The 59,676-nt window shown below is 57.7% G+C and overlaps 1 protein-coding gene across 2 annotated transcripts; it reads right to left on the bottom strand.

Annotated features, from left to right (window-relative positions):
* Positions 1–10,051: 10,051 nt before the first annotated feature.
* MGAT3 (beta-1,4-mannosyl-glycoprotein 4-beta-N-acetylglucosaminyltransferase) lies at positions 10,052–41,385 on the bottom strand. Of its 2 annotated transcripts, none has more exons than XM_036300943.1 (2): positions 41,201–41,385; positions 10,052–12,951 (listed from the first exon to the last, which is right to left on the bottom strand). In XM_036300943.1, exon 2 carries the CDS (start codon positions 12,948–12,950, stop codon positions 11,349–11,351), a length of 1,602 nt encoding a protein of 533 aa, XP_036156836.1. In that variant the 5' UTR covers position 12,951; positions 41,201–41,385; the 3' UTR covers positions 10,052–11,348. The 2 variants fall into 2 exon arrangements, with proteins under 2 accessions (XP_036156836.1, XP_036156837.1); XM_036300944.1 differs by lacking the exon at positions 41,201–41,385 and adding an exon at positions 29,137–29,208.
* Positions 41,386–59,676: the final 18,291 nt, after the last annotated feature.

The raw sequence follows: 59,676 nt of genomic DNA, 5'->3' as shown, positions 1-59,676 counted from the left end.
AACATTATTTTTAGGAGGAAAGGAGAGCGGTCTCTTGGGGGGGGGGGGGTGCCCTTCAATCAGTTCCCCCAGACGCTCCTTGTTCTTCAGGGTTTTCTCTTTACTTCCAGACTCACAAGTCTCCTCCTGCTTCCAGTGCCTCCACGACAATGTGTGGAGGGGGAGAAGCCAGGGCAGCGAGGCGGGCGGCTGGCACCCGCGTGGATCCGTGGTGACTTTGTAGACTGGAGACCCCAGCAAGGGGCACTGACCCAGATCCCAGGGCTCTGCTGGGTTTCACATGGCAAGGGGCCTCTGGGATGTCTCTGATGATCTTGCAGTTTTGCTGTGACCCCTGGTCTCCCATCTGGATGATGACGACAGCTTCTTACGAGATCATGGCTGGACCGTGAGAGGGAAGCACTTATTCAACCAAACAGTCATTCACACAAAGTAGGCATTTAATCGTGGAATAAATTAATTAACATTTTCCAGAAAGGTAGAGGGTTTGGGAGAGATGGGCCATTTCCCCAGAGTCAGGCCGGTCAAGTCTAGTCTAATTGGAAAGGGGCTATGGAGTAGTAATGAACATGGGACACGTGACTTAAGCTGTGCTTGCCTTGGTTTCCTCACCTGGCCCGTTGGACAGAAATGGACAAAGCATTTTTGCTGAATGACCCACGAGAACCAACACTGTTGTTCCCAGTGTACTGACCAAGCAGTCACTCGTTCACCATTTCATGAGCATCCAGTGTGAGCCAGGAGCAGGAGCAGGACCAGGAGCAGGAGCAGGAACAGGAGCAGGAGCAGGATCAGGAGCAGGAGCAGGAGCAGGAGCAGGAGCAGGAGCAGGGACCAGGGAGCAGGAGCAGGAGCAGGAGGAGCAGGAGCAGGAGCAGGAGCAGGACCGGGACAGGACCAGAGCAGGAGGGACCAGGAGCAGGAGCAGGAGCAGGACCAGGAGCAGGACCAGGAGCAGGACCAGGAGCAGGACCGGGACCAGGAGCAGGAGCAGGACCAGGAGCAGGACCGGGAGCAGGAGCAGGAGTAAAGAAATAAAACACGCAGTTCCTGTCCTCGGGGAGTGCACGTGGAGGGAGGAGACAGACAAGGACACAGGTTCTAGGAGAGAAGCCTTCACGGTGGGAAGCGGAAGAGCCTGTGCCCAGAGCAGAAGCAGGGGTGGGCGCCACCTGGCTGGAGCACAGGGCAGGGAGCTGAGGCTGGCCAGGTGAGCATCCTGAGGTAGCCAGGGAGGACGCGCTGGCCTGCAGGTGTGCTTCAGGCTGTTGCACCAGCACCATAAGTCATGGTTTGAATCCCAGCTCCACCTCCTGATGGCTGGGTGACCTTCAACAAGGTTCTCAGCCTCTCTGAGCCTTGGTCCCTACATGCATAAAAGGGGATTAATACAGTACCTGGCAATCAGACCTCAGCATGCACTCCTGCTAACTAAAACCGAGGGAGAGAGAAGCAAGCCAAGGAGATGTGTGCAATGAGAATTGTAACCACGGCTGAGATTTTAGGGAGCCCGGAGGAGGGAACAGGGAGTAGTGTAGACGGAGGACGGGATCCTGGCCCATTGGAGAGCTCAGAGGACTGGAGCCCAGAGAAGGCAGGGAAAGAGTCCAAGATAAGGCTGTGAGAAAGGCAGGCCCAGCAGCCCACTGTGGGGAATTGGGCCCTGATCCAGCTGCAGTGGGAGGTCTGTGCCATGGATAGACTTGCGTCTTGGAAAGAGCAGCCTGGCTGCTTTTCGGGGGCTAGACTGGTGGGCTGAGCCCTGCAGGATGTCAGCCGCAGGCCACTGCGGTATCCCTTGTGAGAGCCACCAGTGGACAGTGTTATGCCCAGATTTCAGGATCCCCAAAAGACCACCAGGGAGCGCCGAGTTCGATGCAAAAGGAGATAGAGTCTTTATTCGAGCTAGCTCGGCTCCCTGACCACACTCGCCGACACAGCAGCAAGCGGCAGAGAGAGAGTGAGCTCTGTGGGGAGAGGGGTTTTATAGGGGGGTTGGAGTAAGGGAAGGAGAGAAGACTGTGGGCCCTGCCGATTGGCCAGGCACAAGTCGGTGTCTTGTTACACAGGATGTGGTCATATCTATGGAGCGCACTTCCCTTGATCGTCATTGGTTAGTTTAAAGAGCAGAGGCTTGGGCTTCCGGGAAGAAGCTCCTTGCCAAGCACATGGCTGATGGCTGCTGCCTAAATATGGAGGATCTGGGGTAAGATGGAGGGCGTAGCCCTCGCCCTCTCAGACAGCGAGAGTTAGTGCTTCCTGAGCTTTTCCTGTGTGCCGGCACCGGTCCGCCCCGATCCCCTAACTCATCACAGCCCCGAGGACAAGGGCTGAAGAGGAGAGGGCGAGTGGGAAGGAGACAGTCATTTTCCTGGCAAGGCAAAGGGCGAGATGAGAGGACAGGTGGCAGAGAGCCTTGTGAGAGGGACCATGATGGCACAGAGGAGACCGAGGGAGAGTGAGAGAGCAGGCCAGGGGGCCCTTTCCCTGTGGGGGAGCAGGGCAGGGCGCCCCAGGCTTCCCTCCAGAAGGCAGAGAGGGCGAGTACCCTGAGGCCTTCGTCTCACCAGTTTCATTCCCTTCACTTTGCTGAGTGAGGTCCCTTATGAGATGGAGACGCCCTGCAAATGTTTGTTGCCCTGGATGGGAGGGAAATTGCTACTGGATGACAAGACAGAAAGCTCAGTCCAGCCACCTCCATTTCCCCAGCCCTCCCAGGGGTGAACCCAGATGGAGCGAAGGCCGGAGCTGTTATTACCCGGCTGATGGAGGAGTTGGCGAGCCAAGCGGGCCAGGGACCTGGAAATCACTCCCAAAAAGCTCCGCCTCCCTCATCATGGTGTTTGCTCTAATCAGATGTCACCGATTCTGCCTTCGCCAGACTAAAACCCGATCCCCCTGGACAGGAGGGAGGTTGCAAGCAAGTGAACTCTTTGCTGCCCAGTTGTGTCGGGTGGTGCTGCAAAGGGTGGAGGAAATGTAAGCTTGTTTGCTGCATACCCTCCCTTGGCCAGGCAGCAGGAGTGGAGGGCGGGGCCTGGCAGGGGCACAGGCTCAGAGCTAGATCCCAGCACCTCCACCCCACACCCGTGCAACCTCTGTGAGTTTCCGGCCAGGAGAAAGGTGGGTGCCAGGGTCCAGCCCCAGCGGTCCAGGGGTTCCCAAAGGTGTGGACAGCATCAGTGAAGAATGAAGGACACGGAGACAGAGTTCAGTTGATCAGCATAGCCAGGTTCTCTTTATTGTCCTGTTACAGCTGTATTTTATACTACTGGATTCTATAAGCATGCCTCTATATCATGGTATGTTTTAGGTCCTTCCTTGACCTTCTACAGTTCTTTGTTTTATGTTTATAGTTTCTTATCTAACCTTTGCTAAAAATCTTATCTCTATCTAGCTCTGTTGATTTTAATCCTATCCATTCTATTCCAAAGGTGAGGGCTAGTTTGTTATCTCCATTCCAAGGTCACTACTCTACTGCTCTACTGTTAAGCTACAAGGAAGTAACTGAAGGAGATTATCCTATTCTGTGGCCCAAATAAAGGTTATGTCCTTTTAGCCTTGCTGGTGGTCTTCCTTGGGACTGCCCTGCGTCGGCAGGTTTTCATAGGCTTTGGTACTTTCCCTGGTGGGCAGACCCCTGGGGATGTGGGCCTAGCAAGTCCCAAATTTATTGCCAACAGTCTTAGGCTAAGTTCTTCATAAGTAGTACATGGTATGTCTGTAACACTAGGGGGTTTTACTGATTTATTCCCTTCCTTAGTCCCATTAATCCCTAACTCCAAGAATACATCCCCACCTGGGGAAACAACCTTTCTCGGGAAGGCGGCCCTGGTTAGAACACATAGCGCTAAGAAGGGGAGCAAACATATTAAGAACAGTATGTCATATACGCCAGGTCCCTTGGAACACATGCTGTGCGGATGTTTCTTCCCTGCAGCAACTGTGTCAAGCAGCAATGGTGGACCAGCTTCCGGCTCAGGTGCCCAGCCCAGAGCCATTGCTCAAGGAATGTTACTTGTTTTCCTTTTACATCCCTTATCCCCATTGATCCCCACTACAGTCCCGTGAGGGCTGAGTATCAATGTACCCATTTTACAGAGGAGGCAGCGCCGTTCGGGCAGATTATAGCCTCCACCTTCTCATCCTCAAGGAGCAAACTGGAGGTCCACATGCTGGATTGGGCCAAGAGCTTTGTAAGCCCCAGACAACTAGAAAAGACAGCTTTCCCGGTTGGCTCAAATATTCAGATCTTGCAACACTAGGCTCCCCACCTATGAAGAGGCATAGTCATCACCTGGGCAGAGTCTGAGCTCCCCAGCGTACCCCACCCCCGTCACTCCCTCTTGTCTCACCCGTGGGTGCTCGCTCCTGTCCATTGCCTGTTGGGCTCCTGTAGTCTTTGAGCCGGCGTTTCTCTTCTACGTGGGAAGGAAAAGGAGTCAAAGAGAAAACCCGCACGCCTCCCCCCCCCCCCCCCCCCGCCGCCCCCCGAGCCATGATGAGCGTGCTGTCTGACATACCTTCCCAGCTGCCATCACACGGCTCTGACCTTTAAAATAGAGAAAGAAACCCGAAATGGCACAGCTCGTCCTGAGCTTGGACTCAAGTCCAGGGTAAACGCCTCTAAAGTCCAGGAAAGGAACTTCAGCCGAAGCCTGTGTGCAGCCTGGAGCCGGACTCCTGAGGGGGATGGGGACGTGCAGGGCCCCTACCCTCTGCTCGGCGTTCCAGGAGAAGGGGGTGCAGGGTGAAGAGCTGAGAGCCAAGGGTATCCCAGTCATGGAGGAAGTGTCACAGGAGGAAGATGGGGAGGTGGGCTTAGGGTTACTGGGCTTAGGGTCAGGGTGTAACGAATGGCAGCTGTCATAACAGTTAGAGACCTGAGAGTTTATCCAGTTCAACCGCTCCCAGCTGGACCCAATACACACACACACACACACACACACATACACACACGCTCCAGCCCAGAGAGAAAAGACTGGAAAGACTGGCCAGATTGTACTTTCCCAACTTTTTATATCTTTGGTATATTCCTCTGGGATTCACTTTTTTGGTATAAGGCGTGAGGGAGGGATTGTAACTGGGCTTTTTTCTAAATAGCTGTCAGGTATTTATGCACTAACCCTTTCGCCATGAAAAGCTACGTTTATCCTCTACGAAGGGCCGCTCGGATCACACAGTGTGTGTCTGAGGACCCATCTCCAGGCCTCCAGCTCACGGTGCCTCCTTGGAACTGGCTGACCCCTGGTCCGCGTGACCTCCCCCGGGTCACAGCTCTGATGGGGCCACTTCCAGTCCCCAGAGCAGAGCTCCACTCAGGTTTGTCCTGAGGACGCACCAGGGCCAGTTACGGGAGGCTGGTCTCTCCCGGCGGCTCCCCTCTGCACCTGCTCCTTCCCCCTTTCCAACCCACCTCCTCCCGTGGGCCCAGGCCCCTCTTCACACCAGGCCTGCAGGTGGCTTGGCTGCCTCCGAGTCAGGTGTCTACTCCGGGCCAAGGAGACGGCACAGGTAGCACGACAGGGCTGCGGGGTGACAGCTCTGCAGGTAAGGGGAGCCATGACTATTCTAAAGTCGAAGGGTAGTGATGGAGCAGACCTGGGAGGCAGAGGCGGGGCTGCCCCCCCCCCCCCAAGGGCACCTGTCATGTCATAGACTTTGCGGAGTCAGCCGCCTGATTCTCTGACATTTCTTTGGCGGCGGAAGGCAGTGAGCTGTCTTGTTCTAAGGGCACCAGCACATATGGCAGCCTTCCAACAGGTGGAAGTGAAATGTCGGAGGAAGGGTGCCTGCCCAGTTTGCACAAAGGCCTGTGTGGAGGAGGCGGTTGGAGGGCCTGGAGGAGGGAGAAGGAAGAGCAACGGGTGACTTCTGCGTTGCCAGGTCAGGGTCCGGACTGCGTGGCGACCCCAGGAACTAAGACGAGATGTGTTCCCAGAGGATGCGCGGGGCTGGGAGGGCCCTACGTGTGGTTTACATGACGAGTTCTGATGTCTGTACCTGTTCTTCGTCCTCGGAGTCTTAGAACTTGACCCCCGGGTGCCCTCCTGCTGGGCTGCTGGCCAAACAGCCTTCCCTTCACTGGGGCTCTTGGCAATCCACGGGCCACACACAGGCTGGAACGGGAGGAGCCCTCTCCACACACAGCTCCGCAGCGGGCAGGCCTCCGTCCTCGGGGAGGTGGAGGGTGAGTGAACCTGTCGGAGGAGGGAGCTGCCCTGGTCGGCCGGGGTGCCGGGGTCTTTGGGGTCAACATCTACTAAAACCACTAACAACACAAGTTAGAGGCCCGGGGCTGGGCCGCCCAGGGACGGTGAACTGTGTGCACATCCTGTCAGCACAGTGTGGCAGGATCCGGGGAGCACTCCGGGCAGAGTGCTGGGGACATCAAAGTGGGGAGCACGCTGTAGACAAGCCTGGTGCCCCGGAGGTGCCTGCTGTCAGCGTTCATCCCAAAGCGCCCCCACTTCCTGTGAAAGTTCTGGAACCTTCGCTCCCTCGACCTTAAGAGCGAGAAGAGGACGTGCCCCTCTCCTCCGCACCTTCAACACTTTGACGTGCCCCTGGCGTTGCCTTTGCGTTTTCTGTTGCTTCCTAGGCTGGAGTTTTTTGTAATTATACTTTCCCATGATTCTAGCCTTTACACGTTTGCCTGTTGCAGCAGCATCTGTAAAGCTGCCTCGAACCCAGTGTGGCCTCCAGTGAGACGACGGAAGAGGAAGGAAAACAGGAAAGCGTGGCGGCTGCAGCGACGTGCCTCGCCCTCCCACTAGGGGGCAGTGCAGCGCCGTCAGAAGGGCGGTGGGGACCCTGGTCCTAAATCCTGCCTGGGAGCTGTGTGCCTTGGAGCAATTCTACCTTAATCTCCCTAAATCCTAGCCTCCCCACCTCCCATCGCCCAGGCTGGAGAGCAGGGGGACGCCCCCAATACCATTAAATTCCACAGGAGGAAAGCTGACCTCCAATGACCACGATCGTCTATCCCGCAGGATTAGATGAGGTCCTTGTACAAAGTGCCTGGCATGTCTACAGTAGATGCTCAACAGCTGGGCACTCATCCTCCTGTGGCTCTCCGCCTGGGCGACGTTGCCCCCCAAGGGACAATTATTTAGTAATGTCTGGAGACATGGTTGGTGCCACACTTGGGGGACTGGCTGCTACTGGTGTCCAGTGGGTAGGGGCCGGGGACGCTGTTAACCACCCTCTAACGGACAGCCCTACATGAAGAATGACCCGGCCACAATGTCAGCAGCGCTGAGGTCGGGAAACCCCGGCTACTCCCAGTCGGCTTTGAGCTCCTGGAGGGCAGAAAATGTCATGCCCATTTCTTCATCTTCCTCAGGGCCTGCTGTCCAACAGTCAGTAATTGAGTGTAGGATTGAATTGAAAGACAAACAGTGGCAAAAGGGGTGGCACAGATACGGTGGGTGGGACCAGTGGGTGGCGGACAAACGGCCTGATTGTCACAGAGCGGGGTCACGTGCCTAACTGCATGGGCACGGGGGCTTCCAGAGAGATGAACTCGGTTTGCAATAACAAAACTGCTTCCTACGCATCCTAACCAGATCGCTTTAAGTGCTAGCCGTCAAGGGGGCCTTTAAGGGCTTTGTAAAATCGAGCACCCCCCTCCGGAGCCTGTGCCCCAGGACGTGGTCACGGTGAACTGGGCCTGAATTGGGCAATTCCCTGTCTCCTAAAATCTCAAGGATGTCCCTCCCATCACCAGCCCCATGCCAAGGGCTTGGCACCTTGTGAGGGCTCAGGAGGCACCAGCCCCTGCTCTGGCCACCAACACTGTGGTCACTCCTTCCGTCTCCGGCCTCGGTCTCCCCACCTAACACGGAGGCTGCACAGCCAGCCCACAGGGGACAAGGGCGGAGTTCCCAGTGCCCATTCCCACCATCTGAGACTCTCCTTAGAAAATGCCCAGGGGCCATCTCCCCAGGACAATGCCAGTACCCACAGGCCCCAGAGGAAGCCCCCACTCCCCAGGCTCCACCACCGCTCCGGTCCCCAGTCAGCTCCACAGGAGAGAGATGACTGGTCCTGGAGGCTGCCGTCTTCTCCTGCCTGAGGGTGGATGACAGGACCAGCCCTGTCCGGCCATCAAGGGGCTGTGTCCAGTGGGAAGAGGCCACAACATCCTTAGGACCCACAGGCACAGGGAGGAAACTCTGGAGGTGGACGCATTGGCCTCGATGCCCCAAGCACAGCTGTGGGAGAACTGCTGCCCTCGGTAGAGGCACTCAAGTCTTCATCCCGACCCCCCAGAAGTCCCAGGCCCCCTTCTCCTTCCTTCCGTCCAGAGCCTCCCCTTTCTCTGTTTATCTCCGTCAGTGGGAGGGAAGGCTGCCCCCTGGTGCTGGTGGAGGTAACTGCACCCGGTCCTGGGGAGGCCCTCACCCCACAGATGCGCCCTCCCTGCCCCAGCGCACCCCCTGAACCAGCCACAAGTGCACACTCCGCGGGCTTTGTAGGTGTTTTTATTATTAATATTATCTTCAACATCCCTTTAAGGGTGAAATGAAATCCAACCATTTACAGAGAAAATGATTTCAGAATGTACATATTGATTTTCCCTTACAAAAAAAATAATGGTGTCCTTAAATTATACCTTTCCTAGGGCCCTGCTACCTGCTTGGGCAAGTCCTGTCTCCCCAGGCCAATTGTCACCTGTGTCCCCAAAGCTCCCCACACCTGTCCTTGGGAACGGACACGACCTGGGGTGGGCTGGGCCTCCTGGAGTCACAGGGCAGGCGTTTCCAGGGAAGGCTGTCTGGACAGGGCCAGTGGTGCACCAGTATCCCATTCACAGTTCGGTTTCCCTTCACATTGGGGGAGTGGCCCAGGGCTCCCGACCCCCCAAATTCCCAGTGTATGATGTGATTATATGCAAAACTCTTCAACCCCATGCTCCGGCCCCCACCCCTCTGACAGCTGCCATCTCCACCCAATGGCCAGGCCTCCACTTGGCAGGGCCTACGGAAAGGCAGGGCTTGGCTGGTCTGAGCTGTGTCTTCTCCCCCTGCCCCTGAGCTGGTGAGCGGAGGCCAGCCTGGGAAGGGGCATCCGCAGGAGCAGGAGGGAGCCAGGGCCGTGGGTGAGGCAGCTGGCGAGGAGGTTTCTGGGCTGGCCCTCAGGCATGACTCAGGAGCCCTGAGACTGCCTGTCCAGGGGTGAGCCGTGGCTGCTGACTTCTTGAGCCACCGCTCAGCCCCACGCGGGATCAGAGAGGGGGCTGCTGTAACTCCGACGGAGGAGGGAGGAAATAGAGCCCCCTCAGCCTTCTTCATTCCTGCCCACCAGAGGCTGCCCCCAGACCACACCCACACCGGGCACTTCCCCAGACAGAGCTGTGGCAAAGGGCACACCCTCCCCCCTGGCCCATCAGGAGACACCCAAAGTCCCTGCTGGAGGCCAGAGGGCACTGAGGGGAAAGATGTGGTTGGGGCCAAGAGCAGCTGGAGGTAGTGGGCGCTCAGCTGCACAGCCCTCAGGTCAGGAGGATTCTCATCTCTTGGACTGAAAGACAGACGGACAGACGGACCCTGCATCCCCTTCAGCCTTGGTTTCCAGGCTCCCCACGGGCTTTCTGCCTCAGTCATTTTGGGGAGCTGCAGGAGGTATGGCCACAGGCCCCAGATCCCAGGAAGCGCCTGGACCCTGCTCCCACATCCACACACAAGCATCTATGTACAGGGACACACTGACACAGACACATACAAGTACACACAAGCATGCACCCATGCCCATAAATACACACACGCGCACCAACATGTACGTTCCACAGGCAGCCTCTGCCTCCTGGCATCCCTGGTGAGCATCCAATGGGGCCTTGGAGAGGAGGTCTCCCCTCCTCCCCATGACGGCACTCTCACTGCACCCCAGCCCTGCGCTGGCAGTGAGGGGGGGCAGGAGCAGGTTGTTCCAGGAGCTCCAATGTGAGAGGAGGATCTTATGACTCCGACAGTCATTTCTACCCTCCTTCCCCTCCCCCTGTGCTCCTTGTCCCCTGTATCCACCCCCCCCCCGCCCCCCACCTTCCTGGAAGAAGAGAACCAGGCTGAGGCTGGGCACGTGGAGGCCCAGCTTCCCTTGCAGCTACTGTGGTCATGTGACTAAGTCCTGACCAGCACGCTGCGGTCAGCAGCAGCTTTGCCATCTCTGGCTCACGCCGTTGACAGGAAAGGGTGTGTGTTTCCGTGCTTCCCTCTGCTCCCCCCACCCCCCGGGCTCGGATGCACGTGATGGTGGAACTGGAGCAACCACTCTGTCCAGAGCTGGACGGTGTGTCTGAGGAGGCAGAGCTGCCCTACTCGATCCAGACCATCTCCCTCCAGACAGTTAAATTAGACACAAGCTTCTGTCTTGCTTAAACCACTGTATTTCGGGGTCTTTCCATTACAGCAGCTTAGAATCTACTTTAATGAATATATCTCCTGCCCCCGTGGGGCACACTAAGGGCAGGAGATGGCACAGAACTGGTCTTAATGGTCCTCTGGGGCCCAGGGCAGCCTCGGGGCTCTTCTGGCCCCTAGCCAACACCAAGAAGGGGTACAGGGTAACTCCACCTGAGACAGTGGAGAGCTGGGGCTGGGGATTCCGGCAGGAAGGGGTGTGGGGCACCCCTGTCTGACCTACTAGGCTGGCTGATGTCCCCTCCCACCCTGAGTACTGGACTCCTGGCCTTGCGAGGACCAAGTGGGAGTCCACTAGACGGAAAGATGAAAAGTAAGAAGGGACATCAACGCCAGGTTCAGAACTGAAAGGAGGCCTCCCCCGGCTTCGCCAGGCCCCGCCTGTCAGCTCAGGAGCTTCTGGGGCCCTGAGGGGAGGCGGCTGGAGGTCCCTGGGTCCTGGCCCAGCACTTCCGGATCCTGGCCCAGCACTTCCGAGGACTCTGGGCCACCTCTCAGCTGGATGCTGTTTTCCACACCCTCCTTCCCTGGCGTCCCCGCTTCCGCCTGGGACCAAACGCAACTATTTACAGAGCTGGGGACCTCCCGGCACGCCTTTCACACAGCAGCTCCCGCGGGCCACCAGGAGCTCCTGCAGCTCCTTCCCACCCTCCCCGGCCACCCAGTTACCATCCTGCACCCTCCGCGGCACCTCCTGGCACAGCTCGCTTGGAGGGCGGGAGGGTCAGGGTCCCCTCTCACCATGAGGAGTGACGGTTTTTGAGGTCACAGGCCTGACCCCTGAGCCACCAGGGCTTGGACAGGGAAGAGTCTCCCAGCATCCACTTCCGGTCCCCTCTCTCAAGACCCCCAAGGTCAGGAGGCAGGAAGATGACAGGAGGGCAGTCGCACCCCTGCCCTGCCACTGGCCCTAAACACCGCGCCACCTTAGCCTTCCACCGCGTCCGACTTGGCCCTGGCGGGGGGCCTTCCCTCTGAGCCCCTGCTCCGCGGCCCCCCTGCGGCCGTGCTCCTGGGCCCCTGGTAGGGGTTGTCCAGGAGGTAGCGGAACTGGTTGTAGTTCTGCAGCAGGTACTTTGGGGCGTACATGTGCTCGCTGGGGTCGGCCGGCGGGTACTCCTGCTGCGTGCCGTCGAACCAGCCCCCGGTGCGGATCAGGCTCCGGATGTAATTGAGGTCCCGCTTGTCCTCGTAGTCGCCCCAGCGCGGGAAGTCCCCGTTCTGGGCAGACACGAGCTTGAAGTAGATGCCCTCGGGGGTGAAGCACCAGGAGCAGTGCCAGCCGGCGAAGTGCAGGGGGCTGCCCAGCGACCACTGCACCAGGATGTGGCCCGTGCGGTTCTCGTACTGCCGGAAGGCGGGCATCGTGTAGTACTGGCGGCGGCGCAGGCGGATGCCGTCCAGCCCGTACACCGAGCGCAGCATGTCCACGGTGCAGCCCGACACCACCTCCAGCGTGCCCGGCTGCTTCCAGAAGAAGCCGTAGAGGGACTTGCGCATGTGGAAGGCGAAGGGCTCGGTCCAGCCGTCGTAGAGCTTGAGGAAGAGCACGCCGTCGCGCGCGGGGATCTCGTCCGCGTCGTCGATGATGAACACGTCGTCGGGCCGCAGGTTGCGCAGCCGCGCCAGGCCGTCCTGGGTGAGGAAGGTGCGCAGGTAGTCGTCGGCGATCCAGCCGTCCTGCCGCCCGCCCGGCGGGAAGTGGTCCAGGAAGACGTAGAGCACCTTGTGCCGGATGTACTCGAACGTGCCGTTGGTCAGCATCTCCCGGAACTTGAGCGGCCGGGGCTCCCCGTAGGCCGTGAAGTTGGACTCGCACACCACGAAGGCGTCCACCACGTCGCCCAGCTCGTGGAAGCGCACGTCCAGCAGGTCGAACTCGTGGTTGACGTTGATGGCGTTGATGACGCGCCGCGGCACCTCCCTGGGCACCAGGCGCTCCTTGGTGGGCAGGTTGGAGTACTGCACCACGGTGGGCACCCCGCAGCTGGGCCCGTGCCAGCCTGGCAGGCACACGCACTCCACCCACTTGCGCCGCGTGCCCCGGCCCCCCGTGCGCTCCCGGGCACTCAGCAGGTGCCGGGCTGGGCCGCGGGCAGATGAGCCATCGCCCCCCTCCGTCTTCTCCTCTGGCCGCCCCGACGGGGGCTTCTCCAGCACCTTGGTGCCCGGTTTGAAGCAGACACCCCCGGCTTTGGTGCGGACGAAATACTCGGTGGTGTCCTCGGGGAGCACGAAGTCCATGCGGTGGAGTTCCTCGGCGGCCTTGCTGGGGGGCAGCGGCTGGAGCAGGGGTGAGTGGGAATAGAGTGGGGTACGCAGCAGGTCGGGGCTCCCCGGCTCTGGGCTGGCCTGGGGCGTGACGGGGGCATTGTTCCAGAAGAAGCTGGACAGGAGGTTAGGGCTGAGGGAGGCCAGTTCTCTGGGGAAGGTGACGTAGGACAGGGTCTTAAAGAAGTGCAGGAAGGAGATGAGGCACAGGCCGGCCATACAGAACATGAGAAAGAGCTTGTAGCGTCTCATCTTCATCCTGCAGGGAAGAGGGAGAGCAGACAGGTCAGGGGTCTGCATTCATTCCCGGGGCAGGGCAACCGGAGGCCCTTCTAGGAGCCGGACATGACCAGGCCTTTGCTGCCACCGTGTTTGTGAATGTCCTGGCCAGTTGCTGGGGACCCTACATGCAATCACCTCCTGACCCCCCAGGCATCAACCCTGCTGGTCCACCTTGCTGTACCCAGTACTCCTGGCGTCCGCAGTACCCCAGAAACTGCCCTCCTGGTTCAGGACCGCCCTCTGCTCCCACAGCGCTTCCCCCAGAGACCACCAGGTCACCCACATCCTGCCTCTGCAGCCGCACCTGCCACCCGGCCCACCCCACCCCAACTGCACCAGCTGCATTGCTCCAGGAACAAAATGCATCCTGGGAAAAGCTCAACCCTGCAGTGCAGTCTCCCCAGGGGGCTTACGAGCCCCAAAGGAGAGGGGAGCAGGCTGCAGACTTGGGGGCCCTGCTTTGCGCCGCCCAGGGCGATGTTGTTCGTTCGTTCGTTCGTTCGTTCTTTCCACCTGTCCTACCTTTTCTTGTGGAATAGTGACAAGTCTTTTGAATGCCTTTTCATTGAAAAAACTCACAGGTCTCAAGGGATGACATTTAGTTCTAACATATTTAAAGAATAAAATCAAGTAAAAGTTCCCCTCATTACCCCGTGCCTCCCACTAGACTGATCTCCAGGCATAAATCATCTCAGCTATTAGAGGTGTATCGCTGGCTTTAAGATGCAATTTTTCTGTTCTTGGTTTAATAGTTTTCTTAAATATTGGACACTAAGTCTAATCAAATTTTTTCCCCTCAATCAATAATAAAGAGATTTTCAGATCAGTAGAAATAAAGTGACCATTTCCTTTTAAATCCTACATAATATTCCATGGTTCTTTTGAATGAATCACTCTATTCATGAGTGATTCATGAATATAACCATTCTCTATTCACACAGTCTAATTTATCAATTCGTTATGGCTGTGGAGGGCCTCAGAAAAATATTTTTTACAATGTAAGTAGCCTTTCTATTTTAGATTATTTGTAGTTTATCAGAAAAGTTGCGAAGATAGTACAGAGAGTCCCCTTACACTCCTTCTGTCTCCCCAGGGCTGGCATCTTACATCACCACACACACTTGTCACAACGAGGAGACGGAAACGGCACGTTGCTATGAACTAAACTCCACACTCGATTTGTGGTACATCTCCTGAATGAGCCTGTGCAGCAGCGAGCACTGACGATAACAATCTGGCTCATTTCTTTTTAAAATGTTTTTAAAGAAAACATTTGATTTTTAGAGAAAGAGGAAGGGAGAGGGATAGAGAGAAACATCGATGAGAGAGACCTCAGTGATTGGCTGCCTCCTGCACACCGGCTGGGCCAGTCTGGCTCCTTCTGTCCTTGAGCCCAGGGCGGTAGGTTATACCCATTTCACTGAGTGGGACCAGCGACCTGCTTGGGGTGACCCACCAAGTCACAGGAGGGGCTGGGAAAGAAACCTGGCCTTTGGCATCTGGTGTCTTCGTTTCTCCTTCCATAGGTCCCGGTAATAGGGCACAGTCCTTACACCTAGAACGCTCTCTCTGCCGTGCTGCGGTTGGGTGGCGTGTCACCTCATACACTGGAAGGCTGCAGGTTCGGTTCTCAGCCGGGGCACATGTCTAGGCTGTCGGTTTGACCCCAGGTAGGGGTACGTGCAGGAGGCAACCAATCCGTTTCTACCTCACATAAATGTTCCTCTCTCTCTCTCTCTCCCTCTCCCTCTCTCTCTAGAATCAATGGACATGTCCTTGGGTGAGGATAAACATTTTTTTTTTTTAAAGTTCCTTCCTGTGGCTACTTCTTCTCTGGTTCTGAGTCATTTCAGTGTCCTCCTGTCATACCCTCCCTTTCACTTCCTAGCTTGGAGGACAGCAGGGAACAGTGGAAAAATATGCACTTAGCTTTAGACTACTGTGATCTTATGCGAGGCTCTTAGCATTCTGAGCCTCAGTTTCCACACCTGTGAAACGGATAGAGCTCTGGGTATGCTTGGGTGCTCAGGAAACGTTCGTTCCCCGCCCCCCAAAATGATAAGAGCAAGTTTATTTAGCAAGTTCAAGGGGTAATAGAAGGGAGCCAGCTGGGCTGTGTGGGCTCAGGAAACAAGTGACAGAAGCAAAGGAAGGGCCCTGGGAGCTTGGGAGAGGGAAAGGCAGAGGTAACTCTGGGGGAAGGAGTGGGGGACGGCAAGGGCACGTGCGCTCCCGAGAGGAAGAGTGCACCAAACTTCCGTTACTTCCGTTTTCAAATTTTTTTTTTTTGATTTTAGAGAGAGAGGAAGGGAGAGGGAAAGAGAAACAGTGATGTGAGAGAGAAACATCAGTTGCCTTCTGTACGCATCACGACCGGGGATCGAACCTGAACCCCGGGCATGTGTCCCGACCGGGAATGGGACTGGTGACCTTTCCATGCACGGGCAACGCTCAACCCACTGAGCCACACCAGCCAGGGCAAACATTCGTCCTTTCAGGCTGGAAGGCTCCAAGGCTCTGAGCTACATGGTCACAAGGCACAGGATCATGAATGTTTGATCTCGAACAAATTTTAAGGACCATCTCCTCCAATCCTTTCATTTTATAAAGGAGGGAAGCGAGGGGCTTCGGGGACCTGCTCAAAGCTACAAAGCTGGGCGTGAGCCTGGGTGGCCCTGAGTCCTGTGCTGCCCTTGGCGGCTCCTAGCAGGCCGTCAGGAACAGTCGAGTCGCCAACCCCGGGCCGAGCAGTACCTGTGCCGTCAGGTCCCAGAGGCCCCATCGTTTCCGTTTAAACGCCGCCCTTCCCGGAGCCTGTCCACAGCGGCCAGCACGGCGGACTGCAGGCAGCAGGACCACAGGGGGCAGGGCCTCCCCGCCGCTGAGCGTCAGCTGTCCCAGGGCAGAGGAGGGCTGGTCGCTACTGGCCTTCGGGAAGGCGGGAGGGGCCGCTCCTTGGCAGCATTTTGAAGTGGGTCTCCGGGCTCCACAATGGACTCCAGCCCTGCTCTGGGGGAGTGCGAGCAGGCAGGCCAGCCAGCAGAATGAGTGCAGGGGCAGTGGGCGAGGCCCAATAAAGGCAGGCGGGGGGCTGTTGCCATGGCAGGGCCCGGGTCAAAGGCAACTGCAAACTGAGGTCAGCACAGCAGAAGCCTCCAGAGTGGCCCACCTCAGGGGCTCAGGACCCGGCAAGGGAGCCCCGATGGCTCTGACAGACTGGCCCCCTACGTGGGACCTGCCTCTGTAGGGCACACCCCAATCCCTGCCCTGGCTGCAGTGAACTGGGCTGGAGCTGTGGAGGGCAGCGCAGGGCGGGGCCAGGACTAAATCCCCGGGCAACAGCGAACAGAGGCCTTGGCAGGGAAGACACTCGGGGAGGCAAGTGACCACCCTGCTTTTCCCAAAGGGGGCACCTGGACCCCCGAGGTCACAGTGACCCGACTCCCCTGGCCAGGCTGGCCTTTAGGACCTGGTGACCCCTGGCCAGCGGTGCCTTCGAGGACAGACGCCAATGCCTGGGATCTCCCCCCGCTGGCTCCCTGGGGCCTTCGGAGGGAGGCCACTTGGGCTGCCAGGAAGCTCAGACGTGCACAGTGGTCGGCTCAGAGGAAGTCAGTGCCTCATAAACTGCATTTTCTGGGACACCTTCACTCACAGCTGCCTGTACTTTTTAAAAATATGTTTTTATTGATTTGAGAGAGGAAGGGAGAGGGAGTGGGAGAGAGAGAAGCATCGGTGTGAGAGAGAAACCTCTGTTGGTTGCCTCCTGTACATGCCCCAACCAGGGACTGAGCCCGCAGCCTGGGCATGTGCCCTGACCAGGGATCGAACCAGAACCTCGTGGTGCACAGGACGATGCTCAACCAACCAAGCCACACCGGTCGGGGCCGTATTTTTTAAACTCTCATTCTTCCTGGCCTGATGGCTTTTTATCTTAGCTTCATGTGTTTTGATAAGTGTTTCAAGTAAGTTTTTTAAAATTCTCACCCGAGGATATTTTTTCCATTGATTTTTAGAGAAAATGGAAGGAAGGGGGGAGAAGGGAAGAGAGAGAGAGAAACATTGATGTGAGAGAGACACAATGATTGGTTGCCTTCCGCATGCACCCTACTGGGGGCGGGGAACAAACCTGAAACCCAGGTATGTGCCCTTGACCAGGAGTTGAACTCAAGACCCTTTGGTGTGCAGGCTGATGCTCTAACCACTTACCAACACTGGCCACGGCTCCGATACATTTCTTGACTGAGAGGCAAATAAGTAGGAAATGGAATAAACAAATAAGCATTGGGAACTAGGGTCTCACTAAGTCTCAACCACGCTGGAAGGTCATTGTAAGGGCTTTGTTTCCACAGATGGGGAAACTGAGGCTCAGAAAGCCGATGAGCCCTGACCGGTTTGGCTCAGTGGATAGAGCGTTGGCCTGCGGACCAAAGGGTCCCAGGTTCGATTCCAGTCAAGGGCATGTACCTTGGTTGCGGGCATATCCCCAGTGGGGGGTGTGCAGGAGGCAGCTGATCGATGTTCCTCTCTCATCAATGTTCCTAACTCTCTATCCCTCTCCCTTCCTCGCTGTAAAAAATCAATAAAATATATTTTAAAAAAAGAAAAGAAAAAAGAAAGCTGATGAGACTTTCCCCAATGACACTAAGTAGATGCTCAAGACTTGAACATAAGTCACGTTCCCAAGCCAGTGCCTGTGTCCCTCCTTACAGCCGAGACGGTGCCCCTCCCCAGCACAGGTGGCCATGGAGCCAGCCTGGGCCTGGCCTGCAGCATTTCTGCGTCCATTGTAAAGCTTCACGGAGAAACATCAGGCGGAACCATAGAGCTAACCGTCACTGGCACAGCCCAGCTGCTGTCCTAAGCACATTCTACACACAACCTCACTGAATCCTCCCAGCACAAAGCAGGTACCACTGTCATCCCATTTCACAGATGAGGAGACTGAGGCCGGAGAGATGCTCTAACTTGCTCAGTGTCACACAATCCCTAAGGGTCAGACTCGATTCTGTGGGGTTAACAGTGGGATTTAATCCAGTGGGAAAGCTGTCCTGAGCCCCTTCCATCTGCCAACTTCAACCCAAGTGGGCGACAGGGTCCTACAAAGTGTCCACTGGTGACGAAGGAAGACAACCCAGTGTCATCTCCCCTGATGTCTGTCTCCCGGCGGCAGGATAGACCCTCAAAAGCACCCCGCCGCTTCCATGCGCCCATTCTGGAACCAGGCTGCCCGGCCCCAATCCCGGCTCTGCCGCTTCCTGTGTGGCCTCGGGTGGGCTGAAAACTTCCCTGCGCCTCCCTTTCTCAACTATACAAGGACTTGGTGATCATCACGTAAAGGGCCGCGCACACCCCGAGGGTCAATGAGCTTTAGTTCCTCTGGCTGCTGCCCAGCCTGGCAGAGAGCAGAGCGCCTGGGCGGGGGAGAAGCAGCCGGGCAAAGGTCCGTAGAGGGACCCCCACATAATCCGTGAGTTTCCCCCAGCCCCAGGGGCTGGGTCTCCTATCTGAGGGGGTGGAGGGGGTGAAGGTGGTGGGGATGGGCCAGGTGCTTCCTGGTGGCCAGATAATCATGGAGGAGGGAGGCTGATGCTGACCCTGACCCAGGATGGCAGCAGGACCAGCCCACCCTGGGCCGCCGCCTCCTGTGCCGACTCGCAGCCTCACAGCCCGCCGTGGTTGTGCCCACCCGGAGGGTCCCAGCTGGGCGGATTTTCTTCCTTCCCCCCTCTTCCCACTGCTCCCGTTGGCTCCGCTTGGAAGACTGATGGAGTGAGGGGGGAAGCAGATGAGCCTAAACCCCATGGCACAGTATGATGCAGGGTGGGGCTCAGGCTGAGTCCAGTGGGGGCCCTGGTGAGAGGAGACAGGTGCTCCCTGGAGGCTGAGGCTGTGATGGGTCGAGCTGGCCAGGCGGGCAGCAGCCTCCAGTGCAGACAACCCCGACAGCTGTCACGGGGGTGCTATCCATGGTCCTGAGCTCGCCTGCGCTGACCAGGGTCCTAGCTCAGTCCTGGGGGTGCCCTGAGGCGGCCGCCTCTGTGGTTCAGCAGCTCATGGCCTTGTTCCCTGTGGGCCAACTCCTGGCCCCTTCCTCACCTGCCTGGGGAACCTGAGGCCTGGTGTCCTCATCTCTGGGACAGCCTTGGGCACTCAACTCCTCCAGCTGGGAGAAGGGGGCCCTGTGGCCTGTCCTGCAGGGACAGGTCCAAGCCCTGGTAGGTGTTCAGGGCGCTCTGTCAATAGGGGAACATCTCAGAGACCAGCCCACCCCCTCGGTCTCCACTCCTGGACAGGAATGTGCCCGTTGAAACCCCCCACCCTGGGACCACTGCGGATGGGCCCTCACCACCTCTCCTAGAGCTCACCTGCTTGAGGGCATCTTGACTTTGAGCTGAAGCCCACCTCCCTGTGCTCACCTGCCACCCCACCTGTCCTGCCCACGTGACCTGAGGGAGGCAGGAGGTGCCTCGTTGCAGCCAACTCTGCCGCCCAGCAGCGCCCAAGACAGAGTAGGCCCGTGGTTAGTGTCGGATCCGAACACTGTCTCTGACCTTGGCAAGTCACTCCACCTCCCTATGCTCAGTTCCCCTCTAAATAAAATGGGGGTATAGCACTCCCCGTCTCAGGGTTACTGTGAGGATCAAATTGGTTAATCCAGGCCACGGACTAGTAACGGGGCCTGTGCACACAGTAGGTGCTCAGTAAATCTTGGCTGCCAGTGTTCCTCAAAGTCAGGAGGATTTGGTGTGAGTCCCAGCGCTGTAACTTACGAGCTGTGTGTCCTCAAGCAAGTTACTTCGCCTCTCTGAGCCTGTCTTCAAATGAAGACATCATCCTCTCCCCACAGTCCTGTGGGTGATCTGGATGAGCCCAGCTGTCAAAACACCTGCACGGAGCGTGGCACTTGGTAGATGCTCTAAAATCCTGTTTCTTTCCTTCCATTTGGGTTTCCTGCCAGATGAGCAAAAGGAGATGACCCGACTGAACACGCCAGGCCTGGTTCCTGGCAGCTCTGTGAAAGGACTAGGCCAGTTGTAGGGCTCCTCACCACCAACTGGCACCCACCACCTTCCCGGGCATTTCTCAGTGACTCATCCAAACCTGAGGCCAGAACCTGGGGTGTCTGGAGCCCCACGGAGGGGTCAGACTCCTCTCCCAGGGTCTGAAGGGCCCTCAAGTAAGAATATTGTCCAGCCTTTGCCCAGGCCAGTGTCCCTGCCAAGTGCCCCCTTGACTTCTGTCTGTCCAATCCTGAGAGCCGCTCCTTCCGAGCCCTTGGGCTTCCAGAGTCCTCCTGGCGCCTGAATCCACCTCCCGGGGCTCCTGCTATTGCTTCCGGGTCCTTCCTTAGGATCAAGCGGGGAAGTCGGCGGCTCCGGATCAGAAGGCAGCGTCGTGACTTCTATGCTCCCTTCGTCTCGGGGACTGAGGGTCCTTCCAACACGAGGGTCCATGGCTCCACACGGAGAGGAGCAGAGGGGGTGGCTCAGAACAGGACAGATTCCGGGGTTCTTGGCAGATGCACGAAACCGGCGCTGTTTATTTCTTCACCTCTCATCACCCTATTCATTCCTTCGGCCCGCCTCCATCAGGCAGGGCTCCTAAGTCAAGCCTACACGCAGGGGTCGCTCTCCAGCCAGCACATTACCCAGGCCACCGGTGGGCATTCACTGAGGCCACCGGTGGGCATTCACTGAGGCCACCGGTGGGCATTCACTGAGACCTCGCTGTGTGCCGGGCACTGCAGCTATGAGGGCTGGAGAGAAGTTAGAAGCCGGTTCAGGGGCCAATCCTGGAGGAACGTCCGTATGTCTCCATTTTGTAGAAGAGCAAACACAGGCTTGGGGAGGTTAAGGTACTTGCTTAGCCACACAGGACTAGTGGGAATGAAACACATGGAAACGGAGACAGTGGGACTGCAGATGTTGGGGTCCTGCCCTAGGACAAACACGAATGGCCTGGCTGAGGGGGGGTCTGCTATACGAGGACCTCCGGGCCCCAGGAATTCTGCTTCCCCAGGCATTCCTGAGTGAGGGAGTGGCCTCATGGGACCAGCCCTGGCCAGGAGCTCCATCTGTTCCAGGTGACCAGAGTCCTGGCAAACCCTGTTCACCACAAGGCAGCGGCTGTCCCAGCTGCAGAGGGGAAAGGAAAGCGAGGCCCAGAGAGGCAGAGCTGCACTGGGAACCAGTTCTCGGACCAGCCAGGCAGTATTGGAGGGAGACAGGGCACCCATGCCACCAGCATTCCAGCGTGCCTGGGCACAAGGGTCTGGGCTGGCGGAATGCTCAGGCCAGCGCCCAAGCCCAGAAGCTCTCTCCAGGGTGAACCACCTCTCCCCCTGCTCCACAACCAGCCTCCTCCCCACTGCCCCTCTCCTTCCTCCAAATCTCTCCACCCAACCCCAGCTCCTGCCAGCTGCCACAGAGGGCGAGCACGTGCCTGGGAAGGTTGATTCCCAAGGCTAGGACCTGCCCTTGCTCCTTGGGGCTCTTCCCCTTTCCCCACTGGTCACTGGCTCACCCAGGACACCAGCTTCTGGTCCCCAGAGGCCAGTGGGCAGTGGACATACAGAACAGTTCCACTACCCCAAAACGTCCTGTGGACAGGACTGTAGGCTCAACAGATTACTCATCCTCAGGTACCAGCCAACAGGACAGCTGTGCTCAGCACTGGGGCTCACAGCTGTTGTGAGCTGGCTTCTCGATCTGCCCCCACCTCGCCTTGTTCATGTTAATGTGACGGTCACCACCACTGCATGCTTAAATATGTGCCAGCTGTTGGCTGGGCTTCATACAGACTTGACCCTCACGACCATCCTTGGAGGTAGGAATTATTATCCATACTTTACAGATGAGGAAACGGAGCTCAGAGGGTAAAGCAACTTGCAGAGCGTTTCTCTGACCACCTGTAGAAACCACTGCTCTCCAGGGCTGGAGGCCCACACAGCTTCCACTTAGCGGGACTGGGGCAGGATGCAGGCGAGGCTGGCCTGTCGCCGGCCACTGAGGCTCTGAGCAGGGCAACAGCATCAGGCTGGGCGTGAGGATGACGAATCTGTTAGCTTGCACAGCTATCTGATGACATGCGCTCTGATGGTGGAAACCTCCAGGCCTGTGGTGGCCAACCCACCAGCCACCAGCCACATGTGGCTACTGAGCACTTGAATGGACTGGTGTGCCCTAGCCGGGGAGCTCAGTTGGTTAGAACCGTGGTCGGCAAACTGCGGCTCACGAGCCACATGCGGCTCTTTGGCCCCTTGAGTGTGGCTCTTCCTAAGCCTTAGGAGTACCCTAATTAATTTAATAACAATGTACCTACCTATATAGTTTAAGTTTAAAAAATTTGGCTCTCAAAAGAAATTTCAATCGTAATGTTGATATTTGGCTCTGTTGACTAATGAGTTTACCGACCACTGGTAGAACATCAACCCAATACACTAAGGTTGTGGATTTGATCCTCGATCAGGACACGTACAAGAATCAACCAGTGAATACATATCTAAGTGGAACAACAAATCAACGTTTCTCACTGTCCCTTCCTCTCTCTCTCAAATAAAAAAATAATAATAAAGAAATTGACTGGGGAAACTGAAGCAAAGGACCTGAATAAATACTTCTCCAGAATAGACATTTCTCTAGAAAGGACATACAGATGGCCGATGGACATAAAAAATGCTCCTCACTAATCAGAGAGATGCAAATGAAAACGACAATGAGGCATCACCTCACTGAATGGCTACCATCAACAAATCAAACAACAGTGCTGGCAAGGATGTGGAGAAAAGGGAACCCTCGTGCAATGCTGGTGGGAATACAGACTGGTGCAGCCACTGTGGAGAACAGTATGAGTTTCCTCAAAAAATAAAAAAAAAAATGAACTGCTGTCTGACCCAGCGATTCCACTTCTGGGCATATAGTCTAAGAATCCCAAAACACCAATCAGGAAGAGTACACGCACCCCTATGTTCACAGCAGCACAATTTACAGCAGCTAAGATCTGGAAACAGCCCAAGTGCCCAACAGCAGATGAGTGGATTAAAAGGCTGTGGGTCATTTACACATGGAATACTACGCTGCTGTAAAAAGAGGGACCTCTTATCCTTTGAGACAGCATGGAGGGGCCCGGAGAGGATTATTCTAAGCAGAATAAGCCAGAGAAAGAAAGACAAGTATCACATGATCTCACTTCTATGTGGAATCTAATGAACAAAATAAACTGACAAGCAAAATTGAAGCAGGGGCATGGATGCATGAAAGACTGACATCTGAGAGGGGAGGGGAGGAAGGGAGCGGTTAACCAAGCATATGCATAACCCATGGACACGGACAATAGTGTGGGAGAGGCCTGGGGTGAGCAGGGGCTGGGTGCAGGAGGACAAAGGGGACAGGGAAATGGGGGACATCTGTAATGTCAACAACAAAGAAACGTATAATTTAAATAAAATGTTAGTTTTAATAGCCACATGCAGCTAGTGGCCACCCACCTAGACAGAGTAGGTTTAGAAAGAACTGGGGAGAAGGGAGGCAGGGCAGTGGGGAGGCAGCACGTGGAGGCGGCAGTGGGAGGGGCTGAGAGGAGGGCCCTGGAGCACAGCTGTGGTGCTGGGGGCAGGAGGCAGCCAGGGCACAGCAGCCCGGGACACGGCAGGGGTGGGGACAGGGAGCTGATGCTGAGGTGCTCAGTAGATACTAGAATCAGCCGTGGGCAAACTACGGCCCGCAGGCCGGATCCGGCCCGTTTGAAATGAATAAAACTAAAAAAAAAAAAAAAGACCGTGCCCTTTTATGTAATGATGTTTACTTTGAATTTATATTAGTTCACACAAACACTCCATCCATGCTTTTGTTCCGGCCCTCCGGTCCAGTTTAAGAACCCATTGTGGCCCTCGAGTCAAAAAGTTTGCCCACCCCTGTACTAGATGCTGGAGGGAGGGGGCGGGAGGAGGGACACAGCCCTGGGGGCCCCCTGATGTCGCAGACCAGCAAGAGTGAGAACTGATAGGGCTCTGTGGGTGGGTGGAGAGGGAGATCAGCTCTGGGCTTGCGCTGGGGTGCAGCAGGGAGTGCAGCAAGATGGGTGGGTGGGTCCCATGCAGCTCAGCCAGTGGAGGGACAGAGGATGCTGGGTGTCAGGAAGGGCCTCCAAGGAGAGGACATTTCAGCCAGACCCAAGGTCCAGCAGGAGCAACTGCGGAGAGTGAAGAGCAGGCCAAGGGCACAGAGGCCTGTGTGTTGGGAACCCCCGTGCCGTGCAGCAAAGTCGGGGGGGTCCTGAGTCTGGTGAGGGGCACGTAGGGTGGCAAGGGATACTCCCCACGCCTCAGGGGCTGCTTGGGCACAAGCCTGACCACCCCATCTCAGTAGCCACCCTCTTGGGTCTGTAATCCCACTGCAGGCAAACCCTCTAGCTGGGCAGGCTGGGGAGCCGTGGCCCGGAACATTCCTCCCAGGAGACGGTGCCTCTGCCAGCATCCCTTCTCGGCAGCTGCACTTACTCGTGTTCCCGCCTGACTGCATTATCCTCACAGCGGCGCGCAGTGAGGGCGCGGGCTGAGGCCCAGCTGCCAGCAGCAGGACTCACACCCACAAACCACCGCTGCGGGTCCTCACTCAGGACTTCAGGCTGCTGCCTCCAGCCTTGCCCGGTCCCCTCAGGAGCCAGTGGAGAGCTCACGGGGAGACCCCGCACCCCTCTGCACAGGCTCCCCTCTCCACAGGGCTGTGCTGCAGTGACTTACAACCAGGCCTCACTATGCCCAGGTTCCCTCCCATCCCCCACGGATTCCAAACGGAACACATCACCCATCACCCTGTACGTGCTGCATCTCCAGTAACTGAAGGGATCAGGTGCTCTAGAAAGTCGGGAAACCCCTGAGGTGAGGCCTGGACTTCAGGAGGCTCCTGCTCTGCACTGCAGACCCCGCCCCGGGCTGCCCCCGCCCACACCTTCAATCCACCTCCCGCTCTGTGAGTTCCCCCCAGCCCTGCTGGCTGGGAACAGGAGACAGGGACAGTCCCACCCTGGCTGCAGCCACCACCCCGCCCCGGGCTGCGCCGCCCCCCCCCCCCCCGCCCACCGGGGCTGCACCCCCCCACCCACCCACACCTTCAATCCACCTCCTGCTCTGTGAGTTCCCCCCAGCCCTGCTGGCTGGGAACAGGAGACAGGGACAGTCCCACCCTGGCTGCAGCCACCACCCTGGGGGTTTCTGTGGCTTCCTGCTTGCCGGCCTGACCTCCAGCCACTGGGGCCTGGCTGCGTGGGCTGGGACACCCAACCCCGCACCTCCAAGAAGGGAGGAGGCATGTCTGAGCCTCCCCTGAGCCTCCCTCTGCAGCCGCTCTAAGGGCTCTAGCTCCCTTCTCTAACTGTGCCCGCACCTGGCTTGCCCTGGAAGTGGCAGTGGGGTATCGGTCCCCCGGCCTGGGGCTTCCTGCTCCCTACACTTCACCCTGCTTCGCCCCACCTGGATTCTCCCTGGACCCCTTCCCTCCCCTGACCTGGTACCTGCCTCAAGCCCCAGGTCCGGGTCACAGGTGAGGCCATGTCCTATCCCAGCTGCTTTGCTGAGCTCCACCTTGCCTGGCCTTTACGGCTCTTTGGCAGCTGTCTCTTCCCTGGAGGCTGCCCCTGCCCCCCAAGCGCAGCGCAGGCAGCAACGAGGTGGCGACTGGCTACGTGAGGACCAGACCTCGGCCTGGCCTGGCGCCAGCTCCCTCTCCCTGCCTAGTCGCCTAACCTCTCCGGGCTTCTGTCCGTACAAAAGGGTAAGCAAGCGGCAGCGAGAGGCGTGGTGCCAGGGCGGCTGCTCCAGAGAAGGGAACGCTTGAGGTTTCCGTCCACAGGTGAGAGCCCGCCGGTACCCACCTCCCTCTGGAGCCTCGCCTGCTCCCTCTCTGGGCAGAAGGTCACCCTGGACTGTGCTCTCACTCAAGGGGGCTCCTGGACATTTTCAGGACACAGACGGAAACAGGCGCGAGGAACACCAAGAGCTTGACACAAACTCCAGCAGTGGGGCCTGGATCCTGACTGCCCTCCTGCACGGGGGCGAGTTCAGCAGCCTGTGGGGCGGGGGCTCCCAGGGAGTGGGAGCAGAGACTGGGCTGTGTGTGGCTGATCCTGGAAACTGGGGGGCCCAGGAGACCCTCAAACAGCTCCTGCATTGCCTGGCGCGATGCTCCAGCCCACTACAGCAAGCCATTCATTCCCGGGTGGGAACTGCCCTCCCCAGGCTCCTCTAGGAGGTGAAGACATAACCTGGCTCAGAAGGGGTGGGGCGGCGGAGCTGCGAGCTTGCATGCTGCTGGCGGGGTGTGGGGGTGCACTGAGGGCCTTTAAATGCGCTGTCCCCTAGGTCAGGGTCTCCTTCTCCCTCCTCACACCCAGCTCAGCCCTTGCCTCCCCTGGCGGGGGCTGCCCTCCACCCCAGCTGCTCAGGAGCCCCCATCAGCCTGGAGAGAAGCTTCCCATCGGCCCCTCTTGCCCTGAAGGCCGTGAGTGCCCCAGTCCTGCTCCCGAGCTGGACGCGTGGTGAATGCCAGAGGTGAACGTGCAGCGAACACTGTCCTCCGTGCCTCAGTGTCTCCATCTGTCAGATGGGACAATGGCCACCAAGTAGGGGAGCTGAGGTCTGAGGACAGCTGAGAATGCCAGGCGCGGGGGCTCCCCAAGGGCTCAGGGGCCTGGCCATCTCTGTAGGGAGAGCCTGGCTGGGACCGACGGTTGGGAGGGCAGGGGCAGGTGGAATGCCGGGAGGAAGGAGAAAGGAGGAACTGAGAGATCAGAGTCCAGCCGAGGTGGGGGTCAAGCCAAGGGGTAAAGGCATAAACCTGGAGGAGCGGCACACGCCTATAATACATAATAATTAACTGAGCAAAGAATAAAACATTAACAGACCTGCTGATTAGAGAAAGGACCCAGTCCTTGGATAAATGTTGACCAAGCCGTGCCCCACGCAGGCTTATCACTCACATCCTTACAGAACCCAGAGGCCCGATACCTCCCAAACACTGAGCCTCCAGGCCCAACAGCTCAGCCTGCCCTGTCCAGAGAAGAGAAGGCAGCAAGCAGACAAGCCCAGGGGGCCGGAGGCCGAGACCAGCTCTGTCCGGCCTCAGTTTCCACGTCTGTGGGATGGAGATCAGGATGCCCACGCCTCCCAGGCTCACTAGAAGGAAAAGCAAGGCCAGTGAGTCCCGAGCTGGGTGCTTCCTGTCCGGACAAGAGCGGAAACTCATTTCTGGGCCCAGGCTGTGCAAGATGCCCCCAGGCCCAACCTCTCAGGAGGCGAAGGGGGCGGGGCACCACGTTGGGACCACAGCTCCCTGAAATATGGAGTCACGGGGAGCTGGATTCAAATCCTGCCTGCCCCTCCTCAGCCGTGTGATCAGGTCACTTAATATCCCCGGGCCCCAGTTCCCAGCTGCAGCGTGGGACCGACCAGCCCCTCCTGTGAAATGAGGTCACGTCCAAAGAGTCTTGACACAGACCAGGCCTCCAAGCTGAGACTCATGCACCCCCTCCACGCCTCACCGTTTGGGGCGCTCACGGGAAGGTCTGTCGTCACCTCCCTCGAAAATGGTCCCAACGACTCACCCCTATCCTCCTCCTCACTGGCCTCCCTCCTGCCTCCTCCTTTCTTAAAATTCCATCTTGAAATTCTTAAGTTTTGAACAAGAGGCCCTGCATTGTCATTGGTCCCTGGGCCCCACAAAGTCTGTCACCGCCAAGTTCTCATCAGGCCATGTCTCCCCTGTGCGACACCCCCTCGGACCCCCGTTTTCCTCTGGCCCCGCACACTCAGAGTGAAATTCAGACTTCTCTCTGGGTCCACAGGCCCTGCCAAGCTGGCCCCCGCCTCTCTGCTGACCTCACCTCCCGTCCACTCTGCTCCAGCCACAGTCCCTGCCTTTCTGTCCCTCCCACACCCCAGGTCCTCCTGTCTCAGGGTCCTCGCACTGGCTGTTCCCTCCACCTAGAATGCCCTTCCCTCAGATCTCCCCATGTCAGCCACCTCCTCAGAGAGGCCTTCCTGACCAGCCAGCTGCTGCGACTGTCCCCTCCCAGGCCATCTGCTCCACAGCACTCCTCGCTGTGGAAGCTGTCTGTCTCCCCCACCCACACCCTGCTGGCTCGGAATGTCAACAACTGGAGAGCAGGGTCACTGTGGGCCTTGGTTACTGGTCACCGCTGCCCCACACCCCCTGACAACGCCTGGCCTGGGCACAGCGCTCCATCAACAGCTGCCGGGTGACAGCGGAGCTCTTACGAGAACTGGTGACAGATTCTGAGTGACAAGTATCGTCTGGTCTGGGGTGGGGGGGCAGCAGGCCTGGCCAGTGCGTGCCCACGCCTAGCAGGGGTCTCCTAGTCCCGTTGAGATCAGTCCCATCCGGCCCCGGCAGCCCCGGCAGTGCCAGCCCCTCCCTCCAGGCTGCCTGTCCTGCAGGGACAATATACAAAAGGCCACTTCAGTGCGCAAGTCTCCAACCCAGAAGGCCCGAGGCGGGGAAGGGAGGGGAGGGCACACCCCACCCCTCCTCTGTCCTCAGGGGGCCTTCCCCAGCACAGAGCCACAGAACCCAACTAAGGCTGGAAAGCTTGGTTCCAGGCATTGCATCCTGGGGCCTCGGCATGGGGGGCGCCCCCATGCAAAGTGGAGGCCAAGGCTGGTTGACGTGGCGCTCCCCTGGGCACTTCCCCTTGTGTGCGGGGTGGCAGGTGGTGGAAACACCTGTGGACTGAGAGGCCGAGTGTCAGCTGGGCTAAGGGAGACAGAGGAGCGGGGGGCGGGGGGGGGGGCAGGCCACAGGGCGGGCTGGGCCTGCACTCTAGCGGGTTTCCATCCTGCCTGGGACCCTCCGCTGCTAAACGAGGCACAAAGACCTCGCTCAGATTGTTCCAACCACCTCGGCTGATGGCCCGTGACCTGAGCCGACACCCAGCGACGCTGGACGATGTCGGGAGTTCCCAGCATTCCCCTTTCTGGGCCACATCAGCGATGTGACCACCCACCCAGCCGCACACGCCAGGAGTCCCCACCTCGATGACCCCGCACACCTCTCACCTAGCCCCGCCGAGTCCATGTCCTATACATTTCAAACCCCCCCTCCCAGTGCCACTGTCCCATGCTGGCTGCACCACCACCAGCGCTCACCTGGACGGCACAGCAGCCTCACAGCCTCATCCCCACGAGCCAAGTAACAGCCATACCTGACGCTGCCCCTCCCACCCTGGAACTCATCCCTCAGAACAAAGTCCAAATCCTCCAGGAGGCTCCAAGTCGGTGCATAATCTTACACCCCTGTCCCATGCCCGTCTCAGGGGGGGTCAGCTGGCCTGCACGTCCTCCAGGGCTGCACCCTGGAGAGACCCTGGCCTGCACCCCCAGCACCCCCCAGCCCCCACGGAGGCTGTGCTGCCCAAGTTTCCTGGGCTGCTCCAGCCTGACACAAGGGAGGTGTCAACCTGTTTGTTGAATGAATAAATGACTCTCCCCCAAATCCACACACCTGCACCTTTCAGTAAATGCTGCTGCCTCTCAGGCCTGGTCTGGGGCTTCGAAAAGTGTGACCTGCACTGTGACATGGGCTCGCACCCTCCGATGAGCTGGCTCATCTCCATCAATTCCCAGGGTCCCTTCCAGTGTGTGTGCGCGCGCGCGGAGGGGTGGGGGGGGGGGTGGGGGGGTGGAGAAGGGAATGAAATGACTCCAGCCTTCAGAGTCCTCTGAGCAACATGGCGGGGGATGGCCAGGAGGAGGTAGGGGAAGGAAGGGAATGGAAAATGAGGCCCCGGCTCCTAGTGGGTTAGGTTCCTCCCCATAGCAGCGGATGGCTGTGCGCCAGGCACACAGTAGGTTCTCAGCAAGTCACTGCTGAGTGCAGGAATGACCTTGCAATCTGGCTCTGGGACCCCAAGCAAGAACTTGACCCTCCCCAGCCTGTTTGCTGAGACATAAAGGGAGGCTGGCAAGACCCATCGACAGGGTCCACAAAAGGATGTGGGGAGGTAACGAGCTGCACCTGGCTGAGCCTGCAGCTCCGGGATCCGGGAACCTGAGCGCCACCATCAGCCTCCGACGGGGCACGGTCTGGATGGGGCAGGTGCACAGCTGGTCGCTCTGGGCACACAGGCGCTCTGGGCTCCTGGCGAGCCTCCACGGAGCTGGAACAATGACCCCTTTCTCTTTCCCTCCCCAGTTACTGTCTGCCCACCCCTGCCTGCAAGGACAGCAGCCCCCGGGGTGAGGACCTGACTGTCTCCACTGGGGACGCTCAGTAGGCCCTCACCACGTAGCAGGAACGCCACGCAGGGCTCCGGCGCTGGGCCCCCGCTCCTTAACACCATGGGAGCCACCCATGTGCGCCGGCTCCGTTAATTACTTAGTCCTTGCCACCTGCTGCATCCAGTGCTCCCAAACAGGCCCCGAGGGCTCGAACGTCCCAGTCCCACCGACTGTGGGAAGGAGAGGGAGAAGGAGACAGCAGCGACAAAGCCATCCCCCCAAGTGAGGTCCAGGAGTGGGGCGGCCAGGGTCCTCGTCTCAGCAACCTCTTGGGAGGCCCTGGGCTTCCACAGCAGTGCCCCTTCCCCAGTCTGTGCTCCATCTCAGCTCAGCCCCACAGCCCACATCCCAGGTGAGGAAACCAAGGCTTGGGGAGGGGACATGACTTCCAAGGTCAGGCACCAGTGGGGCCGGCTCAGCGGAGACCAGAGAGTGACTATTGCTCACCAAAGCTCAGAGCCCCGGGGCCACCGCTGGCTGGGAGGGGCGGGAATGGCTTCCCCCGAGGATGGCAACACCAGGTGGAGGGCTGGCTTTCGAGGGAGAGGGCCGGGCACAGCGAAGGCCAGAGGTGGGCAAAGAGGACCGTGTGCAGAAAACACTAACGGTCCCAGGCTGGAATGCGGGGTGCAGGGCAAAGAGGAGCGAAGGCCAGAGCAGCGCCAGAGGGAGGAGGTCAGAGGTTTGGACTGAATTCAGGCAGAACTGCATCCCAGTAGCCCCAGGGCTGGACACCCACTGACCCAATTTCCGGGAACGAGAGACAGGCAACTGACACGCAAGCTGTTGCAGCAGGCGCCCCTGCTCTGGGGGATGTGCCGGGGGCTAGACAACGCCCACGGGTGAGGCCCAGCACCTGGGTGACCCCAGAATCGGACAAATGGTGAGCGGGCTGTTCTCAGAGCATCTCTCTTACTTACCTCTCTCCTTTAAAATATAACTTCAATAAATAAATAAATAAAAATAAATAAATAAATAAAATATAACTTCGACCCTAGCTGGTTTGGCTCAGCGGATAAAGCATCGGCCTGCGGACTCAAGGGTCCCAGGTTTGATTCTGGTCAAGGGCATGTACCTGGGTTGCGGGCACATCCCCAGTAGGGGGCGTGCAAGAGGCAGCTGAATCGATGTTTCTAACTCGCTATCCCTCTCCCTCTCCCTTCCTCTCTGTCAAAAAATCAATTAAAAATATATTTAATAAAATAAAATAAAATATAACTTCATCTTTTTGGTTACAGACATTCTAGAAAATCTGGCAATCACAGTGAAAGAAATAGGACAATATCACGCACCAGCCTGCCACCTCTCAGGCTAACGTTTTGGCCTAAGTGCTCACAGATTTTTTCCCCAGTGTTGCCTTTTTGCTGGAATGAATTATCAACATGGATTTTCTGCCAGCTTTTGGGTGCACGCACTTTCTCTAAGGAGCGATGTCCACTGAGGACCAAAGTGCCGACCTGAGCCCTGGGACTTCGCTCTCTCCGACTCCTTCCATCCCCTCCACAGACCTGACCTGGATCCCGCTGAGAACGGCTGCAGCTTGGGATGGGGGGGGGGGGCCGGAGCGCAGCCAGGCTCCCCACCTACACACGCAAAGGGGACCCACGGCCACGCTCCGTGACACTGCGGGTCAGTCCCAAGTGCCCAGGCCTCAATGTTCCCTTTGTGAAAGGGGTGGCTTCAGCTGGCCCCGTGGCCTCAAGGCTCCCAGCCGGGCCCCTCTCTGAGTTGAGGGGACAGTCTCCTGGGCTGGGCTGCACCTTACAGCTGCTTCTGAGAACCTCCCAGGAGGCCCCTTGGTCTTGCCCAGACTCCATCCCTTTGTCACCCAGCCAGAAGGGATGGCACAGTAAGCTCTATGGATGGCCTGAGTGACCACCCGAGTCCCCCGGCCCAGTCCTCTCCCTGACTGCACCGGCATGTCCTACCAGGCCCTGATCAGACCTGCCTTTCCCGCAGGTTCTCACATCCCCTGGGGATGGGCATCAGGCATGACTCCTGGAGGAACCTTTGGGACAAGCCAGGAGTGGAGGGGAGGGCATTCCGGACAGAGGAACAGCACCTGCAAAGGCCCGAGGGGAAAGCCAGCGTCTGGACTTCTGGTCCGGATGGGGGTGCTGGTGCATCGCCCCACCCCACATGCCAGTGCTACAGGCAGCAACCCGGGGTTCAGTCACATGCCCCCCCAGTCGTGGCCAAAAGGCCATGGCCTGTGGCCCCAAACACTTCTGACAGCCTGAGGAGGCCTGGTCCCTGGGCACCTGTAGGAGGGCGTCCGCCTGGGTGCCCTTCAGGGCCAGCCCCGCTGGTTAGTGACTCTAACGGTGGTCATTCTGCGGAGCCAAACCCACCTGCAGGTGTCCCTGACCTCCAGGCATGGCACAGCGTCAGGCTCCCTGGTCCTCACCTGGGGCGACAGGCTGTTACCTCGGACCAGTCACCCACACTCTGTGGGCCTCAGCTTAGAGACCAGAGACTGTCCTGGGCTCTCCCGAGGACCAGATGCGGCCACACTGTGCGCTCAGGCCTGGCTCTGCCCCCACTGGCCCCGTGATGCCTCCCACCAGCCTGGGCTGAGGCTCTCCCCTCACCGCCGCCCCTACAGACGCGGTGCGCCCTCGGGGGCGGGTCTTCTGAGCAGGGACACGGGCACAGGTGCAAGGGGAGGGCCACGCCTCCGGGCCACGTGAGGACCGAGGGGGACGATGGGTGTGAAGGTGCTTTCTGAACTGCAGGTGCCACGCAGGCTCATTCACGCTGAGCCAGCCGGGCAGACTCCGACCCGAAGACCTACCTCCTGGCTGTGTGACCCTGACAAGTCACCTTCGCTGTCTGGGACTCAGTTTCCACACGATGGGATGGGGGTTGCTTGGGCACCACTGCCCACGGCCCCTGAAACACTGAAATGAAATCACGCAAAACAGCATCTTGTGGGGAAGGTGCCTCTTCAGTCTTTCACCTAAACCAGCCACACGGCCCTGCTTCCGGAAGTGGCCCTCACCCGCCACTCCCACAATCACCACTCAACAAACACGCAGGAAACGTGGATCGAATACTTTCTGCGTCAGGCATGGTGCCAGCCCCCGCATGTGCCCGTGTGCCCAGCCCGGGAGCCCACCCTTCCCGCCATGGGCAGCTCTCCTTGCTCCCCTTCCCTGGCACCATCATTCACCAGCCGCGATCCGCACAGGCAGCAGGAGGGCAGCCACTAGGGACTTACCCAGAGCATCAGGGGGCCCGCGGAGCAGCAGGTGCTCCTGGAAACAGGCAACAGGGGTAGCAGGTGGGGGTCATCATGGTGTGTGCAGAGCTAGGGGTTGGGGGGAGCCCAGGCCCAGAACACAGGCAGGGCTGAGTCATGAGATCTGGACCCCAGAGGGCAAGAGGTCTCATAAGGCGGTCTGAACTCCATGGGGCCAGGCAGTGGTTCTTGGAGCCCACAGGCCTCTAAATCCCCAGAGCAGCATCTTAAAAACTGGGCTCCCACCCGCCCTCCTATGTTGGGGGGGTGGGGGAGGGGCCTGGAAAATAGATACTGTCCTCAAGCCGTGCAGGTGAGGCTGAGCAAGGCTTTCAGTGGCAGGGCCCCAGGACTATGGGGAGACTGGAGTGACACCAGGGCCTGGAGGAGTGTGACCTGGAGGACAGGACACGGTGAAGCAACTGTTTCATTCTAAGCCTCAGAGTGGTCCCCTCTGGGTGACCGAGGGGACCTAGATAGGCAGCCCTGTCTTGGGTCCCACAGGCTGGTGACAATCCCAGCCCTACCACTTCCCAGCCCTGAGCCCCGGGCCCCAGGTCCCCTCAAATTGCCAAAGAGGGATAAATAAATAATAGTACCTATGTCCCCGGAAATTAGGATAACTCTATGGGATAATGAAGGCAAAGTGCTTGGCCCAGCAACTAGCACATAATAAGCGCTCAATAAATAGCAGTGTATTATGATGACTGGGATGTTGAGGAGGGGAGAACAGGCTGCAAAGTCATCTATCATGGGCCTCTGTCAACCAGAATCCGGGAGCCTGCCGCTGCCTCCACCTCCCCTCGCCCCCACTGCTCAGACTCTGTGCTCCCTCTGGGACACACTGGGAGGCCTGCCCAAAAGGGCAGCTGGAGGGCAGGCCCTGAGGCCACAGTGTCAGCCAGCTCCAGCATCCAGGCCTGGCCCTAACCCTGGCCCACCCACACCCCCAGGCATTTCCATTTCAGTGGGAACCAAAGTCTGGAGCCAAAAAGTTCTAAATTCCTAAAATAACAAAGTAATTAGGTGTGTACATGATTCCTATTGTTCTAATTTTATTTTTAGAGAAAAGCTCAAAATAAGTGAGGAATTTTGATTTCCAGGGACCCTGTTAACTTCTGAAAATAAGTGAGAAATTTCCATTCCAACAGGGAACTTTCCATTTCAGGGACCCTGTTAACCTCCTGGATTATGGGCAAGGCCTTGGGGCCCTGCGGGTCCCTTCTAGACCACAGGAGGGTGCTCCACTAGCCCTCCACCCGGCCTGCTTCCCGCTGGAGGGAGACTCTCAGCCCTCCAGAAGCCTCTTTCCCCTTCTGGGAGGTGGGGACAAGCAGGGTCCCTGTGACCATCCGCCATAGCCCCGAGGCTGCCCTCTGAAGGGTCCGTCTCCTCCATCGGGGGTGGAGAAAGAGGAGTAATGGACAGAAGAGCAGGGCTGCTCGCTTGGGCTGAGAATCATTCATCCACTCATTTGAGCGCCTGCAGGTCTGTGGAACTCAGTCCAGGGCAAGCATGTCAAACTCACGGTCCACTATGAATATTTTTGCAGCCCAGCTAATACAACGGTTATGTAAGAAACATTTTAATAAAAATTTCGTAACTTAATTTTTACAATATCCTGTTATACATAATTATTAATAATGAACTACAATGTTAGCTAATGACTGATTACTGTAATCGTGTTGCATTCATTTCCCTTACGCACCTTACGCGAAGGTGCACCATTTGTCGCCACTAATACTAGCAGCAAATATTTTAGCAGCTGGTGGCCACGTCATTAGTCTTGTACTGACTTGTTTGGTGTGCACAACAGGAATATTTTGCTTTTGGAGAACAAGAAAAATAGTTTTATCTGCGTTGTGCTTATTAATTTGTGCAATTATTCAGTGTCTGGTAAGTTAATGTTCAAGAAAAAAATATTAATTTTTATTAAAATGTTCTATTATTTTTTTTTAAATATATTTTATTGATTTTTTTACAGAGAGGAAGGGAGAGAGATAGAGAGCTAGAAACATCAATGAGAGAGAAACATCGATCAGCTGCCTCCTGCACATCTCCTACTGTGGATATGCCCGCAACCCAGGTACATGCCCCCGACCGGAATCCAACCCGGGACCCTTCAGTGCGCAGGCCGACGCTCTATCCACTGAGCCAAACCGGTTTCAGCTAAAATGTTCTATTATTTTGTTAACAATGGCTCATTTATTTCAGCCCTTTGTATTCAGCATGTCTCTATCGAAATAAACCTACGTTTCTATGAAAATTGAAGCTTTTGTTTTTTTGCGGCCCACACACATGTAAACCGTGTTTATTCGGCCTGTGTTAGCCTTTGAGTTTGACATGCTTGGTCTAGCTCAGTGGTTCTCAACCTGTGGGTCGCGACCCCTTTGGGGGTCAAACGACCCTTTCACAGGGGTCGCCTAAATACATCCTGCATATCAGATATTTACATGACGATTCATAACAGTAGCAACATTACAGTTATGAAGTAGCAACGAAAATAATTTTATGGTTGGGGGTCACCACAACATGAGGAGCTGTATTAAAGGGTCGCGGCATCAGGAAGGTTGGGAACCGCTGGGCTCTAGCGGGAACCGTGTGATAACAAGCAGGTACAGACACAGGAGGTTGCTCTGTGGGCCCACAGCGGAGATCAGGACTCACACAGCTTCCCTACACAAGTGATGCTCAAGCTCAGACGGGAAGGATGGGTCAGCGCTAACAAGACACTGTGCCTCAACTTTCCCATCTGCAAAGAGGATTATCATGGTGCCTTTGTCGTGGGTTGCTGTAGAGATGCAATAAATGTTATTTATTAATATATTTTTAAAATATATTTTGATTTTTTACAGAGAGGAAGGGAGATAGTTAGAAACACTGATGAGAAACATTGATCAGCTGCCTCCTGCACGCCCCCTACTGGGGATGTGCCCGCAACCAAGGTACATGCCCTTGATCGGAATCGAACCTGGGACCTTTCAGTCCACAGGCCGACGCTCTATCCACTGAGCCAAACCAGTCAGGGCTTTATTAATATTTTTTAACATATATTTATTGATTTTAGAGAGGAAGGGAAAGGGAGAGAGATAGAAACATCAATGATGAGAATCATTGATCGGCTATCTCCTGCATGCCCCCTACCAGGGATCCAGCCCACAACCTGGGCATGTGCCCTTGACCAGAATTGAACCTGGGACCCTTCAGTCTGCAGGCTGATGCTCTATTCACTGAGCCAAACTGGCCAGGGCACTTATTAATATTTTTATGGCCCAGCTGGTGGGGCTCAGTGGTTGAGCACCAATTTATGAACCAAGAGGTTGAGGTTTGATTCCTGGTCGGGGCACATGCCCAGGTTCCAGGCTCGATCCCCAGTGTGGGGAAGGCAGGCAGCTCCCCAAAACAAGGAAGGGCTTAGCATAGAAGAAGCAACAGGAGAGCCTAGGCTGGGCTGCTTCGGCTCACTGAGAAGTCAGAGAAAAGGGGGCCCTGGAGACAGGTCCAGGCGATTAGAGCTGCTGCTGCCCTTTGCTCCCCTAGTTGTGCAGCTTGTGGGGTCCCTTAGAGTTTAGGAGATGCGTGTCTGTGGAGGAAGAAGGAAAAGGGAAAGGCATGAGTTTGCTCCCAGGAGGGAGGGAGAGCATGCCTGGGTCTTCTGGGTCCTTTGTTTTGAGGTTTTTATCTCTTTTTTAAGAAAGAATAGTTTATTGATTTTGAAAGAGAGAGGGAGAGGGACAGAGAGAGAAACATCAATGTGAGAGTGCTGCCTCCTGCATGCCCCCTCCAGAGATCAAGCCCGCAACCCAGGCAAGTGCCCTGACTGGATTCGAACCAGCAACCTCTTGGTGCGCAGAAAATGCCCAACTAGCTGAGCCACACTGGCCAGGGCTTTTATCTCCCTCTTGCAGATGGGAACTCTAGGGGAGGTCTTAGAGTTTCAGCAGAATATTCTTCCGTTTTCCAGTTGTGACTTTCAAGATCGTGGTTTCTACTGATTGGTCAGTGCCAGGGCAGGGGGTCATTAGTCATTGCAGCTGGGCCTGGCATCACCCACCTGGCTTTGCGGCTTTTCTGGGCCTGGAGCGGAAATACAGCTGAGGCCTGGATGTTATCTCTAGGGAGGCCAGGTGTTCCTCTATCTGTCTCCATTTCCCCATTATTCTACTTGCCAAGAACATTTCCCAGCTTCTTACTATCCTGCCTCAGATGGAAGAGACACTCAGGTAGAGGGAACAGCAAAAGCGAAGGAAAAGAAGTTGAGTCTTGGGACCTCTCTGGACCACATGTCAGAGCTCTGTTAAGCTAAAGCTTGGGGCCCAGCAAGACCATTCTGTGCAAGCCCCAAGGCCAGGTCAAGCTCAAGGGGAGTTCCTGGGAGAAGGGGCTAATGCAGGAGTGAGGCGGGGTTAGAGGTGTGGAGCCCCAGGGAAGGAAGACACCAGCCCTCCATTCCCTCCGATCTCAGTCCCACTTCAGGTACTTATTCGGGGTGGTCCCTGGCCCCACCCTCCGCCTGCCTAATGCCAACCCCTGAACGCCCTTCTCCAGTACAGCATGGCTGGCAGCTCCCCAAATCCATCTGACCGACGGTGCCTGAGGCCTCTCCTTCTTGTTCACCCATCATTTATTAAGCACCTACTAAATGCTGGGTGCTGAAGCTAGCCTGTACCTGATTCCATTATGAGATCGTTAAGCTGTTGGCAGCTTGAAACGGACCCTGCCGGATTTACACCACAGAGATGGGCCAACACTGCTCATCAGAGAGCCAGCTGCCAGCATACCACTGCCCCTGCCCAAGCCACGGACCCAGAAAGGCAGGCCCCTGCCTATGGGGACCCACAGACAGGAGGAGGAGACAACAGGGATGTGGACTACACATGCACTGGGGCAGGCTGGGCAGTCTCTGAGGGAGGAGGGGTGGGAATAGATTCATTCTAGAAGGAGAGTAGTGAACACCCACCAGAAACTGAACCAAGCTGTTCAAGTAGCAATAGTGTGTGCCGTCCCCATCTTACAGACAAGGAAACGGACAGGAAGAGGCGGGGTTACTTGTCACAGTCACACAACAATGAGTGGGAGGGCTAGGACTGAAGCGGGGCCACTGGATCTGGGAGCCTTCTCCATCCTCCACGTCTGACCGCCCCTGGCGCAATGACTGCGACTCTCTCTTTGCCCCTCAGCAGACAGCACAGGGCTGGGCACACTGTGGGCGCCCAGTGGTATCTGCTGCCCAACTGGATTCTAACAGCCTGAGGGCACAGCGTGCATCCTCTCCACCTGGCCGCCTGGCACAGTGCCCCTCACAGGAGGACATCGTGTTTGTTGACCCGAATGTCTGAAGAAACTTCTGGAAAGGAGCCCTGGTCCCCACGTGGTGGACTAGAGCTGGCTGGGAGGGGGTGCGCCAAGCAGAAAGGGGAACAAAGAGGCTTTGGCCTTGGAGAGCACAGCAGGGTCCCTTGAATGCCATGGCTGGGGGCCAGAAGGTGGTGGCGGCCCAGAGGGGCAAGAGGCGGAGGTCTGTGAGGACTCCCCTGCCCCCAGCCGCTCCTCACTGCTCTCTCCTCTCCTCCCAGAAGGAGGACGTGCACTCAGCGCCCCCAGCCTCTGGCTCCCTCCGTCACATCCAGCCCCACATGATCCTCACCACCACCGGGTGACGTGAGCCTGGCCTGCCAGCTGGCATCGATGTCCTCGTTTTACAGGTAAAAATACCATCGCAGCAGCCGGTCATTTCCCGAGCTGCTTCTCAGGTGCCAGGCGCATCGTCGCGTGGAAGGCTCTCCGCATGTGACAGACGTGGACAATGAGACTCAGAAAGCTGGTCCCATGACCACAGAGCAGGGATCCCCAGGGAGGGTCGGGCAGCCCTGGCCGCAGCAGGGCAGACCCTCAGAAGGGGGCGCGGAGCCAGCCAGCATCGCCCTCGGCCATCAGGACAGAGTTCCAGCGCCAGGTGTGAGAGTGACCCAGCCATCTCTTCTGTCCAAGAAAGGAGCTCGCCGCCATCGGAGGTTCTGCGATCTTGGTATGACCTTCAGGCTCTCAGGGGGGCTGCCATCTTAGGCCCTGCCTTACTTTCCCCAATAATGGGAATCTGAGCTCTGAACCCTGACTAATCAGGTGAGAGTTCAGAGTGAGGGGCAGGGCAGAGCCCGGGTGAGGAAATAAAACCCCAGCGAGCGGACTTCCCGCTGGGTGTGCTTCTGCCCACGGGCTCCAGCTGGCGGGAGCACCCTTCCGCGGAAGTCACTCTGCCTTGGCCACCCAGTCTCGAGTGTTTGTCTCATTCCTGCCGCGCTGTTGAGAGCATTCCTAACAGGTGCGGCCCGCGGCCTCCTCCCCACCTGGCCCTCCTCCCCGGCCTCGGCTCCTTCTGGCCACTTGCAGAGCTTGACCACCCCCACCTCCATCTCTCCACACACACCAGGCACTCACATCTCTAAGCCTTTGCTCATGCCATTCCCTCAGCCGGAATGCCCTTCCCACGTTCTCCATCCAGTGATCGAACTCCTCCAGCTTCCTGTTATCATCTCTTCCAGAAAGTTCGCTCTCCCCCTTGGGCTGGCAGCCCCTCTTTCCAACTTTCCCAGGACCCTGCGCTCTGTCCCCAGCACTGGGAAGCATTGATGACTCCACAGAATTGCCAGCTGGGGGTGGGGGAGGAGTCGTCTCGCTCTTCCCTCCATCCTCAGCTTGGCCCCATGCCCGGATCTTTAGTAACTGCCCCTGGAGGTGACACACCAGAGCCCAAAACTCCCCCATCCAGGCAGATCCCGACTGGCGTCCCAGGACTGAAAGAGAGCGCTATGGGGATGTGGACAGCGCCAGTTCTGGGGGACCATGGAGGGGTCTCCCTGGGGTAGCGTTCTTGCCCACACCCCTTCGGGCATCTTCCAGAGCTAGGAGAGTCGCCCGACCTCGGGCCACCAAGGCCGGCGGAGACCCACCTCGGCTTCTCCTGGCTCCCCAGCTCAGGCACTCCCCACACCCCCACTCGCCCAGACTCGCTCCCCTCCCCACCCCAGGTTCCAGAACTCACTGTGTGCAGATATTTAGAGCGCCCTCCCCCGGCCAGGTTCCCTTCCCAGCCCGGGGCAGTGCAGTGCAACATGCGGGAGCCCACCCCCAGCGGCTGGGGTTCTCTTCCCATTCCCCTCTCCTAGGTCCCCACAGTCCCGCCCCCGCCCAGCACCCCGACTGCGCCTGGGCCTCCACCTCCGCTGCCGCAGACTCAGGTGGGGGGGAGGGGGGCAGGGGGAGGCGGGCGCTAAGGCCTCTCACTCCCCGCCCCGCGCCTCGCCGGAGGTTTGTGGGGGTCGCAGGGCACAAAGCACGGCTCCAGCCCGGTGCCTCGGGGACGCCCCGCGCCGGGGGCGGGGAAGGAGGGGTCGGAGGGATCAGGCTCTGCCCTCGGGGGCTCGGGAAAGCTCCGCTGAGCAGCCGGCTGGGAGCGGGGGCGCCAGAACCCCCGCATCCCGCCCCATCTCGCCCCCCCTCCCGGCCCCAGTCCCCCAGCCTGAGGTTCCCGCCCGGCCCCAGAGGTCACGCTCGGGAAGGGGGCGGTGGAAGCCGCGACAGGGGTGGGGGATCGCGAGCGCAGAGGCGGCGGCGCGGAGATGAAGGCGGAGGGCCGGGGTGCGGGATGGAGGGGCTGCGGCACGGGACCCCAGGACGCTAGGGTCAACTCACCCATCGCCTGCCGGGTCTCAGCAGCGGTGGCAGCAGCGGCGGCGGCGGCTCCGCGGCCCCCGGGGCCCCCGGCGGGGAGATGCTGGCATCCGCCGCAGCCTCTCGCCCCATCCCGGGTTCCGGCGGCGGCGGCTGCGGCGGGCGCCCGGCATCGCAGGCGGCGCGGCCCCGGCCCGGCCCTGATCCCCGCCCCCTGCCCCCACCTCCACCCCGTCTCGCGGGCCCGGCGCGACCGCCGAGCTGCACCCCGGGGGCGCGGCGGGGACCCGGCGAGCGGAAGGCGCGGGGAGGGCCCCGCGGGAGGCGCGCTGGGGGTGCGGAGGCGAGGCCGAGCGCGGCGCACAGAGGTGCCCGCTCCCGCCGGCTCGGGCGGCTCGGCCCCCGCCCCGCCCCCACTCAGCCCCCTCCCCGCCGCCGCCTGTCGGGCTGCGAGCCGCGCCGGGCTGGGGGCGTCTCGGGCCGAAGTCTGGGGCCGCCGCCGCTCCGCGCCTCCCGCGTGTGCGGTTCAATGTGTGAGTGTGAGCGCGCCCCTGCCTGTGGCCGTGCGTGCGCCGGCCCCCCGCCCGGTGCGTCCTGTGGGGCGGGCGGTGTGTGCGATGGAGGCGGGGCGGGTCAGAGTGTGCGCGTCTGGCGTGTGCACGGGTCTGTGAGCCGGTCTGTCTGCGTGGATGCGAGCGTCTGTGGGGTGCAGTGTGCATGGGTCTGTGTGACCTGCAGTGTCCCCGGCTGCTCCTGCGTGCACGGCTGTGCACACCGGCTGTAGGCGGACCGTGATTGTGTGCACACATGTGTGACCGTGTGCAGAGGCCTCCGGTGTGGTATTGTGTGCGCGCCTGGCCCTGGCGGCTGTGACGGGGTGTACGCGCAGCTGTGACGTCGTGCAGAGGCCTGGACTTGCTGTGCTGCGTGCCTAGCGCCGGGCCTGCTATTCTGTCTGCACCGGTCTGTGTGCCCTTGGGGGTGACCGCCGCACACCGCCTGCGGCCTGGGCCTGGCTGTCACCTTCCGACCCCTCCACCCGTGCAGGCGCCCACAGGCCCCGTGTGCTAGCTCTCCCAGGCCCCGCCGGCCGCCCGGGCGCAGATCTTCCCACCCCGCCCCCTCGGCCGTGAGTGGGCAGCCCGCCTGCCCCGCTCACCTCTTGAGCCTCCTCTCGTCCTCTGGGCCACAGGCTGCTCTCCCAGCGCCCATGATGCTCCTGTTGGGGGCGCCAAGGCCGCCTCCTCCCGCTTCCCGCCCTTCCTGCGGTTCCTTGCGTTCAGGAGACTCCGTCCAGCGGTGACTTCCGCCCAAATGTGCAAGGCACTCTGGGTACGCACCCAGCACCGCCGCCCAAATGTGCAAGGCACTCTGGGTACGCACTCAGCTCAGCACCGCCGCCCCAATGTGCAAGGCACTCTGGGTACGCACCCAGCACCGCCGCCCAAATGTGCAAGGCACTCTGGGTACGCACTCAGCTCAGCACCGCCGCCCCAATGTGCAAGGCACTCTGGGTACGCACCCAGCGCCGCCGCCCAAATGTGCAAGGCACTCTGGGTACGCACCCAGCACCACCGCAGGCTATGGGCGAAGGTGCATGGGGCAGGGCAGGGAGTCCTCAAGGGCAGTCTGGGCCTTGGCCGGGACTGGTCTCCCGGCTCCAGGCGCCCATTGCCTACCTGCGTCCACCCTAACCGAGCAGCCACAGTGGCCCTTCTGCAACATGCATGGGAACAGGGCATCCTTCCTGAACCCTGGATAGCTCCACTTCCTTAAGCTCTGCACCTCCAGAGGGGGGGCCCTGGCGACCTGGCCCTACCCTGCTCCAGCCTCACTGCTCTCCTGTCCCGAGGCTCCCTCTACGCCAAGGGTGGGCAAACTATGGTCTGTAAGGACCAGACTGAATGTTTTAGGCTTTGGCGCCCATAGGGTCTCTGTCTCAATTACTAAACTCTGCCGCCGTAGTATAAAATCAAGACAATGTGTAAAGGGAATGATCATGGCTGTGTTCCAATAAAACTTTATTTATGAACACTAAAATGTGAATTCCATTTAATTTTCACACGTCACAAAACATTATTCTTTTGCTTTTCCCCAACCGTTTGAAAATGTAAAAACCATTCCCAGCTGGCACGGCTCTGAGCACATCCCTGTACTATTAGTACCATCCCCACCATTCACCTACCTCAGATACTCAGACACTCCCCAAATCCCATCCATTCCACCCCCTGTCCCCCACCTACTCCTCCAGCCCACTCTCTGTCCTCCTCCTTCCGCCTCCCACGGAACCCTCACTACGCTCATGCAAGCTCTCCTCCAATTCTGCCCCTGACTCCCCAAGGGCAATCTGCTGTCCCTCCCCAGCCTCCGGGACTAGGAGAGAAGAGCCGTGTCAGGTCTAGCTCCCCCAGTTTAGAATGAGCCCCCCCAAAATGTGCCACTGTGGCATGTGGATGATTTTGAGCAATCAAGACCCAGCAGACTCAAGAAAAACGTTTACCTCTTCCTTAATTACCTAAAAATATACAGATGGGGGCCTGGCCTAGAAAGAGAGATGACTTTTTATTTGAATGAGCTTTCTGTAGGACAGGACAAATATCTAAAGATCAAACATCTGCTCTTCTCACCCTGTGAACTGCCCTTTTCCTTGGGTTTCATATTCTTAGGGGGCCCCAGTATGTACATAATTAAGTTTGTTTTTCTCCCGTGGATCTTTCCTATGTTAATTTGACCAGCAAGAGAACCTGAAAGAATAGAATGAAATGTTTTCCTCCCCTCCACCCCCAAGCACTAAGCTAGGTTTAAATTATCATTTCCCTTAATTGTCACAGCTCCCGGCAAAGTAGAGAAGGCAAAGTGACATGCCCAAAGTAACAAGACTGGGGAGTCCTGGGTTCGTGGGGCTTTCTCTTCTTCACTCTCTTTGCCAGGGTGCCAGGGTGGTCTGTGCCATCTGTCTGTCACGCTGTGTGTGCTCTTGCTGCCCCATGACGAGCTCTGCTCCCCCCAAAACTAGGAGCCGTACAGGTCTGGATCAAGGCCTGAACCACAAATATGCCTTTTTGTCCATTGAAAATAGCTAATTGGTTTGGGAGAAAAGATAATAGTCACGCACTACAAATTTGAAAATCATTGAAGGATGTCCAGTAAGATCAGAAAGTAAGCATCCAGCCCCCGCCCTGGTTTTTTGTCCTTTGAAAATACGCCTTTTTGTCCTCTGAAAATAGTTAATTGATTTGGGTGAGTAGTTAATAGCCGTACAGAATGGAAATGTGAAAGTCATTGAAGGGTGTCCAGTAAGACCAGAAAGTAAGAAAGTAAGCCAGTCGTCCCCCACCTTGCCTTTTTGTCTTTTGAAAATAGCTCATTGATTTGGGTGAGTAGTTAATAGCCACACATAGTGTAAATGGAAAATTATTGAAGGGTGTCCAGTAACACCAGAGTGTCAGAATGTAGACTTCCCGGCCATGGCCACCCAGTTTCCCTCTAAGTAAGGATTTTACCCTCGTGACATTTTTGGATGCAGCCTGTTTGATGTGAAGCCATTTTGTTGTGACCTAGAAACCAATCCATTACACTGAGAGCTGACTCCTTGTGGTTTTTTTTCAACTAATGCACACAACAGACATGCTCACCTGTCCGTAACCCCCAGGCCCTGCCCATGGGGCAGAGTGAGAGGTAAGGACTTGTACGGTGGTAACTGGTTTCGGTCTAGAGCAGTGGTCGGCAAACTCATTAGTCAACAGAGCCAAACATCAACAGCACTTCTTCAAAACAGACTTGCCCAGGCCAAAAACCGACTTCTGCGCATGGGCCACGAAGTTTCAGTCGCACTGTATGCGCGCCCGCACGTGGTATTTTGTGGAAGAGCCACACTCAAGGGGCCAAAGAGCCGCATGTGGCTTGAGAGCCGCAGTTTGCCGACCACGGGGCTAGGGTTTTGTACAAGTTGCTTAATGCTCAGTTTCCTTGTCTGTGGAATGGGAATAGGAAGGGCTCCCTCATCAGGCTGCTGGGAGGGTGAAATGGGTCCATATACAGGCGGTGCCCTCCCTGGGGCCTGTCCTCCAGTCTGTCTTAGCTGGCACCCTGACTGCAGGGCCACTGTCTCTTGAGTCCAGAGTACAGGACACACTCCATAAATATTTGGTTAAAAAATGAGTAAATGAATGCCACCCACGTGCATACTACCTGTCATTAGCAAAACATTTCGATCTGTCGAAAAATGGCCATTTTGGGAAAGCTGTGTCCCCAAAGCCCTGCTTCAGTGGGCTCCACCCTGCATCCCTCACCAGGCACCCCCCTCACAGGTGAGTGGAATTAGGCCCATGCAGGGGGGACCCAAAGGCAGCCTCCCCTCCCCCACCCCGGGGCTGTTGTGTGGAGGGGCAGGAGCGGAGGGGCCCTGCCCTGCCCAGCGCTGGCTGCGCTGCCGGGTCAGGAAGTTCCTGTGGGCTCGCTCCTGGGGCTCCATCCTCCCCCTCCTCTGGCCTTTGTTTTGACCTTTCCAGATTCCCAAGCTTCTTGGGAGGCCTCAGGACAGTCAGCCGGTGGTGGGGGCCCTATCGCAGTCAGCCTCTGTCTGCCCAGGGCGCTCTCGCAGTGTCTGGGGAGCTGTGTGTGACAAATGCTTGCCCTCCCAGCCCCACAGAGAGGACAAGTGATGAGCTCAGTCACACACAGGCCGCCCCTGGCGGAGCCCGGCACACCAGGCCACCTTCCCCGCTCCCGCCCGGGCCCTGCGGCCCCCAGACCCCTTCTCTGAAAGAGCTGGCGGCGGTGGGGCAGCTCCCACAGGCTCCCTCTCAGCCTCTTCTCCCCGCGCCCCCAGCCCCAGCATTTCTACAGGTCAGGCACACAGAGGCATTGACAGGTGGAGAAGCTACAATTATTGTGACTGAGATCTGGGTTCGAGGCCCTGGCTGGGCAGCTGGGCTGGTTAGAGCATCGTTCTGATATATCAAAGTTTCCCGTTCCATCTCTGGTCAGGGTACATATAAGAAACAACGGAGGAGTATGTAAATGCAATGTATTCGTTTCTCTCTCTCTCTCTCTCTCAAACTCAGCAATAATTTTTTAAAAAGACCTAGGTTCGAATTCAGCTCCACTGCATGCTCCAGTCATTTCTGGGCCCTAAGCTTCCGTGTTTTCATCTGGAAATTGGGGATGATCACGGCCCTGACATGACAGGGCCCTCAGTGGAATCGGGCCTCGCCATCCTCTCCCTCCCTTCCCATCCTATTCCATCCCTTAAAGGGGGTGGGGAAGGGCTGGGCTCAGTAGGTGGTCCTCCCTCCCACCCCTTCGCTGGGGCCTGGCTGCCTGGCAAGGAGGCTGCTGGAGCCTGGAGCTGAGAGGAGATACAAGATTAACCAGCCCACGGTGGTGTCACCTTACAGTCTGCTGTCCCCTTTCACCTGGACCCATTTGGCTCTGGGAACAATTGCTAGGTCTCTTATCTCTTTCAGGAACTGCTGCCTGGCCCGCAAGGGAATACATTCACATTCCACGCTCCCTGAGTCATTTCATGCTGGCCGGCCAGGCCCTGGTCTCCAGGTGAGAAGTCCCCAGACCTGTGCTGCGGGCAGGGCAGGGTGAGCTGGCTCAAGGCTTTGGCTCTCGCCTGCAGAACGGGCATGACAGCTGGCATAGTGGCATTCAATTAATGTCGGTCCCCTTCCTTCCTCAGCACCTGGGTGAAGCCGCTAGACTTGGCATCCTCTCCTACCCTCCCCCTCATTCATTCATTCATTCATTCATTCATTCATTGCTGAGCCCCTTCCTAAAGCACACAGCATGCAGCCCTCTGAAATGCTTGCAGTTTCTTCAACTTTTCTCATCTCTGCCCCCCGGCATGTATTAGTCCTTCTGTTCAGAGAGCCTTTCTGGAAAAACTCCTACTCATCCTTCAAGACCCAACCCAAGTGTTCCCTCCCCGTGGAGGCTGCTCTGACTTCCGTTCCCAGAGGCCGGGCTCATGCCCCATTTGGAGAGTTCCCACCTCAAGGCCTTGGCTGCTTCTGGGCTCTGCCTGCGAAGCCTTCCCCAGCCCACCTCTAAGTATCCGTCCCACCCGCTCAGCCTCAGGGCGCGGCTCCAACGCCGCATCTCACTTCCTCTTCCTGAACTTCACCTTCATGAACCACCGCAGGTGTCTGGACCCTCTTAGGGCCCTGAGCACTTCCTGTCTGGTACCCCAGCCCCCCTGTGACTCTGGGCACAAGGATGAGAGGGGTTTCCCCTGGTGCCAGCTCCGTGTTGAGGGGTGAGGCCCTAAGGCAGGGGTCTCCTGACCTCCAGGTTGGGGGTTTGAGCCAAGTCCTGCTGGTTGACCCTCTGGGTGACCTTGGACAAGTCCCTGTCAGCAAGCCTGAAAGCAGGGGGATGACTCCACGGGGTTCATCACCTCGGGGGAGCAAGGTGTGTTTGTGAGCCCATGGATGTGCACGCCCATGTGTAAACATGGGTGTGAGTATACTCGTGTGAGTGCGTGTGCATGCGCGTGTAACTGTGTGTGCTCCTGTCTGCGTGTGTGGATGTGTGCACACACGTGTGTGCGTTTTCCTGGGAGAGGGTCCGTGGCCATTTTTGGATTCTCAACGTGTTCAGGGCCCAGGTGAGGGGCTCCTGGCTCTCCCCCTTCCAGAGGCCCCTCCCCCACTCCTCCTTGCTCCCCCCACAGCAGGGAATCCTGGGGCTCCAGCATGGCACGCTCACCCCTCTATGGCTCTCTCCTGAGTTCCTGCCACAGCTTCTGCTCCTGCCCCACCGAGCAGCCAGGGGGATCCTGGAATGCGGTCACCTCCCTCCTCTGCTCCAACCTGCTGTGGCTCCATTCTTACCCACAGCAGGGCCAGGCCCTTCAGGGGCCCTCCCAGCCTGGCCTGGTGCCTCCCCGGGCCCCCCCTCCCCACTCCCTGCTCATCCACCTCCTTTGCACTGGCTGTTCCCTGTCTGAACCGCTCTTCCTCGAGTCTTAGCACAAACGCCTCACCTCCCCAACCACCCGCCCTGGTCCCTCCGCTTCCCCTCCTTCCTTCCTAGCACTCTTCACCTTCTAGTGCGAGGTAATGTCGTGTTGCTTGTTCTTTTGCTTGTCTCCCCCGGAGAACAAAGCCACTAGCAGGGCAGGGTCTTCGTCCCGACTCTGCTGTGGGCTCCCCAGCCCCTTCACAGCCTGGCGCATACAGTAGCTGCTCAGTAAATGCTGTTCCCTAGAAAGGGAGCCTGGAGACCCCCTGTGTTGGCCTCTGTGAGTGTGTTTGGGGGACACCCCTCATCTGTAAGTTCTTCTGTGGGGGCTGGCAGGAGCCTAGAGAGGAAAGTACCAGCCTTCCCGGCAGGGAGCCCGCTGGACTAGAAAAGCCATCCCTTTAGGGCCAGGGCTGCTGTGGTTGCAGATGGACGTGAGCCAGGATGCAAATGGCCTTTTATACCGGGAGCCGCACACTTGGCTGGGCCCTGGCAACCGCCCCTAGAAACTCGGAGCCTGCTGTCTCCGCCCTCTGCCTTCCCCAGGCAGCCCCACAGCTTCACATGCCCAAGCCCAGGTGGGGAAACTGAGGCACAGCACGAAGAGACTGGCCCACACGGAGGGACCCCACCAGCTCCAAGGATGCCACAGGTGCTGAGAGTGAGACTGAGTCACCAGGTGGAGGCTAAGCAAGTGACCCCCGCTGCCGCCCAGGCCAGCCCAGGGCCCTGGCCTGCAAGAGTGAGTGAGGCCGGGGGCTGGATCCCCTAGGGCAGTGGTTCTCAACCTTCCTAATGCCGCGACCCTTTGATACAGTTCCTCATGTTGTGGTGACCCCCAATTTCATTGTTACAATGAACATAATTAAAGCATAGTGATTCATCACAAAAACAATATGTGATTATATATGTGTTTTCCAATGGTCTTAGGCGACCCCTTGAAAGGGTCTGTCAACCCCCAAAGGGGTCGCGACCCACAGGTTGAGAACCGCTGCCCTAGGGCAGTGGTCGGCAAACATGCGGCTCTTTGGCCCCTTGAGTGTGGCTCTTCCACAAAAATACTGACTTCTGCGCATGGGCCACGAAGTTTCAATCGCACTGTACGTGCGCGCCCGCACGTGGTATTTTGTGGAAGAGCCACACTCAAGGGGCCAAAGAGCCGCATGTGGCTCCTGAGCCGCGGTTTGCCGACCACGGCCCTAGGGGAACAGGCTGGGCCACACCAGGAGTCAAACCAGCAGAGAATAACAAACACCCAGACGTGAGTGCACGTGCCCGGTGCGCCTGTGGAGCGAGCCCGCTACCTGCCGGCAGGTGACCCACTGGGAGACTCCTCACCTAGGGTCGTGTGGTGCACACACACTCGCGAACACACTCACACATAGACTCCAAGCCTTGTACACACGGACGCACAGACACACCCACAGGGCACACCTCCCTGCACCCACAAAGCCCGGCTGGGCACTCCCCACAGTCCTGCCGCCAGGACGGAGTCCGTGTGCGCATGGTAAGAGCTTAGACACAGTGAGGGCGTCATTACCGCAACAGCTGGTGGTCGCCGCCCAGGAGCCCTCTGCTCAGTCCCTCTCAGCGACTCCACCCCCTTCTGGAAGGTTGGGTTCATGGAATCTTCTAGTTGGGGGGGACTTCGAAGGCTGCTAAGTTCCCCAGCCTCCCCCACTGCACCGGTGAGGAAACTGCGCTCAGAGAGGCTGGGTCTGCCCAGAGCCTTGGGAAGCTGCTAGAACAGGACCCCATAGCCATGGCCTTCAACCCTTGGGAGTGCTTGTGGCCCCCAAGGCCGAGGCCAGACCCCTCCCCGGGGTCCCGCACTGCCACCTTCAGGATCCTTGGCCCCTGCCCCAGCCAGGTGGGGGCTGTGCAGGTCAGGGCCCTGGATCTGAACCTGATGAGGGGCAGGGGGCCTGCACCCCAGGGCCTGTGCTGGGGGTCACTGTGCAGTTCCCGGGTCTTGGGGGGGGGTGGAGTTGGAGGAAGGATTTGCGTTGTTTCCCCCCACCTCCCATGAACATCATTATCTGGAAACACCATTTTCTCAGAACCTGAGAGGCTCGGGGAGGGCTGGGGTGGAGCTGTTGGGAGGAAGTTTCTCAGTATCGGGAGGTGCAGGGCAGGGCAGGGCAGGTGGAGGGCAGTGGCCAGCCACAGCCTGCTCCCCGCCAGCGGCACTCCCAGCAAAGCCAAGGCAGGGCCACAGAATGCTACCCCCAGCAGGAGGAGCAGGCCCGGCCTCATTCCCCACTGGGGCTCGGCCGCCTCTCCCTCAGGGGGATGGGCCGAGGGGTAAGACCGGGCCTGAGGAGAGAGGCTGCGAGGCCTCTGGTTCCTGGGCCTGGCCAGGGCCAGCCTATCCTGGCCCCACTGCAGCTGGGCCCCAGCGTCCCGGCCTCCCTTCTCCGTAGTCTGAGTCACCATCCACTCTCCACCCCTGACACACAGGCAACGGTCTGCTCTAAGGCGGGATCCTTGGGTGGAAGAATGTCTGCCGAGATGGCTGATAACAATTCCTCCCAACCGGCACCTTGGGCCCCACGGCCCTACTGACGCCTCCCAGCTGACCAGACTGTGGGAGGCCAGCCATCCACCCCGGCCTGCACAGCATACAGCAGAGACAAGCAGTCCAGCAGTCCTGCCCAGCTCTGTCCGAACTGCAGAACTGTGAGCAAATCCACACTGGGGGATGCTTGTTACTCAGCAATAGATAACTGATACACTTTGAGTTCTGACATCTCAAGGTCCTGAAATCTCAGGCTCACAGCCACCTGACAGTCGACGCTTCCTCTGGTGGCCTGGCCAAGTCACACCCCGTCTCTCTGGGAGTTGGTTTCCCCCAAACAGGGTTGACCACAGCACGACGTGGCCTGAGGTGAGGGAGGCACAGTGAGTGTGTGGGAGCGGAGCACTGGCTGGCCCAGAGGTGGTGCTTGAGAAATGGGAGCGAGGTGTGGCGGCCCAGCTGCTCCGGGGCCACAGCCCTGCCCCACAGGACGGTGGTTTCTCTCTCCCTGACAGACAGACAGACAGACAGACAGACAGTACCCGGCTGGCACTGCTGCTTCGACCCACCTGCCGAGGCGGGTGGAGTGGGGGGCAAAGAGGGTCATTCTCCGATTCCACCTCAGGGGAGTCATCAGGCTCTTGGAATTTGGGTCTTTTGAGTTAAAAAGTCCTTCAGGACTGAGTCAGGTGGACGCCTCCCAGCTGACCAGTCTCCAGGGACCTGGAGACACCAGGATCCTATCCAGGGACCCACTGGGCGCCCCGCCTGCACAGGAATGACAGCTGAGCCTCCCCCCTTGTGGGTCTGCGGGGTGAGAGGCCCAGTGACTTCCTCAGGGTCACAGTATTTGTGACTCAACCCAGACGGGTGGCTTCTCACCTACCCTTCCACCCTGCTGGTCCTTACCTGTTCTGAGAAAGATAGAGATGAGTCAGTGGCCACCAGCCAATTTGAGGGGCAGCACCCTGAGCCGGGAGGTCGGCACGGGGAGAAGGTGGGAAGGGCTCGGCTGAGATGCCCCAGGGAGAGCCCCGAGTCCCGGGACCAGAGGAGCCAGCTGTCCAGGACACTCAGCAGGAGGCAGCCACCAGCCCCCACGCGGTCCCTCTGCTGCATCCCCGCCCCTCCTCCCCCAGCTCATCTCGGTCCCCTGCTTGAGAAACCCCCAGAAACAGGGCGCTCACCCCCCACAGAGGAACTGTGGGACCAAGTTTCTCTGCAGGAGGGGCTTGTGCAAGAAGAGGTCTTAAGAAAGAGAGGTATCAGGAGCTGCTCTTGCAGCAAGCGAGCCCCTTTTAAAGCCTAAATTGTGCATCTTCTTGGGGCTGTGGGAGCTTGGGGGCTGCCAAGACCCCCCCTGCAGACCACCCTGCTGCTGCCACGACTGCTGTCCACAGGTGTCGGTCCTCCAGTGGCCGGTCCACACGGACCCGCATGCCCAGCTTGCCCTCCCTGCCCTTTACCCCTTTCCTGTGGCCCGGACACGCCGCCCCCCGAAAGCCCTGTCCCCACACTCTGGCCCCAGGGAGAGGTGGTTCAAAATAGCTGGCTCCTGGGATGCCAGTTCCTGAACTGTTTTCAAGACAGGACCCCAAAGAGGAAGCAGAGGCCCCGGGAGGAGGAGTGACCTGCTCACACCCCACGGCGGGTGGCTGAGCTGAGCCTGAAACTGAACCCCCCTTTTCTCAGCTTCCTGATCACGTCTCAGCAGCTCACAGGAAATGGCTCCCCTGGGACTGAAGGGAGGATGTGAGGTGGCCCCAGCCAAGCCACCCATTCCAGTGACCACCAAGATGACCGCCAACTTAAAAGCCCTCATTTTAGCAGAGGGCGAGCTGCCTTACCTCTGCCTGCTCCTCCAGGTCAGGAGGGACCTTCTCCTCGCAGGAGGGACCATGTCCACTTTACAGATGTGGAAACTGAGGCTGGGAGAGGCTTGGAAGTCCCAGGGCTTGCCAGTGTGGAGCCAGCCTGAACCCAGGCCTGTCGGGGGCTGCAGAGCGCCTGCTCTCTGAGGCCGTGTCCTCCAGCGCCAGGGAGTTTGCTCTGCCTGCCCTCCTCACCCACAGTCCCAGGGCTGTGGGCACCTCGGCCCCGAGGGCAGGAAGAGGCACTGCTGATCACATGGCAGACCCTGGGGCTGCAGGAGGGGCATCTGCTACCTGGGCTCACCAGCCAGGCCTCTGACATTTATGTTTGCAGACAACACTGAGCTTCTGCTGTCCCCAGCCCTGGAGCCAGGAGAGGGGCCGCTTCTAGGTCACGGTCCCTCCTCCGGCCCTGAGCTGCCCCCCCGGAGCTCCGCAGGGGAGTCAGGGCCCTGCTGGTTCCTGCTGTGTTCCTGCCCCCAACCTGAGCCCGTCCTCGGGGACAGACGCTGAAGCTCAGACCTGGAGGGTGACCTGCCCTCGATCACACAGCCATGCCAGGTAATGTGATGGCCAGGTGGGGTCAGAGACCTGGGCCCCTGCCCCAGCGCAGGCAGCACCCCCCCGGCCCCCCACCCGGAGGTGTGGGGGAGGAAGAGGGAGTGTGGGGCTCACTCCCCATCGGGGTCTCTCGGGGGAAAGTCTGGCCCTTGGCCACTCCCCTGACAGCTGGGCTCAGGTTGGGTCCCCCCAGGTTGTGCCATCGCAGGGCAGAGCCGAGCTTGGTCTCTTTGCCCGGGGCAGGGATTGAAGCCTCGCCCTGAGAGGCCCACCCACACGCAATCTCCTCAAACTTCCTCTTGCAGGCCCAGGATGCACCCCCCAAACTTCCCCTGTTTCCCCCTCCACACCCAGCCCCACAGCGAGCTCCCCGTTCCTCTCTGCCCTCACACACTCAGAAACAATCCTGAGACTGGCCCTCGTGCCAGCCCCGTGGGGACAGAGATGACCCTGCCTCAAGGGAGGCGGACCCAGATGCCAAGCCACAGCATTAGTCAGAACCAGCAGTGCATGCAGGCTCTTTTAGAGCATTTCCCAGGGCCCCTGGGGCTGTCTGCAGCCATTTTTATTGCAGTGTTTCCTATCTGTGCACAGAGCCGCTGTAACCCTCCTGCCTGTGCGCGCCTCCAACATTACAACCAGAGCAAATTACAAAACAAGGGTAAGAAATATTAGCAGAGCCCTAGCCGGTTTGGCTCAGTGGATAGAGGGTCGGTGTGCGGACTGAGGGGTCCCGGGTTCGATTCCGGTCAAGGGCATGTACCTTGGTTGCGGGCACATCCCCAGTGGGGAGTGTGCAGGAGGCAGCTGATCGATGTTTCTCTCTCATTGATGTTTCTAGCTCCCTGTCCCTCTCCCTTCCTCTCTGTAAAAAAATAAATATATTTTTTAAAAAAGAAATATTAGCAGAACCAATAAAAATTGCTCCTAGGGGCTGGTTCTCCAGGGCCGGGTGGCCTGGGCCGCAGTGCGAGGGCCTTCCTCCTTCCTCCTCCGTTCACCTCCCGAGCACGTGCGAGGCCCTGGCTGGGTGGGAACCTGGACGGGCATAGTCTCCCCCATCGGCTGTCGTTAGCCACCAGTGACTGTAAGTCTCAGCAGCCCAGGCCACACAAATCCAAACATGCTGGGGGCAGGACTTTGTATTTGACTGTGGTAAAACACACGTAACATTTGTTAACGAAAAAAAACCACTGAAACCTGTAAAGAATTGTTGTGAGTTTATTTGAGCCAAACTGTCGACATACGCCGGGAAGCAGAACCTCAACGAATTGAGATAATGCTCCGGAGAATGGCGGGTTACATTTGCATTTATACATTTGCAATCAAAGGAGGGACAGAGGTGGGTTACATGGAATTCATTGGTGATAGATTAAGGAGGAGGGATAAGCAAAGCAGGGCAACCCCTGGGACTGGATAAAAAGTAAAATGATGGACACATACTTAGGTGGGTGCAGGATCAATTAACATGATAATGAAGGAATTTGTGGTATCTGTCCTGGGGCCCAGCACATTTGGTTGTACCCCAGGGGCCCCCAAAAAAGGGAAGTCACAAGTTACCCGGACATTTCAAGGGTGTGTTATCATAGATGCAAAAAGACAGATAGGCTCAGTTACGGTAAAGGTTGACCTTGTCAGTGAAGATATCGGCCTAGGATGTAACTGCCCACCATAACTGCTTTAGTTAAAGTTTAATTTCAGACCATCCTTTGTGGTGACTTTAGGTCTCTGAGTTTGCAAGACCACCATGCAGGCCTCCCCTGAGCTTGTCAGGTCAGCATGTGGCCCCTTTCGTCCACACACTGTATTTTCCATTTTAACCATTTTAAAGTGTGCAGTTCAGTGGCATTAAGGACACTTGCATCGTTGTGCAGCCATCACCACCATCCATCCTCCCACATCGAAACTGTCCCCATTAATCAACAACCCCCCTCCCTCAGCCCCACAACCACCGTTCCACTCTCTGTCTCTCTGCTTTGACGCCTCCAGGGACGGCCTACGAGTGGATCCTGCAGTTTGTCCTTTGTGTTTGGCTTATGTGCTTAGTCCCATGTCCTCCAGGCTCACCTGCTGCAGCGCATGCCAGTCAGAATTTCCTTTCTTTTAATGAATAACATCCCCTTGTATGGATGGACCACATTTTGTTTATCCATTCACCCGTGATGGGCATTTCGTCCACCAGTGGGGTGCTTCCGCCTTTCCGCAGCTGTGAATAACGCCGCTATGAAATTGGTGTGTAAATATCTGCTCGAGTCCCTGGTTTCAATTTTTGGGGGTATACATACGCTCGGATGTGGGTCCTATGACAATTCTACATTTAATTTAGGACTTATGTTTTATCTTTTTTTTTTTTTAATCACAGTTTACATTCAATACTATTTTGTATTAGTTTCAGGTGTAGAGCACACCTCACAAAGCGCTCCCCGATATTCCCAGTTCCCATCAGCACCCCATTATTGACTAATCCCCGTGAGTATTTTGTAACTACCAGTTTGTACTTAATCCCCTCACTTTTTTTCACCCAGTTCCTCAACCCACCTTCCCTCTGGAAGCCATCAGTAGGACTTACTGTGAAAGCGATCTTCGATAATCCTAAACACAATTACAGCCAATTTGTTTTTAATTCATGGACTCAAAACCCACTACAGTTTAACACCCTAAACTGTAGGTTCCATCCCTGGTCGGGAGGCAATTGATTGATGTTCCTCCCTCACATTGATGTCTCTCTCTCTCTCTCTCCTTCCCTCCCCCCTCTAAAAAAAGTCAGTAAGCATGTCCTCGAGTAAGGATTGAAAATAATGAGAATGAAAAATAAAACCCCGTGTGACCACGGGAGAGTGCTGCATGGAGCTGGTGGCTCACGTTCCCTTCCTGTGGGAAGCTCAGCCCAGGGTTTAGTGCAGGTGTTCTCGAAGCCTGGAGGAGTCACCTGAGACCTGGGCCCTGTGGCTGGTGCTTCTACGCGCTTATTTTGAATGGAGTTGAAGTTCGTATAACACACAATTAGCCACTTGGAAGTGTACGACCCTGAGGGGCATTCAGCACATGCACCATGTCGGATTACCACCACTTCTCTCTCGCTTCCTACTTCCTCATCACCCCAGAAAAACAGCTGGTATCCATTAAGTCATCACTCCCCATCCTCCCTTCCTCTGGCCCCTGACAACCCCTAATCTGCTTTTTGTCTCGATGGATTTGCATATTCCAGACATTTCACTTTAAAGGGATAGTACAATATGTGACCTTTGGTGTCGGGCATCTTCACTGAGAAGAAGGTCCTCAAGGCTCATCCTCCTCGTAGCGCAGTGGTTCTCAACCTCCCTGATGCCGCGGCCCTTTAATGCCGTTCCTCATGTGGTGACCCAACCACAAAATTATTTTCGTTGCTACTTCATAACTGTCATGTTGCTACTGTTATGAATCGTCATGTAAATATCTGATATGCAGGATGGTCTTAGGCGACCCCTGTGAAAAGGTCGTTTGACCGCCAAAGGGGTCGCCACCCACAGGTTGAGAACCGCTGTGTAGCAAGTGTCAGAACCCCTTCCCTTTTCGTGCCGAGTAATATTCCATCGCATGGCTCTACCGCCAGGAGTTTACCCACTTATCCGATGCTGGGCATTTGGCTCGCCCCTGTCTTTAGCTGTTATGAGCAATGCTGCCATAAGCATGTGTGTATAGTTTCTGTGTGGACATATCTTTTTGTTTCCTGGGAGTAGAATTGCTGAGTCATAAGGTAATGGCTGGTGCTCGTCTTTTTTAACGTTCACCTTACTTACTTATCGAAGTTCAAGGTATACACTGTCGAAGAGTCGAGCTATTCCTCGGGGTGTGTTGGGAGAGACCCTTGTCCTCCACTGAAGGGAGGTCTGGGACCATGTCAGTATTTTTAGGAATTTGTTCTTGGGAGGACCAGATTCTCTAGGGAGGATGCTTCTGTGTCCTGCCGGGGGGGGGTGGGGGGTGGGGGTGGGGGTGTTAAAGGCCTCACTGCCCCCGGGAGCAGGGCCAGGGCCCAGGCAGGGACTCCAGCACTCAGCAGCCCCAGGTACTGGGCTGTTTTTGGTGTGACTGGCCTCTCCCTAGGCCAGGGCCCCCTGGCTCACCATCACCAGAGAATAACGAGTCTTCTGATGGGTATGGAAGGTGGCTGCCTGGCTCACCATCACCAGAGAATAACCAATCTTCTGGTGGGTACGGAGGGTGGCCCCCTGGCTCACCATCACCAGAGAATAACCAATCTTCTGGTGGGTACGGAGGGTGGCTGCCTGGCTCACCATCACCAGAGAATTACCAATCTTCTGGTGGGTACGGAGGGTGGCTGCCTGGCTCACCATCACCAGAGAATAACCAATCTTCTGGTGGGTACGGAGGGTGGCTGCCTGGCTCACCATCACCAGAGAATAACCAGTCTTCTGGTGGGTACGGAGGGTGGCTGCCTGGCTCACCATCACCAGAGAATAACGAGTCTTCTGATGGGTACGGAAGGTGGCTGCCTGGCTCACCATCACCAGAGAATAACCAGTCTTCTGGTGGGTACGGAGGGTGGCTGCCTGGCTCACCGTCACCAGAGAATAACCAGTCTTCTGGTGGGTACGGAGGGTGGCTGCCCGGCAGTTCTGGGAGAATCTGAGGGTCTGACTGATCGTTATTTTGCCTCCATCCACTACCCCCGCCTTAGGTTCCAGCTGGGGCCGAACCCTTGGCAACTCTGTGGGGTAAGTCACGCTGGCGCTGAGCCCTGCACATTTGGAGGTGGCTTTTCTGAACCCCTCAGTCAGTTGCCATCCTCCATCTACTTTCCAGCTTCTAAATGGTGCCGATTGGCACCACATCACCACGCCCACCATCACCGAGAAAAATGAAGGAAGGAAAAGAAATGGTGCAGATCTGGTCCCTGTCCTGCTTGCCCATCCCTGTGGGCTTCTACCTTAAAGATAACAAAAGGAAGAAATCCCCTCTGTCGTCTGCACGGGGTTTTTGAGGAGGGAAATTTGGTGCACGGGTCCAATCCGCCATCTTTAACAAAGCTTTCAGGTGAAGACGAGCCTGGCAGTCGCAGATGCCTCTACCCCCCAGAAATATTCCAGGGCCGGGCGCCAAGCCCCCGACTCTGGGGAAGAGCCTCCCTCGGCCTGCTCTCAGGGCCGTTCTGTCTGCAATTCCAGGTGCTGGTTTATCTCCTGGGAGACGGGAGCCCCTCCAGGGCAGGGTGTTAGTGACTCATTTCGACGCCCTCCTCTCTGTCCTCCTACCAGTCCCTGGCTTGGGCTGCACACATGGCGCTCAGCCTGCCTTGTTGCGAGGTGGAGGAGGGAGGGCACACAGGAAGGAGGGGCAGCCTGGGCGAAGAACATGTCTCCGGGGTTCTTTACCTGCGCTTGAACCCTTCTCCGATCTCCCTCCTGCGTCTGGGGCCCCCGGGGCCCTCGGAAGTGCAGGAAAGCTGGGACTGGGACCTCAATTGCAGGCCGTCCCACTAAGGGGACAGACTGAGGCCCCACTGGTTCCCGAGCAGCAGCACAGCAGACACGGGGCCTCGGGCTCGCCGTGCTTTTATGGGTCCACAGAAACTGTTTACTTTCTTTTAAATAAAAATAAAAAATTTAACTTTTAGTTCAAAATGTTTTAATGATAAATATATTTCTTTATAGCAATGCAGTGGTAAGTTATCATTTTTTAAAAAACTGATGTAGATGTTTGTTTTTTTATAAATTGACTTCAGAGAGGAAGGGAGAGATAGAAACATCAATGTTGAGAGAGAATCATGGATCGGCTGCCTCCTGCACGCCCCACACTGGGGATCGAGCCCGCAACCCAGGCATGTGCTCTGACTGGGAATCGAACCATCACTTCCTGGTTCACAGGTTGACTGACGCTCAACCCCTGAGCCACGCCGGCTGGGCTAAAACATCATTTTTAATACATTTTTGTGGAAGAAGCCACGAAAGTCACTGTGTCCTTGCCCCCTCCCAGGGTCTGAGTGGGGTCCTCTTCCTCCCCTCAGAACATCTGGGTCCAGTTCAGTTCACGGCCACAGACCCGGCAGTGTGCTGGGCACTGGGGGTCCTCACCAGGAGCCCCAGGTTCACGGCAGCCAGGCTCTGTGCCCACCGGAGCCAAGGAGCCTGGGAGAGGGTTGAGCAGGGGAGAGGTCCCTGCAGGGGCTAGTAGCTGGGTCCTGAGGATGGACAGTTCTCACCCTGTGCAAAAGGCCTCCAGGCAGCAGGAAGAGAGCATCAGCAAAGGCACAGATGCATAAGGTTGAGCCCGTCCCAGCAGACTGGGGGGCCTTGCACGCTAGGCTGGGCCGCAGCTCAGTCCCCGCCCACCCCATCAAGCACCAGGCCGGCGCACCAGCCTCTGCTCACACCCCGTGATGACTGGTGCTCCCACCTCCCACAGGCAGCCCCCGCAAGGCGCAACAGCTCCTGTGCCACTGGGACGCTCTGGCTGATTCTGAGCAGAAACCTGTCCCCTGATCACTCTGCCTCACCTCCTTAGCCCATCTGTGCTTTATCTCCTCCTCTCAAGCAGGGGCCAGCAACAGGGCCCAGGGGACCTTCAGACAAAGG

Source organism: Myotis myotis, unplaced genomic scaffold, assembly GCF_014108235.1.
Source record: "Myotis myotis isolate mMyoMyo1 unplaced genomic scaffold, mMyoMyo1.p scaffold_m19_p_3, whole genome shotgun sequence".
Taxonomy (NCBI): domain Eukaryota; kingdom Metazoa; phylum Chordata; class Mammalia; order Chiroptera; family Vespertilionidae; genus Myotis; species Myotis myotis.
This window is presented reverse-complemented; position numbering and strand designations above follow the sequence as displayed.

Coding starts and splice junctions, on each gene's coding strand:
- MGAT3 (XM_036300943.1), bottom strand. CDS start 12,950: ATGAAGATGAGACGCTACAAGCTCTTTCTCATGTTCTGTATGGCCGGC.